At 39.1% G+C, this 64,059-nt stretch overlaps 1 protein-coding gene and 3 long non-coding RNA genes across 32 annotated transcripts; 2 read left to right on the top strand and 2 right to left on the bottom strand.

Moving 5' to 3' along the window:
* Nucleotides 1-468: 468 nt before the first annotated feature.
* On the top strand, nt 469-1,353 carry LOC127359581 (uncharacterized). Its single transcript, XR_007882661.1, has 3 exons — nt 469-557; nt 641-762; nt 1,207-1,353. It is a non-coding gene; the product is annotated as an uncharacterized LOC127359581 (long non-coding RNA).
* Nucleotides 1,354-5,788: 4,435 nt separating this feature from the next.
* LOC127359576 (NACHT, LRR and PYD domains-containing protein 12-like) lies at nt 5,789-47,880 on the top strand. 29 transcript variants are annotated; one of them, XM_051393473.1, is made up of 16 exons: nt 5,789-5,869; nt 7,707-7,809; nt 8,669-8,767; nt 9,232-9,330; nt 9,831-9,909; nt 10,072-10,300; nt 10,576-12,379; nt 12,601-12,774; nt 15,192-15,365; nt 37,445-37,618; nt 37,740-37,910; nt 39,177-39,350; nt 40,792-40,965; nt 42,323-42,493; nt 45,986-46,032; nt 46,184-47,880. In XM_051393473.1, the coding sequence occupies exons 1-16, from the start codon at nt 5,851-5,853 to the stop codon at nt 46,717-46,719; spliced, it is 4,227 nt and encodes a 1,408-aa protein (XP_051249433.1). In that variant the 5' UTR covers nt 5,789-5,850; the 3' UTR covers nt 46,720-47,880. The 29 variants fall into 29 exon arrangements, with proteins under 29 accessions (XP_051249433.1, XP_051249436.1, XP_051249434.1 ...); XM_051393476.1 differs by having other exon boundaries at nt 5,789-5,884; XM_051393474.1 differs by having other exon boundaries at nt 5,789-5,897.
* Nucleotides 12,601-37,691, bottom strand: LOC127359580 (uncharacterized). Its single transcript, XR_007882660.1, has 3 exons — nt 37,661-37,691; nt 15,295-15,407; nt 12,601-12,703 (listed from the first exon to the last, which is right to left on the bottom strand). It is a non-coding gene; the product is annotated as an uncharacterized LOC127359580 (long non-coding RNA).
* LOC127359579 (uncharacterized) lies at nt 37,737-41,155 on the bottom strand. The gene is made up of 3 exons (XR_007882659.1): nt 41,008-41,155; nt 39,265-39,392; nt 37,737-37,827 (listed from the first exon to the last, which is right to left on the bottom strand). It is a non-coding gene; the product is annotated as an uncharacterized LOC127359579 (long non-coding RNA).
* Nucleotides 47,881-64,059: the final 16,179 nt, after the last annotated feature.

Genomic DNA, 64,059 nt, shown 5'->3' with positions numbered 1-64,059 from the left:
GATCTGACTTTCTTGCATTGGAAAACACTAGTGTCATAATGAAAACATGACAAAGCCATTAGTGTTGTTACGCTCGTGAACGTTTAGTTCAATATGAACTAATCTTTTATCTTGTACATTATTCTGTGGTTATTAATGGTGTGATCATGTACACTAAATGATCAATTATTCTCCATTACAGGTTGTTCTGATATATTTGAGGAGTCATTCTCCCTCTGTTCTATATGTGGACTTGTTCTCTCATTTGGGACCACTGTTAGAATTTGGTAAGTTTATCATGTAGTTTTTAATGTTATTCATACTTCATAATTATAATAATTTTAAAAAGTTTTAAAAGAAACGCACATCCAAAAAGTTTTCAACTCTAGGTGCAGGACAGAGGAAAACATTGTCTTTATTTTTCAGAATTAATAATGTATCCAATAATCTCTCAGGCTGACCACTTGACATGTGAGAGCCTGAGGAGTTGTTCCCCCTCCGTCCATGTTCGAGGACTTGCTCTCTCTCTGCCTCCACTTCACCACTTTTTGGCTACTGAGACGTCTCTGATTGGTTGAGTATGTCATGTGTCTTATAATGTTATATGAATTCATACTTGATTTGTGATGATGACTTAATAATGTTTCCATGTCTCTTTTAGGTTGACCACCCTATATATGAGAGCCTAAGGAGTTGTTTTCCCTCTGTCCCCTTTTGAGGACCTGCTTTGTCTCCTCCATCATTCACTGGGCCACTTTTGGGTTCCTGAGCTTATTTCATGTGGTGAGAGGAATGCAATATGTGTATGTTTAAAGGTTTATGTGAAGAAACATACTATATGTGTGATAAAATGACAATTGGTAATTCATAAATGTCTCTTTATATTCTCTGCTACCATCATCTCCTGTCAAACAGGAGAGAGAGAGAGAGAGAGAGAGAGAGAGAGAGCTTCGTCTTGACTTTGTGAGTTTATTATGCAACTTGTTTTGTCTCAGATTGAAACAAAAAGTTTGATTAATTATTGAAGATTTTCAAACATCTGCATATCTTTTAAGTTCAGTTAACAGTTATGCAGGTAGGCCTTAGAGCTCTTTTGAGACTTCAGTCATCCTTCATGACAGAAAAAGTTGTTCACTAAGTGTCACTACATTACAAAAGGCTACATGGCTACACATACTTGTCAGTACACAGATACTGAGTACAAGTTCTGTTTGCTGTTTCTTGCAGGTCATGAATTTGGTGAGGAGTGGAGCTGGCTGGCTGCGGACGAGGAAGTAGGGCAATATATACATGTGCACATACACGTATATGAGAATGCATATCTATTCAGACCTGTAATTCATGTCTTAGACTTTTTCACACAGCTATAGATCATTATTTGTTTTGAGTCACCGTTAAAACAAATGAGTTTCAGCTCTAATGCTGCTACTGTCTGTAATATGTTTCTATTTAGATTATTTGTCAGGAGATTTTGTTATTATTGTCCGAGTCTGGTTTTAACTAATGCTGGGCTTACACCAAAAGATTTTCACAGTCACAGACTAAAAACTGAAAGGGTAGCATGAGGGTTCTTCCCGTTAGTCTCGTCCCACCCCTAGTCATGACATAACTTCTGTTGTGATTTGACACTATAATGAATAAAGACTGATTGATTGATTGCTATAGCTGTCAATTTTAGTCCTTGAGTTCATAGTTACGTGCTTTATTTGTTAACTGCTATCAAGGAATATGACTCTCCTTTGTAGTATGCATGAGAGGAGATGCTGCGAGATTTGTGGACTTCTATGTAGTGTCTGCTGATAATGTAGTGGGCTGGTCTGGACACAAAATGCCAGTGCTGAATTTTTGTCCCAGTCCACCCCTGGTAGCGACACCTCTGTTCAGGAGAAGACTGCAGCTCGTGTCGCGACCACCCCGCGCAAGTTTTTTTTGTCTTTTTGGGAACCATGCTAGGGCTGAGGGCAGAAGAAGAGCGGCCACCACGTGCAAGTATAAATAGTTACGGCGCTCCCTTGACGTCACATTGTCGCGCTACAGGTCGGGAATGGCGAGTATATAACAGCCTTTAGTTTCCTTGTTTCTTTCTCTGTTCCCGTTTTTTATGCACTGATGCAGACCAGAGCACCACGTGAGAGACGAGTTTGATAAAGTTGATAACTGCCTGTAAAGTTGTTAAAATTACAATTTTGGAGGACTTCCGTACAAGGAAGAGGGTTTTTAGTAGTGCGCATTAGATATGTTTCCTTTTTTTTTTTTCCCATGTCCCTTTAGGGGCTCCGTAGTATAGTTATGCTTCTGTGATAGTGTTTAAAAACCAACCGGAGACAGATAAACATGTGTTGAGCTGTGTTAATTGCACTAGCACATGTTATACAGCTAAGAAAGCTGGTTGTTGAGCTCAAACACACGCAGCTGTGTGAACTTGAGTTTACAGAAGATAATTAATTTCATTTTCTTGGGTAAAAACATTAATTTCATAATTTGTGTACATTAAGCTGTGATGAGTTAAAACCATTTAAAAGTCATATACATAATTGTGTGTTGGCTGTTAAAGTTATTGTGCAGCTGTATATGAAACTTTGTCATTGAATAATTCATGTTCATTGATTTAAGATAAAAAGAGAGTTAATACTGTACAGTTAAGATAAATAGATAAAAAGAGATTAATGAGATAAATAAGATTTTATTGAAGAGATGCTACTACTACTGCTCTATGCAGGTTGGTTTTATTGTATGAGTGGATTCTGATGACGAGCCAGAACCTAGTCCATTGGATCGTGGAGGGTGTGACGTCAGCGAGAGCTTCACTGTGCATTGGAGAGAACATCTCTTCATACAGATAATAAAACATAAAGTCACACTACCCGGGTAGATGAACTATTACACAAACACACCGAAGAAGGACAAACTGTGAATATTGACTTCATTCAGACTTTTTCTTTTTTGGACTCTTTTAAATTTTCTTTCTTGTTGTTTATTATTATTATTATTGAGTTTTGTTTTCTACTGAGCGTTATTCAGTGTAATTTTCTGAGTTGTTGATAACTTCTGATACAATAAAGGAATTTCAGTCATATCTGAAATATATTATGTTTTGCACTGTTGCCAATAAAGCTATTTGTTACAACTCTTTTCAAACCGTTGTCCTGTTCCATCAATCCTCCTTGAGCGTATCTATTTCTTCTGATAGGCCTAAAGTGAGAGTACATGACAGTCATTTTATTATATGTACATTAGACAGTGTTACATGTATTTGTGAATTTTATTCATTTTCATTGAGTCTGAATTTTATCTCATTGAGTTATTTTTCATTTTCTGTTATTTTGGTTTATTTCCAGTGGAAATTGAGTTTTCTGAACTTTGTCCTTCCGTAACTCCCGAACTTCCGTAGCTCCTTCGTTTGTGTTGTTTCTGTTTAGTCACCCACCCCACACACACTTTTTACTCTGTTAAACCTATTCTATATAGTTTATACAGATTTGTTATTAAAATAAAACGTTTTCTTGTAACCGTAGCGGCTCTTTTAGTATTTTTTATTTTTTTTTTTGTAATATGCACATTGAGTTACATATACTCTGTAATGTTTAAACTAATTTATCTATATGTATTTTCAGAAAGATAATGAAATCGCACAGTGTTGTTTTGCATTGCTGAGGAAGCAGAGGTGCAGGAAAAAAGAGCAGAAGGAAATGAATGTGCTATATTGTCTTCTGCAAGGGCAAATAAATGCTGGTTAACAGTTCTGTGAGTCGTCCTCTGTTTATGCCCAATCCACACACCTGTTACACATATAAAATAAAAAGTTTCTGAATGACATCACATTGTAGGAGCGAATTATAAACTCACATATACAGTATGTATGTATAGAAGTTATTGTTTACTTTTACATAGTAATTATCCAAATATTTGAGAGGTCTTATGGCTTTCTTGTTTGTTAATCAAAGTCAAAGACAAATTATAATTCAACAAAATACAGATGAACATTAGGTTTGAAGCGTTCCAGCCTTATGGATATGATATTTGCCAACAAGACACATAACTTTCATAGCAGCGTTAATGGGTTGTGAGTCAATATTACAATTTAGAAAGAAGACCGTGTCACCTCTGTGCAGTTCCATAAAGTCACCAGCAGGTGTCAGCCTATGAGCAGTGTATGGGAGGAGCCAGATTATTTTGACTCCTTCTTCTAAATGTTTCAAAGTAGAAAGTTCATTCAAACGTTCAAAGTTCATTCAGCTTTTTTCATATTTTTTATATTATTATATATATTTAGTTGTGCATTTAGTCAGTGTGTCCAACAATATGTGGTGAGTATGGTTTGGCATTTCAATATCCCTTAAAATATGTTATTAAATTAAACCCCTTCAATCATTAATGTAACATCATACTGATAAACAGAAATTGAAATGAATTCATCCAATACATATTTAACATATATCTGGATTGTAACCGTTCACAGTGGAACAAAAACAGACTTTATTCAGTACATACAATATATATTATATATACCTTACCATTAATGATGCTAAACTACTCTGACATCATGTATGAGGTGGATGTAGTTTTTAGAGCCACTGAGAATATGAAACAATGTCTAAGCAAATGTCTAAAAACTACAGGTGGAATTAACACGATGTAAACTGTATTTTGACTTTATCTATGTTATTTGAAGGATGCTGAAAACTGCCTGACTTGAATGCAGCTTTTTGTCACCACCTCCTGCTGCTGTTGCCTCATCTTGTCCTCTTTACAGCTGCAGTTCATCTTGAATGAGCCTAATGTCTGGTTCACTCTGACCTGTAGAGTCCTGTTGATAGTCAGAAATAATTGCCAGCAGCAGATGATGCTCTGCTGATCTTTATTTAATGAGATGGTCAGTTAGCACCATCTAGTGGACAGATAGTAGAACTACATCATTTGATGTGTGATTTCTCTGACACTGACTGGGTTTCTGCCACAGGTTAAACTGGTTCTGACGTCACACAGACGGATTTTGAGACTTGAAGTCACTGTAGAAGAATATTCATAAATAAGAATATTTTGTCATTTGTGAAGATCCACTGTGTAACACTGCAAATGATTTATTGTCAGAAATGGAATATAGTATTCATAGGTATGTTTTTATTAGTGTATAAATACCTAAACATTGTTTTTGGTTCCTTAGAATTAGCAGTTCTTATCTACAGAGGGAGCGGCTCTCCTTCCATGTTTCTATGGTAGCCCAGAAAGGACAAAACTTGATTCCAATGGGGCCATTGGCATTTTGCAGCCACTGTTCTTTTCCCTCGTGTTTGGAATTAGAGAGGGAAGCTAGTGAGGTGCAATCTGCAACAACACTATTAGATGCCACTAAATTCTACACACTGAACCTTTCATAAATACGTAATAATGTAAAACATGTGATACAAATGTATGCTCAGCATCACATAGTTCTGAACTGAGCTGATCTTTAGCTCACTGTATGATTAATTAGCACCATCTAATGGACAGATAATGGAACTACATATCTGATCAGTGATTTCTCTGACACTGACTGTAGATAGAGGAAAGGTGCGACTCTATTTCAATGCCAACAACGTATTCAGAGGATTAAAGCACTTTTGTTCTTGCAGCCTTCATCAACTATAATGACAAATGGATCTGAAACAATACAAACACATCCCCAACACTCAGACAGCTCAGGGAGAGGAAGAAGGCAATAAAAATGCTTTTGATAGGGTGCAGTCTGATTCTTGTTTAACTGGTTCTGACGTCACTCTGGTGTTTGTTAGACTTGGACCGTGAAGTTTTGAGGGTGTGACAAGCACACAGACACCAGGACTGACGAGGAAGAAAGGAGCAGCTTCTTCTCTCCCAGTGTTTCCTCCACACATGAAGGTAGAAAGTGTCTGTAAGTCGACCTGAAGTGAGTTCAGCAGGTGAGAATCCTACCAGAGAAATGTGTAAGTGTTTGATCATCAGGATGACTTTGATCACATTGTGCTGTATCTCTGTTTATCTGGACAGTAGAAATGTTTCCATATGCTGATGAGCTGTTTCAGAATATATCTTTGAAACTTGCTTTCTGTACTTGAACTTCTCTCCGAGTTAAAGGAAGATGCTTTTAGAAAGATTTACATGTTATGTTGTTGTTTGTCAAGTAGAATCAGACGCAGTTTGATTATAACCTGAGCTCACATCATCAGTGAAACAATGTGTCTGAACTGGTCTGACAACTCGAAGCACCTTGGCCTAGGTTGATTTTTAACTGTTAATACTCTGAAGGGAAGAGCATGGATGAAGAGTTGAGAGCTCACATACAGAAACCTTCCAACACTGACACTGAGCTGGTTTCACTGAAGACCCTTTAGCACAGTCCAGGTCTCAACTGTCCCAGAGTCCTTTCTAGATGGACCAGAGCCAGCCCAGGGTCTAAGGGGACTAAGAGGTTGCTTAGGACCCCTCAGCTATCAGGGCCCTCCAAAGCATAGAAAATGTGAACTGCTCTGTCTCTCTGTTCAATTTTTGTCATTAAATATAGGATTATAAGATCTAAAGACACCAGTGGCAGCTTCAGAGATTTTCTGTTACAGATGCTATGGGGATGCTCAACACTTAAGAGAAGATGCTTTGAATTTTGGGGCGTTTCATTCTGGAGGTCGCATCGGACCACCCTTGGTATATATATATATATATATATATATATATATATACGTACACGCGCGCATTAACTATACTCGTTCCGTGACTAATAAGAATATATATGTAAAAGTATTCAACACAATGGCTATAGATACAACATACATAAGCCTGCCAATGTAAACCTCTGAAAATAATATTTCACACAATTCAGTCACAGTCGAGCCCTGAATACAACGGAGCAGCAAACAGCAGCAACAGAAGGCAACAGACACTGTGCACGCTTCGGCCTGCTCAGATCACGAAATCACACAGCCAGTTACCAACACTGGTATAATGATGAATCAGCAGTGTTCCTATTGTTGGAGCATCATAGATGTAACTATGAAGAGTCCAGATTTGTGCTTCAACCATAAAATTAATTAAATTTGTAAAAGCCAACAGAGTGGAAAATCATGCACTTACCATAGAACTTCACAGTCTCGTTTCCCTTCAGGTTGTGACTCAGAACGTGAATGTTTAGGCAGCAAAAAATGATCCATTTTGGTGTATTTTACTCTGCTAAGTTTCCAAACTCGCTATCAATAACAAGCTGCCATACGTTAAGGACAAAGGTTCACCGGGCGCTGCGCCCATTGACCAATTAAGATCACATGTTTACACCTCGTGGTTTTTTAGACTAAAATATATATTTTTAATTATTATTTTAATTCACATTTTTAAACAAAACGAAAAAGACTATTCAAACATGACATTAAGTTATAAGTATAAAAAATCAGAGACATTTCTTGGGGGTACTGGGCGGGTGCTATGGCTATTATAGGGGGAGCTACAGCACCACCTAGCTCCTCCCTGGCACCGCCACTGAAAGACACAGACCTTGATTTTCTCTTGTGACCCATAAATGTGTAAAGTATATTTTGTGGTCAACATCCTTTATCTGTGAATCTGGGGGCTGTGTAAGAGGTTTTGGGGTTATCAGAGCTCCAACAAGATTTCTGTCAGCTCTGAATATTTGTGTCATGTTACTGAGAGCAATGAGAACTAATGTGTCTCTGTGATGTAAAGCTTGCTGTAATGAATGAGCATGTTGCTGTGTCTGTGTGAAGGTGTGGGCTCTGCTATGGATCAGTGTGAGGACAGAGAGGAGGGAGTCCCTCCCTCTAAAAGCACTCTGTGTGGGGAACATGACACAAGGACCAAAGCTCAGAGGTGAGATGAGGATCTCTAACTGTCCATGACTCTTCTCCATGTCACAAAGGCTTTGATTCTCCATTTGAAACAAAGACATTTATCTGAGCTAAAGTACGTAGTTGTCAGTATTCAAACAGGGCTGGACAATCTGATCTCAAATCAGTATCAGGAGAAAAATTCAGCTTCATAATGAGAAATGTAACAGTAACATGTGTTTGAATCAATCAGAGCAGATTTCCTTCCTCATGTTGCTCACTGCTGATGTTTGTCCTGATTCATTCCAGTCTGACCAGTTCCACATTCTGCTCTTCTGGACTGGACTGGGAGCTGATTGCTCTCTGGTTAGATGTTGTAGCTGCTCTCACTTTAATTATATGGAATTCAGACAGTGTGTTGAAGTGTGTGACATCAGTAAATTGTGTTCAGTAACACGTCCATAATGTCAGTAATTGAAGACATTGTTCTTATTGTCCAGCTCTGTATTCAAACATTTCAAATTATACATCATTTCACAAAGTCTTTGATTCAGTGAGAATGTTTCTGAATATGTGAGCTTTAATGAATTTCTTTCTATCAAATAGTTGCAGCAGTTTATAGAAACTCACTGCTTTGACACCACGTCTGTTCCTCTTTTTATCCTAATTGGACCGATATGGTCACTCCACTCCATCATTTCCCCGCCTATACTGCACACTGCACTGAATACAGCTTTAAAATACACAGTGAAACATGTCTAAATCAAACACTGACTTTATAGAAATCCTAACCAAGAACTCCCTGGGTACAAATACACTGTGTACAGTCAGTGTATTCAGTCACTGGTTCTGTCTCAGTGTGTTATGGGTGCAGTGCAGAACTGATCCTGTTTTTCTATCAGGAGGAAAAAACCTGAACCCAGCTGTGTGTCCATGAAGAGTGACCGATCTATGGATCATCCTATAGAGTTCAAAGATGGCCGCCACTCTGTTGATCAAAGGTGAGGATTTCAAACTGATGGTAAAATAAAATGATTTGTTTTTATCACTCTCAGTTGTGAAATCTCTATTTTTAAATGTTTTAAAATGTCTTTTAATGGAACGTGATGGTTTGTGTCTGATCAGCTCAATTTACAACAGCCTCAGTTTCACAGTGAACAAATAGTTGCAGCAGTTTATAGAAACTCACTGCTTTGACACCACGTCTGTTCCTCTTTTTATCCTAATTGGACCGATATGGTCACTCCACTCCATCATTACCCCGCCTATACTGCAAACTGCACTGAATACAGCTTTATAATACACAGTGAAACATGTCTAAATCAAACACTGACTTTATAGAAATCCTAACCAAGAACTCCCTGGGTACAAATACACTGTGTACAGTCGGTGTATTCAGTCACTGGCAGGTTCTGTCTCAGTGTGTTGTGGGTGCAGTGCAGAACTGATCCTGTTTTTCTATCAGGAGGAAAAAACCTGAACCCAGCTGTGTGTCCATGAAGAGTGATCGTTCTATGGGTCGTCGTATAGAGTTCAAAGATGGCCGCCACTCTGTTGATCAAAGGTGAGGATTTCAAACTGATGGTAAAATAAAAATGTGTTTTTATCAGACTCTCAGTTGTGAAATCTCCAGTTTTTCAACCTTTACTGACTCAGATGAAGTTCTCTGAGCACCAACACTCTTTCAGCAGCAGCCGCCTCACACTCACACAGTCAAACACATTCACACTGGGAGCTGCCCAGTACAACCAGTCTGATACAAGCAGACACTGACCAGCTCCACTGGAGCAGCTGGAGGTTCTAGGTACCTTGCTCCAGGGCACTTCAGCAGTGTACAGTGAGGGAGGGAGAGCTATATGGAGGGGTTGGTGAGAGTTGTTGGGACTGAACCAAACTGAGCTGTTGATTCTCAGTGGGATCAGCAGGACTCGTAAACCTTTACCACTACAGAGAGTCATCAGATTCACTGTTCACATCCAAATATCACTTCATGGACCTTTACCTTGTGTTTGTCTCTGTGTGGACAGACATAATGTGAGCTCATTCTTCATGGTTCCTCCACAGAGTGGACCAGGAGAGCTCAGAGGTTCCCAGTGGTCAGTCTGCCCAGCAGCATCAAACACACCTGGACTCCATATTTATGGTCTGTACATGGACAACAACTACTTTTACATCTATTGTGTTCACAATAATCTCCATGCTGCACTCTTTAGACCAGTGGATTGTCAGTCTGTCCAACATGGATCTGATGTTTGCTTCCATGATTTGACTTTGATTGAGTCATTCATATAATATTCTGTTCCAGCTGCTGGAGGAGAACATTGTCACTTTTGTGAAGAACGAGCTGAAGAAGATCCAGAAGGTTCTGAGTCCAGATTACCCAGAATGCTCAGAGAGTCAGAGGGAGGATGAGGAGGTGTTGGATGGTGAGGATGAAGAGCAGAGGAGGAGCAGCAGAGAGGCATTTCTGAAGATCACAGTGCACTTCCTGAGGAGAATGAAGCAGGAGGAGCTGGTTGACTGTCTACAGAGCAGTAAGATGATTTTAGTAGATTGAACATGATGGAAAGAGGAAATGGAGGCAACATGGGAGAAGTTTACTTTTAAAACTCTGCTGATAATATGATGCACACATTGTATCAGATCTATGAATTCTTCTGGACTGAAAACAGTAAATGTTCACAACTGATGAGCTGAAGAGATTTAATGGGGGAGGAAAATACATACCATCTTGATGTCTTAAACTTTACATCCATCAGATTTATTGGAGCTTCTACTTATTAACTACATTTCTTCTTTCTTCATTCAGGAACTTTTGCTCCAGCGTGCCGACGTGAACTTAAATCTAAGCTGAAGAAGAAGTTCCAGTGTGTGTTTGAGGGGATTGCTAAAGCAGGAAACCCAACCCTTCTGAACCAGATCTACACAGAGCTCTACATCACAGAGGGAGGGACTGCAGAGGTCAATGATGAACATGAGGTCAGACAGATTGAAACAGCATCCAGGAAACCAGACAGACCAGAAACAACAATCAGACAAGAAGACATCTTTAAAGCCTCACCTGGAAGAGATGAACCAATCAGAACAGTGATGACAAAGGGAGTGGCTGGCATTGGGAAAACAGTCTTAACACAGAAGTTCACTCTGGACTGGGCTGAAGGCAAAGCCAACAAGGACATACAGTTCACATTTCCATTCACCTTCAGAGAGCTGAATGTGCTGAAAGAGAAAAAGTACAGCTTGGTGGAACTTGTTCATCACTTCTTTACTGAAACCAAAGAAGCAGGAATCTGCAGGTTTGAAGAGTTCCAGGTTGTGTTCATCTTTGACGGTCTGGATGAGTGTCGACTTCCTCTGGACTTCCACAACACTGAGATCCTGACTGATGTTACAGAGTCCACCTCAGTGGATGTGCTGCTGACAAACCTCATCAGGGGGAAACTGCTTCCCTCTGCTCGCCTCTGGATAACCACACGACCTGCAGCAGCCAATCAGATCCCTCCTGGGTGTGTTGACATTGTGACAGAGGTCAGAGGGTTCACTGACCCACAGAAGGAGGACTACTTCAGGAAGAGGTTCAGAGATCAGGAGCAGGCCAGTAGAATCATCTCCCACATCAAAACATCACGAAGCGTCCACATCATGTGCCACATCCCAGTCTTCTGCTGGATCACTGCTACAGTTCTGGAGGATGTGTTGAAGACCAGAGAGGGAGGAGAGCTGCCCAAGACCCTGACTGAGATGTTCATCCACTTCTTGGTGGTTCAGTCTAAATTGAAGACCATCAAGTATGACGGAGGAGCTGAGACAGATCCACACTGGAGTCCAGAGAGCAGGAAGATGATTGAGTCTCTGGGAAAACTGGCTTTTGAGCAGCTGCAGAAAGGCAACCTGATCTTCTATGAATCAGACCTGACAGAGTGTGGCATCGATATCAGAGCAGCCTCAGTGTACTCAGGAGTGTTCACACAGATCTTTAAAGAGGAGAAAGGACTGTACCAGGACAAGGTCTTCTGCTTCGTCCATCTGAGTGTGCAGGAGTTTCTGGCTGCTCTTCATGTCCATCTGACATTCATCAACTCTGGAGTCAATCTGCTGGCAGAACAACAAACAACACCCTGGTGGTTTAAATTAATTAAAGACAAAGAGAATCTAAAACATCTCCACCAGACTGCTGTGGACAAGGCCTTAGAGAGTCAACAAGGACATCTGGACTTGTTCCTCCGCTTCCTCTTGGGTCTTTCACTGCTGACCAATCAGAATCTCCTACGAGGTCTGCTGACACAGACAGGAAGTAGCTCACAGACCAATCAGCAAACAGTCCAGTACATCACGAAGATGATCAGTGAGAATCTCTCTGCAGAGAGAAGCATCAATCTGTTCCACTGTCTGAATGAACTGAATGATCGTTCTCTAGTGGATCAGATCCAACAGTCCCTGAGTTCAGGACGACTCTCCAAAAATAAACTGTCTCCTGCTCAGTGGTCAGCTCTGGTCTTCATCTTACTGTCATCAGAAAAAGATCTGGACGTGTTTGACCTGAAGAAATACTCTGCTTCAGAGAAGGCTCTTCTGAGGCTGCTGCCAGTGGTCAAAGCCTCCAACAAAGCTCTGTAAGTACAGAAATAGTTGGATTTCTGTATTATCACTTATACTCTGTTATCTTTTTGACTTAGAGAGATTATAAAGACATTATATATCACCAACATTGGGAACTCCTCACTAGCTGATATCATTTTTACAGAACTAATTTAAAGTGTTTTTGGTTTTGGCTGAGTGATAAAGTGCTGGTCACAAATGGTATTTTTCTTATTGTTGATCATTGCCTCTACAGACTGAGTGGCTGTAACCTCTCAGAGAGAAGCTGTGAAGCTCTGTCCTCAGTTCTCAGCTCCCAGTCCTCTAGTCTGAGAGAGCTGGACCTGAGTAACAACAACCTGCAGGATTCAGGACTGAAGCTGCTTTCTGTTGGACTGAAGAGTCCACACTGTAAACTCGAAACTCTCAGGTCAGGATTCGTCAACCTGTTCAACTGATAACCACTTTGAACCTGAATTATGTTGATGGATACAATTGTAATCTTCCTAACATTGTCTCAAATCATTGTTTGGTTTATTTAGTTTGAGTCTCTTTCCTTGAACATGTTTATTATGTAATGTGTTTGTAGCACCCCAACACTCAGTAAATGCTTAAGTTAAAGCAACTCACCTTGGACTTGAATGATGGGGTGTTTGGGTTCGATTTATTAAGGTAGCTACCACGAAGGTTTACCTGCTTTGTGTGAAACTTTTTATGGCCTAAAACTTTATGAACAACCAGTCCCTCCAGAAAAACTCGATTATGCGATCACATAATTCAATGCATAATCAGCCAAACGTCCGCATATTTATGCGGGGGCCGCATTTCTTCAAATACGCCGCACTTTCGCCGCATAAATTGCAGATTTCCGCGCAAAATATGCGGGGCTTGCATGATTTCCTAATCCCTGCATTTTCGTTGCAAAAAAGTCACATATATCTAAGCAGACAGTTGAAAAATGTTGCATTTACTTCACGCAAGAGCAGCCATTTTCCCCTGTTGCCATGGGAACGTTATGAAGTGACATAATTACGCGACATGAACATCATCGAAAAGCTGCAAACCCCGCGATGAAGCCATGATGAAGCCTGCAAATCAGTCTCATTTGCCAACAAAAATACAGTTGTAAGATTGCACTTTTTTGTTACCAGTTGGTTAAATCAAACTAGTTTCAAAAACCTTACAGTTGTAAGTATATTAGTAGTATGTACATTTACGTTACAGTAAGAGATTGCACTTGCATTGGAAGCACTTATTTTAACAGAAGATAGGTATATTGTATAGCTACCTCTGTAAAACAGGAAGCACACATTTTATTTTGTTATATTTTATTTATTAATTTTTACAGAAGTTGTAGCATATTCCTTTTGTAAAGCTCCAGAACTTGTTTGACTCATCAATGTTTTGTAAGTTTGAGCCATGTGTTTATTAAGGTCTGAAATAAAACAAGATGAGAACTTAAATATTCCCAGCACTTTCTGTGATGTAGTATGCTTGCTTATCATAGAAAGTAATAAGAAATGACTCTTTACATTAAGGTAGTAGTCTAGTGAGAACAGGGTGTTGGGGGAATCACCTTTTTTTCTCTTTTTCATCGAACCGCAGTTTTTTCAAGTTCCCGCAATTTCATCGCATAAAATTGCATAAATATCATATTCCATCGCATTTTTTAAGAAAACGTGCCGCATAATGAAGGATTTTTGCCCGCAATAATCACAAAAAAACTCTGCATTCTTCTGGAAGGACTGAATAACCAACAACTTTGTTAGACGAAGCAGTGGCTCTATTCACATGTACTCTACACTATTTTAAATAACTGACCCCAGACAACTCTTTCAAATAAATGAAATAATAGTTCACTAACCAGTTGTTTTCCAGTTTAACACAAATAATATTTACTTTGTTAGTTAACAGATATTAAAAATGAAATAACACAATTACTCAAATTAGACTTCTTTAAAATAAAAATATTATAGTTGTAAACAAAATGACCTCTACCAAAATTGGCAAAACACTGTAGAAAAATAGACACTCATAATAAGCAAAATAGAATTGGCAATATCAAAATACTATTCAAAATTTAAATAATTCCAGGTCTCCTGTGAAATTCCTAGTTCTTACCCCTTAATACGATTTCTCTATACTTATCAAACTCAGATCAAATAAGCTACTTAACTGAACTCTAACAAAACAGTGGGCCCACACACACACACACACACACACACACACACACACACACACACACACACACACACAGGCAAATCCTTATCCTCAGTGACAATTAACAGTCACAAAGAAAATCCAACTCACGGTCTGGAATAAGTCCTGGAGAAACAGTTAATGAAGAGATGAAGATGAAAGCCAACGGCAGCAGAAGTAAAGTCCTCCACAGGAAGAGCGAAACAGTCCTTCCCGTTCAGCAATGGCGTCCTCTTGGCTCGATTCTCCCGCCCCTTTTCTGTTCACTCCCTTACCTACGGCCAATTACCAACAGGTGACATTGAGTGATAACTACAGCAACCAATCAAATGAAACAGCATGAACCAATGACACAAATCTGAAAATTCATGTTTAGTTTACCACACACTTTTCTTCAGCTACTATACAGAACAGTTTAATGTAACTACTTAATGAACTATTTACACTCTACTTTATTTATTATGAATTTATGTTAATCTATCGGTTAACATTTCATCTTTCACTGCTTTTAACCTAAATTGCTTTCAGTTTATATGCATTACTGAATTATTTAATTAATTCACTGAAACAATTATTTGTATTACAAATTAACTTGTTTTAATCCCTGTACTTTTACACCGGACTACATGTTGTTCTGTGTGTTTGCAGGCTGTCAGGCTGTCTGATCACAGAGGAAGGTTGTGCTTCTCTGTCCTCAGTTCTCAGCTCCCAGTCCTCTGGTCTGAGAGAGCTGGACCTGAGTGACAACAACCTGCAGGATTCAGGACTGAAGCTGCTTTCTGTTGGACTGAAGAGTCCACACTGTAAACTGGAAACTCTCAGGTCAGGATTTGTCAACCTGTTCAACTGATAACCACTTTAAACCTGAATTATGTTGATGTGTACAATTGTAATCTTCCTAACATTGTTTTGTTTATTTAGTTTGAGTCTCTTTCCTTGAACATGTTTATTATGTAATGTGTTTGTAGCACCCAAACACTCAGTAAATGCTTAAGTTAAAGCAACTCGCCCTGGACTTGAATGATGGGGTGTTGGGGTTCGATTTATTGAGGTAGCTACCACGAAGGTTAACCTGTTTTGTGTGAAACTTTTTATGGCCTAATAGTTTTGTTCAGTTTTCAAATAGAGCAGGTCTAGACCGAACTCCTTATAACATTATTTACAGAGACCCAACAGTTCCCACCATGAGCAAGACCTTTGAGACAGCGGCAAGGAAAAACTTCCTTTTCCGCCCTGACAGAGAGAGAGACAGACAGACAGACAGACAGACAGAGACAGACAGAGAAAGAGAGAGAGACAGACTAGAAGTGACTGATGATGATGAACATGAAGAAGATGATGACAACTACAAAAACGATGGACAATAACAATAGTAACTATCATAATGATTATAATAATATCAGTAATCATCATTATTATTATTATCAAGAAGTGAAGTTAGTAACATGCATTAATGGGACATGAATGAGTGCAGAAAGAGAGAGAAAGAGAGGAGCTCAGTGCATCATGGGAAATCCCCCGATAGTCTAGGCCTATAGCAGCATAACTAAGGGATGGTTCAGGACTCACCTGATCCAGCCCTAACTATAAGCTTTATCAAAGAGGAACGTCTTAAGCCTACTCTTAAATGTGGAGAGGGTGTCTGCCTCCAGAACCACAACTGGAAGCTGGTTCCACAGGAGAGGAGCTTGGTAACTGAAGGCTCTGGCTCCTGTTCTACTTTTAGAGACTATATGAACCACAAGTAGCCCAGCATTCAGAGAACGTAGTGTTCTAGAGGGGTAATAGGGTACTATGAGCTCTTTAAGATATGAAAGGGCCTGACCATGAAGAGCTTTGTAGGTGAGGAGGAGGATTTTAAATTCTATTCTAAATTACTACTGATGTGAGATCAGTTGTGTTTACTGCAGGGAAATGTATATTTGGTATGTTATTTAGAAGATATGGAATTTTCCTGTGTTCTGAGCAGTCCTTGAACACCTCCTGCCGTATGTTTTGTTGTTTATTTGAGTATTCAGGTGTCAACCTGTCATTGTCCAATCAGGGTCTACTAGAGATGAGTATGAGGTAACCTACCGGATTCTGAGAGGATTAAAAAGAGAAACGGAGACGTAAGAGAGAGAGAGAGAGAGAGAGAGAGAGACGCTGTGCTGTTCATGAGTTTCTTAAGTGTTGTTAAAGTTACTTTATTTCTTTAATTCAAACGCTGACGGTTTTTATGAGTCTGAACTCTGCTGAGAGGATGAAGAAGACACCCCTGGTGTATTCAGAGGAAAACTCTGCCTAAGAAAGCTGCTGAGTTGTCACATCTTAACAGTGAGGGACCAAAGGATCTAGTCTGTATGGATTCTCTGTCAATCGAGCCTGACTCCAGAAACATCTGCAATGTGCTTGTAGTTACAGATCACTACACCCGATATGCTCAAGCTTTTGCAACTAAGGATCAAAAAGCATCAACAGTTGCTAAGGTTCTGTGGGAACAGTACTTTGTCCACTATGGTCTACCAAAAAGAGTGCATTCAGATCAAGGCAGGGATTTCGAGAGTCGGCTCATTCATGAACTGTTGAGCATGCTTGGCATCAAGAAATCCAGAACTACACTGTACCACTGGCCCCTGACCCTGGTGACAAGATGGGGTCAGAATATGACTCGGAAGAGGATGAAATGGGGGTGTGGTATGATTATCATCCACCACAAGAGTCCAGAGAACCAGCATGTCAAGAAAATGATCCTGAACCTTTCAGTCTGGATCTGAATTTAGCTGTCCTTGAAGATGACTCAAAAGTGCAAGAGGACATCACTGAAGCACCTGCAGCAGCCACTGAGGATGAACCCTCAGTACAACATAAGACTGCTGAAAGTGAGAGAGACACTGAGACACAGACAACAGATGAAACCTCTGAGAGACAAGACAGTGTTACAGAGAGTTTAGACGAGACAACACGACCTCAGAGACTAAAAAGGGTCCCCACCAGACTGACCTATGATTTGCTAGGGAGCCCAACGTCAGTAGCAGTTAGCACCCATACTGCCACCCTAGCTAAGGTCGATGATAAGAAAGATGATTTATTCCTATCTTCTATTAAGAGATATAAGAGCACTTTTTACCAGTGGATAGGTTAAAGGTAGGGATGCTCGATATTGGCTTTTCTGCCGATATCCGATATTCCAATATTGTCCAACTCTCAATTTCCGATACCGATATCACCCGATACCGATATATGCAGGCTTTTTACACCAAAACTGTTAGATAACAACATAACATATCTCCTATTGTGGAATTAACACATTATGCCTCATTTTATTGTGATGGCCCACTGGTAGGGTGGCCATTTCCTTCACATCAAAAAGGAGGACACTTTGCATACACGGGGACACGCAAGCAGATATTTGTTTGGTATGATCCGGTTTTAAATGTTAATGTTTTTCCACCAGATTACATAAAGGTGCATACACATACCACATAGCTAATAATAAATATACAAGATACAGCTCATGACAACGTGCCCTTCCAATTCAGATTACATAGGTCTAATAAACATCATACAGAAACTGTTCTTAATGTTTTTATCTGGATAGATAAAGGGTAAAAAAATACAGCACCTTCTGTTTCAGATGTATAGACTTTGCCTATCTACATATGAGTATGAGCATTTTCTGAATTTCAGTCCAACAACCGACGTTAACTCACATTACTTCTCTGTCACTGAGAGTTTGATTGACAGCCTGGTGGGTGTGGAATCAACACATGGCTCGTTTGAATATTAAAATTAAGCGCTAGCTTTGGTTAATGTGTTTAATTGTATTATGCTCCTGAAGGAGTGCTAATGTAAACTCTAAGCCAATTGTTAGTTTGGTTAAGGAACAGCTCAGAGCAGGGTCAAATATTTAAGGTGCATTGCACTTTTATTTTGTGTTAATATTAAAATCATTCAGCTTTAAATTGTTTGCCTGTTAGCCACAGTTAGCAACCAACCAGTCTAGTGGTTGTTGTTGTTATACGTCATCTAGCGCGCGCCGGTAAACGTCCCATGCTGCGTTCATGCAGGCTCGGAAATGCTGAAGCCTACAGAACAAACATCGGTTATAAAAACCCGATACCGATAATTCCCGATATTACATTTTTAGTAAATATCGGCTAACTTAGTTAAAGGTAATGTTTGTCCTGGTCATAACATGTTAAATGAAGATGATGTGATTTGTGTTCTACTTGTCATTAGCTGCTGCACTGTTTGTTCCTGCTAGCTTACGGTAGTTCGTTATCTCCACTCACACTTCATTTTTCTTTCTGCTGTACCTTAAAGGGACATGAGTCTGTAATATATCGTTAGTGTGTGAAGTTCATGTGTGACTTACCTGTTATGGTTTACTATCATTTATGTGTAAAGTGAATAGCAAGACCGATGCTAATGCGCTAGCCCATCAATGGGATTTTCCATATTATGTTAGCATTGAGCTAAATTATAACTTTGGTGTAAATTTATGCGTGTTGTATTTATGAATGTATAAGAAACAGACAGAACAGAGTCTGACATACTTTTTATTTTTTATATTACAGTTTCACAGATCTTCTTAAGTAAAACATCAAAAACCCAACTGAAGACTCTGCGTGCCGTCTTTTATTGAGAAACTGTTTAAAGGGAAACTTGGCAACTATTTCAACTTAATAAATCCTTCATGCTAACTAGCATTAGCTTCTAGTGGAAGTAAATGCAGAGAAATATTATATTTAGTCGGCTCTTACCAATTCACCTCCCATGTTAAACTGTTTAAAGGTAATCAATGTAAACATTCTGTTACAAATATAATACTGATAATAATAATAGATCATCAATAAGTGAAAATAATGAGCTGTAGCCATCGGCCAATAAGAAGAAGCTCCACTGAACTGAAAGACTATCAGCTGATTAATAATAAGTGCTCCATGTGAAGATGTAAGTCCATTTGTAGAGAATAAGCTCTGTGTATGAGAGCGATGTAATGTCCATGTTTCCATGCTGCTCTGACCCCCCCTCCTCCTTTCAGGGTGGAGCCTGCTGGAGTCCGATGGTTGAGACCAGGTCTGAGGAAGTGTAAGTGTGAAAACAAAGCAGCACACATTCAACCATCTTCACACTGTGACATCACTCATTCACAGCTCTGATGTCATCATCAAAGTGTCAATCAATGATCAGATGATAGATCAATAACTGCAGCTGTATTGTGTCTTGTTCTCTCCATCAGATTCCTGTGAACTCACAGTCGACACAAACACAGTGAACAGAAACATCAAACTGTCTGACAACAACAGGAAGATGATTCATGTGGAGGAGGATCAGTCATATCCTGATCATCCAGACAGATTTAACTACTGGTCTCAGCTGCTGTGTAGAAATGGTCTGACTGGTCGCTGTTACTGGGAGGTCGAGTGGAGAGGAAGAGTTTATATATCAGTGAGTTACAGAGGAATCAGCAGGAGAGGAAACAGTACAGACTGTTTGTTTGGAGGGAATGATCAGTCCTGGAGTCTGTACTGCTCTGATGATGGTTACTCTGTCTGTCACAATAAGAGAAGAACACCCATCTCCTCCTCCTCCTCCTCCTCCTCCTCCTCCTCCTCCCTCCTCCTCCTCTGGTAGAGTAGCAGTGTATGTGGACTGTCCTGCTGGCACTCTGTCCTTCTACACAGTCTCCTCTGACACACTGATCCACCTCCACACCTTCAACACCACATTCACTGAACCTCTTTATCCTGGGTTCGGGTTCTGGTTCAGCTCTGGTTCCTCAGTGTCTCTGTGTCCTCTGTAGGAGGGAGAGAGAAACTTTCTCACTGCTGACCAGATAGTTCAGTCTGTACAGGATCACACACAGCTGATGTTAGTTAGTACCAACCTGATGTGTTTACTGTAATAGAGGAGGAAGAGGAGGCTGAAGGAAGAGAAGAGCAAAGGATGCTGGGATGAAGGGATCATGTGTGAGGGTAATGTGCAGCCTGCAGACGTAGAGATGAAAGAAATGATAGAAAGAATTGATCTTCTTCTATAACTCTGAGAAAAATGAACATTTTTAGGATCAAATGTGGCTGCTTGTTTTTCAAATCTTCTTCTTTTTGAAAGCACAGTTAGAGGGAAAGTGTTTTTATGACTCAAATATTAAAGTGTGAACAAATTTCAACTTTGAGTCTAAAACTGAACTTTGTTGCCTTAAAACTTTTGTTTCTGTGAAGAAAAAATGTGTTCAAATGTCAAACAAGAGTCTTTCAGGATCAAATTCAGCATATGTGTAAAAATAGTTCCAAGGTGTAAAGAGTGGCTTTGATTTGAACAAACTAAATTCATCATCTTTGGTCATCATGGAACAAATGTACAAACTTTGATAAGTCAGGTTGAAATCAAAAGAAATCAAAGTTTTGGGATGATTCTAGATAATAATTGATGCTGGAAACCACATCTAAATGATGTCAAAGCAAAACTGTCCAAATGGATCCAACACTGTATAAAATGAAGGATTAGTTAAATCCAGCTTCATTCTCCACTTTGTATTGTTCACTTCTACTTCCATTAACATCACTGACTGTGTGCTCGTTTTGGGGAAACTCATATAAAACAAACACTAATCAGATATTTACATTTGAACAGAGAGACATAAGAAGAGTAAACCCAACTACTGATCAAGAACCAATAACAATAATTAACTGATAACTAGTAAAGGTTTGTTTCACCAACTTCCGGCCCTCTCTATGATTGACAGGAGGTTTTGGGGTGCTTTTGGCGAGCAGGGAGAGGTGTACGTGACACACAGAGAGAGAGAGGACCTCCGAGCCTCAATGTGGAACTTGAAGTAGACGCTCCGTGTAATAACGTTGAGCTTCATAAGAGTTGAGAAGCAGTAAGAAGTGATAACGATTACTGAGGATGAGCAGTTGCCAGCTGAAAGTGAAACGGGTTTCCTTCTCAGCTTCTCCCTTTGTTTGCTGCTCGTGTGTTAGCTACTAAGTTAATTCCATGTACAGACAATTCTAGTATTTTCTGTGGTTCATGTTAAATGCTTAAAGGGAAACGTTTTGACTGGTTAAAGTGTAAATTTCATAGTAATATTCACCATGTTAAAATAAAAGAAACATGAATTTCCTCTAGTGTGGAGTTTTTAATCACTTACTGTGTTTCTACAGAAAACTCTGAGAAAGTAAGTTTAAGGCTTACTGTTTAATGTGTGAGATAAACTCTATGTGTTTTATTCCTTCCTCAAATATTAGCTGAGCTGAAACAGTTTAAGTCTGTTTTCATGTCTGTGACAATATTGTTTGTTAGAACAGATTTATTCAAATATCATTCAATTGGTTCAAACATTAAAACATTAATGAGAAACAGGACTTTCTGACATTAATGGGTGTCAATCTGGTTAAACTTTAATAAAATGAATAAATCAACTTCAATCCAGAACTCTTGTGAGTCTGTTTAAGGAATAGATGAGAGATAGATTTGATTTCTGTTTTACAGAAAGAACATAATGGAGAAATATGTATTTTTTTGTGACGGTGTATCAGAGTTAAAAATTCACTATTAATTCTTACTTTTAATATGTATGTAACGCCCATTAGTTACACACACAGTGCAATCCCCAGTTTTACAGTTTAACAATGTGTAGAGCGATACAGCCGAGTAGATTTCAGATGTAGTTGCTTAGTTTCACCAGCAGGGTGCGCATTCATCCCACACAAACACTGGCAGCGCCTTAAGTATGGAGTTAGATTTGTGTCTTTATTACATGCGAGAAAATAAATGATCTGAGAGAAAAAGTTATCACACTGAGAGCAAAAAATAATAATATTTGAGACTAAAAAAAGTTTTGAGAGAAAGTATTTTCTCATAGAACATAAAAAAATATAAATGTTTAAAATTATTTCTGAGAAAAACAAATCTCTCTCAAAATGAATTAGCCATCATGCTAGGTAAACTTGCAAACTCATCGGTTTTCCATGCTGGGATTTAAAATAAAAACTAATTACCATGACAGTACAGGCACACACATATTGGTGGGTTGCTAATGTAAGAGTTAGTCCTAGACCTGCAGTTTACCTTGTCAGCTCTAGACCTCGGCTACATGCTAAAGAATATTTAGAATAATAATAATGTGTAGCTGAGTTTGCAAGCTACACATGCAGTGTAGCTAAACGTGTAGTGCAACAACCATACAAAGACTATTTTACACAAAACTAGGTGGGACACTTTCAAACGGTCTATCAATCACTGTCTAACGTTAGCTAGCTATAGGGTTGCCACCTTCCATGCAGACTAGCTGAAAGTTGTCCAGGAGGTTGTATACGATGAACAAAGGTAGAAACTAGCTCACTACTCACTAAATAAGGAGTGAAACTATCTAAATCAACTTCTGATCTGTTACTCTCTAACCAGTTAAACATCCTTTAATACCTCTGATCTGTTACTCTCTAACCAGTTAAACATCCTTTAATACCTCTGATCTGTTACTCTCTAACCAGTTAAACATCCTTTAATACCTCTGATCTGTTACTCTCTAACCAGTTAAACATCCTTTAATACCTCTGATCTGTTACTCTCTAACCTGTTAAACATCCTTTAATACCTCTGATCTGTTACTCTCTAACCTGTTGGGGCTACACAGTCGTTCCTATGATGGGAATGATTTTGATTACCAACTTGCTCAGCGAGCTACCCATCGAGTTGTGTGTGTCATCATCAGGGGCGGACTGGGACAATAATTCAGGCCGGGAGTTTGATCCCATCCCAGGCCACCACCACCAAGAGTGAGTTAGGTTGGGCGCCTACTGATGTAAGAGTGTAAAATAATAAAGCAAAGGCTCCACATGCGCCCACACACAGCTTTTTCTGTTTCTTTCCCTACAAAATAAATGTTTCTGTTGTGCTGCAATAACCTGAACTCAAATCACATCATTTCTATTCTATTTCATCTACTAAAATGAACCAGTGATTTATTTGAGATACACTACACTCTACCATCTAAGGAAGATAACACTTTAAAACTGTATCTGAGATGGCTGAAAAAGTGAAACAAACGCGCAACCGAGCGCAGGATAAGGACGAGGAGGAGACTAACCTGCTCCTAAAAGAGATGAAAGTGATCCAGGTGAAAGTGGATAATATTGAAAAACAGCTAAACAGCAAGGTAGATGGGCTCTACGTGTCGCTGGAGAAGATCCTGAAAGCTGAACTTCAGAAGTGTGTTAAAGAAATACAAGACAACATTGATTAATGGGTGTCAATCTGGTTAAAAATGAATAAATCAACTTCAGTCCAGAACTCTTGTGAGTCTGTTTAAGGAATAGATGAGAGATAGATTTGATTTCTGTTTTACAGAAAGAACATAATGGAGAAATAAGTATTTTTAATGTATTTAATATTTTATTACAGGGGTGGTATCTATGTAATATCTTCATGTGAACTTCTTTCATTTTATGTGGAATGAGGAATTTATTAGACTCTGACCGAATGTGTTGTTCAGGGAAGTTTAGTTTCCATAAAAGAGTTGATTTGGGAGAATTACTGTGATCTGAGCTCAGAATTTTCTCAATAAACAACCGAACAGTGACAGTGGTGTTGACCTCAGTTAGGGGGCCATGTTAATCTTCTCTGTATCGCTCCAATCTTAGTATATGTGCTACCGGAGCAACACAGCAGCTCCCTGTCTCTGTGGGGGATTTATAGGGGGTCTGTCCGGAGAGAGTCCTGTACCTACTTTCTTTCTATTTTCTGCCTTTATTTTCTCTCCAACTGTCAGCTGCAGTTCCATAAAGTCACCAGCAGGTGTCAGCCTATGAGCAGTGTATGGGAGGAGACAGATTATTTTGGCACCTTCTTCTAAATGTTTCAAAGTAGAAAGTTCATTCAAACGTTCAAAGTTCATTCAGCTTTTTTCATATTTTTTATACTATGTAAACAATTGCAGTTCAAAACTCATGAAACTTTCATCCCCTTTCTCTCATCAACATAAAAACATAGGAACAATGTGTATCAGAGTTAAAAATGCACTTTAGCTTCACAGAGACGCAGTTTTTTGAAAACTTTCGGATGTCGAGGGCATCTTTGATTATATCTGTCAGTGCCTCTCCTCAAGACTCCTACAGCAGGACGCTCAATTTAGGCGACCATCTCCGTGTGGAAACGTGTAGGAGTTGGGCTGTATTGGCTGGCAACAGGGACAGGTTACCGCACGCTGGGTAACCTGTTTGGCATTGCCAAGTCCTCCGTGTGCTGCTTGGTGACCCGGCGTACCCCATGTGGATCTGGCTGCTTAAAGGGTACACTGACACAGGGAACCTGACAGAGCAGCAAAGGTACTTTAACGAGCGACACAGCAAAGCCAGGGTGACAGTGGAATGTGCATTCGGCCAATTGAAGGGGCGGTGGAGATGCCTGGGGAAACGGCTGGATGTGGACATCTCCACTGTCCCTACCATCATAAGTGCATGCTGCACTCTCCACAATGTGTGCGAGAAGCATGGTGAGGCCTATGAGGGACCTGGTCAATCTACTCTTTAGGACAACAGGATGTTCTGGAAAAAAAAAAAAAAAAATGAAATGCATCCCTGTAAAATTCTCAGTTGTGCAGGTTTATGTAAACAACAAATCCATATAAAAATTCTCATCAAATTTTCCACACAAGGACTTTTCTCTGCCAAAAAATTTGAAAACCTGCTCATTTATATGTTCTACTTTGAATAAATATGTTGATAAATGTTCATGTTCAAAATAAAATTATTCTGCTATAGTGCAAGTCTCTGTCGGTTTAATAAAACTACATAACGTTAAAACTGTAACCTGAAATCAAACTGTCAAATATAATCTGAACTGTAATTAACCTTTATAATGATGGATACACTTTGCATAGATTGACCAACAATACTGAAAGCAATTCACAATATCGTGATCTGATTTACTTTTCCTCATCACCTGGAGGTCGGTAGAATGGTGGATGTCCTGAGTCCTGGCTGAAGGGCTGCTGAGCTGGACCTTGAGGGTGTGCTGACACCTGGCTGAAGGGCTGAGGTAGATCTGGAGGATGTGCAGGGGGATGGTTGAAAGGTAGAGGTTGAGCCAGATCTTGCAGGAAAGATAGAGGCTGGTTGGTTGTCTCGTTACATGGTGGAGGCTGAGGTGAACCCGTGCTAAATTTAGGAGGCTGAGTAAAGTTGTAAAAGGTCGGCTGAGGCGGCAGTTGGGTTGTACTGTGAGGGCTGGACTGGTGCCTGGTAGAAAGGTGGACATGGGGAATTTGACCTGGCAAGAAACTGTGTGAACATTGAGAGCATTTTGAGCTCATGTTCATGCTGTGCTGCTTGCATTTTCAATTGAAGCTCAGTGTCGTCTGTGTTGTTGAGGGCACTGCTGATCTTTTCAGTGAAGATTTCCTGTGTTGCTTCCATCTTGGTCTTCCTTTTCCTGCTCTTGGCAGATGTAGCTGTAAGAAAGAGGAGAAAGTGTTTGGCCATTGTATCACAATTACAAAAATAAACAGTTAGGCTTGGAGGGTAGACATGAGTATAAGGAAAGACTTAGCATTAATACAGTACAGTAACAACAGAACACAAAATAATAATGGATGGGTTAGCTAAGCGAATACTTTACTAGTGATTTAGCAACAGCCTGATAAAAACATGATGATTCTTACTTCCAGAGGACTTGGTGGCTGTTGTGCTTCTTCCAGTGGTCTCTGTAATGCCTGCAGCTGATGAGCTTTCTCCAGATGTAGATGGTGCAGAAGACACAGAAGATGCAGATGGGAGTGACTCGGTGCTTGTATCATCTGGCGCAAGCAAACATATCATGTAATGCTATAATGTGATGTATTTGATGTATTCAATGCAAATATTATGAGCTGGTTCACGTTACCACTTTACATAACACCCTCAACACACACACGTTACCCTGAGAAGATGAGGGTCACCTGGTAGCCCCCCTCTTAACTTATATGTTAGGTTATAATATGGGATTTGGTTCTTCAGATCCAGGTCACCAGTGCACTGGATCAGATCATAGATAGACTGTACATTTTTGAATGACAGACACGTACAGGGTAGTCTCTGCTTCTCTGATGGGTTTCCGAGTTGTGCAAAGAAAACTGGGAGCAGCTGACTGGCTCGTTTGTTCTGTTAACAGAATTTTCCTCTAATAAACACGCCAACTTTCTAGTCTCCAAATGTAAAACTTCTTTGCAATATTTCTAACTTTTATTTTATATTAAAGTGCGTTTCCACTCAAGATTTTCAATATGCGTCGGCTGTGAATGTCAAGACTGAAAACTTACCTGTCTCACCATCAATATCCAGGCTGTCCGCCGACCTCCTCGGAGTTTCAGGCTCCTCTTCGCCTGCTTCGTAGCTATCCAGCAGCTCCAACGGCTGACAGCTGGGTTTATCGCCCATAACACGGCTAAGCTCGTTATAAAATGGGCAGGTGATGCGACCGCGACCGCTTCGGTTATTGGACTCATTTGTTTCTTTAAATTTAGCTTTAAGGCTCTTCACCTTCCTTTGGCACTGCAGCCACGTTCTCCTGTGTCCCTGTTCTTACATTTCCTTTGCTATTTCTTCAAAAACGGAGCGGTTAAGGTACGATCCTTCTAGTTTTGCTTGAATTGAAGTATCTCCCCAAATACTAATTAGGTCTAACACCTCACTCTCCCTCCATTGACTTGCTCCATCACTGTTCTCCATTTTGTAGGCCTAGTCAAGTTTTTAATTTTACCGTCTGTGTCGAGGGCGAACTCGCCGGCGCATCACTGTGACAAATGTCGATGTAGATTGACGTAAAAGTCGCATCAAATCCAGCTTGGTTGTTCACACTGCGGCCGCATTGAAAACAATCAGACCTGGATCAGATTCAGGACCACATATGGAAGTGGTCTAAATCTGATTTGAGTGTTCACACTACTTCTGAAGAAGTCTGACCTGGTCTGAAGTCTTGACCCCAAAAAGATCCGATCTGGGCCACTTTTGCCTGCAGTCTGAACGTGGTCCTAGATACCAGTAAGCAGACACATGTTGGACCCTCGGTCATGTGATGGGACGTTTACATCTCAAATAAAATGTAACATCCAAAGATAATTAAAATATGGCTTAATGTGCTTAAAATGCACAGATAAAAGTGCTAAATCAACACATTACACAGTTCAGTGTGTAACAATTATACAAACCAACATATTACACAGCATTGGATTCAGTTTGCAGCATTAAAATATCAAGCTAATGGTTGTAGCATTAGTGAATGGCGTCTGCCATTGTGCTAGTTAGCATCTTCAGCTAGCGCTTAGCATGGTAAAGACGATCGCTCACCGATGCGTTTCCTTCGTGAGGGAGACGTCAGGTCTCTCCGACTGCACTCTCACAGGTCCAGGGCTCCACACTGGATTATTTCAATCAGTTTTTAATCAGTTTTCAACAACTTTTATCGCTTTATCTTCACGAGGTAGGAATCGTTGTCGACGCGGGGTTTCCTCTCTGTTCTTCCAGGAGCTCAAGGTGACGTGAACTCTGCTCCGTGCAGGTCAACAGTCCGAGCTTCTTCCTGATTGGCTGACAGCGCGTCTCCAACCCATCTCCTTCAAAATAAACTTCCTATTTATTTTCTCTTTATCTCAGTTGAATTGCTTTTTAGACAAATATCAGTTTTTAATCTTTAACATTAATAACGTACTTCATGAATTGACTTTTTAATATAGCTCTTTTTAATATAGATTTTTAACCTTGGTTACACTTACTTTTAATATGTATTTGTGAATTTGATTCATTTTCATTGAGTCTGAATTTTATCTCATTGAGTTATTTTTCATTTACTGTTATTTTGGTTTATTTCCAGTGGAAATTGAGTTTTCTGAACTTTGTCCTTCCGTAGCTCCTTCGTTTGTGTTGTTTCTGTTTAGTCACCCACCCCACACACACTTTTTACTCTGTTTAACCTATTCTATATAGTTTATATAGATTTGTTATTAAAATTAAATGTTTTCTTGTAACCTGTAACGGCTCTTTAGTATTTTTATTTTTTTTTTGTAATATGCACATTGAGTTACATATACTCTGTAATGTTTAAACTAATTTATCTATATGTATTTTCAGAAAGATAATGAAATCACACAGTGTTGTTTTGCATTGCTGAGGAAGCAGAGGTGCAGGAAAAAAAGAGCAGAAGGAAATGAATGTGCTATATTGTCTTCTGCAGGAGCAAATAAATGCTGGTTAACAGTTCTGTGAGTCGTCCTCTGTTTATGCCCAATCCACACACCTGTTACACATATAAAATAAAAAGTTTCTGAATGACATCACATTGTAGGAGCGAATTATAAACTCACATATACAGTATGTATGTATAGAAGTTATTGTTTACTTTTACATAGTAATTATCCAAATATTTGAGAGGTCTTATGGCTTTCTTGTTTGTTAATCAAAGTCAAAGAGAAATTATAATTCAACAAAATACAGATGAACATTAGGTTTGAAGCGTTCCAGCCTTATGGATATGATATTTGCCAACAAGACACATAAGTTTCATAGCAGCGTTAATGGGTTGTGAGTCAATATTACAATTTAGAAAGAAGACCGTGTCACCTCCGTGTGTGCAGTTCCATAAAGTCACCAGCAGGTGTCAGCCTATGAGCAGTGTATGGGAGGAGCCAGATTATTTTGGCTCCTTCTAAATGTTTCAAAGTAGAAAGTTCATTCAAACGTTCAAAGTTCATTCAGCTTCTTTCATATTTTTTATATTATTATATATATTTAGTTGTGCATTTAGTCAGTGTGTCCAACAATATGTAGTGAGTATGGTTTGGCATTTCAATATCCCTTAAAATATGTTATTAAATTAAACCCCTTCAATCATTAATGTAACATCATACTGATAAACAGAAATTTTGTTCCCATTAAAATTAATTCATCCAATACATATTTAACATATATCTGGATTGTAACCATTCACAGTGGAACAAAAACAGACTTTATATATATATATATATATATATATATATATATATATTATATATACCTTACCATTAATGATGCTAAACTACTCTGACATCATGTATGAGGTGGCTGTAGTTTTAAGAGCCACTGAGAATATGAAACAATCTCTAAGCAAATGTCTAAAAACTACAGGTGGAATTAACACGATGTAAACTGTATTTTGACTTTATCTATGTTATTTGAAGGATGCTGAAAACTGCCCGACTTGACTGCAGCTTTTTGTCACCACCTCCTGCTGCTGTTGCCTCATCTTGTCCTCTTTACAGCTGCAGTTCATCTCGAATGAGCCTAATGTCTGGTTCACTCTGACCTGTAGAGTCCTGTTGATAGTCAGAAATAATTGCCAGCAGCAGATGATGATGCTCTGCTGATCTTTATTTAATGAGATGGTCAGTTAGCACCATCTAGTGGACAGATAGTAGAACTACATCATTTGATGTGTGATTTCTCTGACACTGACTGGGTTTCTGCCACAGGTTAAACTGGACGTCACATACGGATTTTGAGACTTGAAGTCACTGTAGAAGAATATTCATAAATAAGAATTTTTTGTCATTTGTGAAGATCCACTGTGTAACACTGCGAATGATTTATTGTCAGAAATGGAATATAGTATTCATAGGTATGTTTTTATTAGTGTATAAATACCTGAACATTGTGTTTTTGGTTCCTTAGAATTAGCAGTTCTTATCTACAGAGGGAAGGGGACTGTATGATTGATTAGCACCATCTAATGGACAGATAATGGAACTACATATCTGATCAGTGATTTCTCTGACACTGACTGTAGATAGAGGAAAGGTGCGACTCAATGCCAACAACGTATTCAGAGGTTTAAAGCACTTTTGTTCTTGCAGCCTTCATCAACTATAATGACAAATGGATCTGAAACAATACAAACACATCCCCAACACTCAGACAGCTCAGGGAGAGGAAGAAGGAAATAAAAATGCTTTTGATAGGGTGCAGTCTGATTCTTGTTTAACTGGTTCTGACGTCACTCTGGTGTTTGTTAGACTTGGACCGTGAAGTTTTGAGGGTGTGACAGCGTCCTCGGATCAAATGCACACAGACACCAGGACTGACGAGGAAGAAAGGAGCAGCTTCTTCTCTTCCAGTGTTTCCTCCACACATGAAGGTAGAAAGTGTCTGTAAGTCGACCTGAAGTGAGTTCAGCAGGTGAGAATCCTACCAGAGAAATGTGTAAATGTTTGATCATCAGGATGACTTTGATCACATTGTGCTGTATCTCTGTTTATCTGGACAGTAGAAATGTTTCCATATGCTGATGAGCTGTTTCAGAATATATCTTTGAAACTTGCTTTCTGTTCTTGAATTTCTCTCTGAGTTAAAGGACAATGCTTTTAGAAAGATTTACATGTAATGTTGTTAGTGTGTGTCTAGTAGAATCAGACGCAGTTTAATTGTAACCTGAGTTCACATCATCAGTAAACAATGTGTCTGAACTGGTCTGACAGCTCGAAGCACCTTGGCTGAGGTTGATTTTTAACTGTTAATACTCTGAAGGGAAGAGCATGGATGAAGAGTTGAGAGCTCACATACAGAAACCTTCCAAACTGACACTGAGCTGGTTTCACTGAAGACCCTTTAGCACAGTCCAGGTCTCAACTGTCCCAGAGTCCTTTCTAGATGGACCAGAGCCAGCCCAGGGTCTAAGGGGACTAAGAGGTTGCTTAGGACCCCTCAGCTATCAGGGCCCTCCAAAGCATAGAAAATGTGAACTGTTCTGTCTCTCTGTTCAATTTTTGTCATTAAATATAGGATTATAAGATCTAAAGACACCAGTGGCGGCTTCAGAGATTTTCTGTTGCAGGTGCTATGGGGATGCTCAACACTTAAGAGAAGATGCTTTGAATTTTGGGGCGTTTCATTATGGAGGTCCCATTGGACCACCCTTAGTGTATGTATATATATATATATATACGTACACGCACGCATTAACTATACTCGTTCCGCGACTAATAAGCATATATATGTAAAAGTATTCAACACAATGGCTATAGATACAACATACATAAGCCTGCCAATGTAAACCTCTGAAAATAATATTTCACACAATTCAGTCACAGTCGAGCCCTGAATACAACGGAGCAGCAAACAGCAGCAACAGAAGGCAACAGACACTGTGCACGCTTCGGCCTGCTCAGATCAAGAAATCACACAGCCAGTTACCAACACTGGTATAATGATGAATCAGCAGTGTTCCTATTGTTGGAGCATCATAGATGTAACTATGAAGAGCTCAGATTTGTGCGTCAACCACCAAATTAATTAAATTTGTAAAAGCCAACAGAGGGGAAAATCATGCACTTACCATAGAACTTCACAGTCTCGTTTCCCTTCAGGTTGTGACTCAGAACGTGAATGTTTATGCAGCAAAAAACAATAACAAGCTGCCATACGTTAAGGTCAAAGGTTCACCGGGCGCTGCGCCCATTGGCCAACTAAGATCACATGTTTGCACCTCATGTTTTTTAAGACTAAAATATATATTTTTTAATTATTATTTTAATTATTCAAACATGACATTAAGTTATAAATATAAAAATCAGAGACATTTCTTGGGGTTACTGGGCGGGTGCTATGGCTGTTATAGGGGGAGCTACAGCACCACCTAGCTCCTCCCTGGCACCGCCACTGAAAGACACAGACCTTGATTTTCTCTTGTGACCCATAAATGTGTAAAGTATATTTTGTGGTCAACATACTTTATGTGTAAATCTGGGGGCTGTGTAAGAGGTTTTGGGGTTATCAGAGCTCCAACAAGATTTCTGTCAGCTCTGAATATTTGTGTCATGTTACTGAGAGCAATGAGAACTAATGTGTGTCTGTGATGTAAAGCTTGCTGTAATGAATGAGCATGTTGCTGTGTCTGTGTGAAGGTGTGGGCTCTGCTATGGATCAGTGTGAGGACAGAGAGGAGGGAGTCCCTCCCTCTAAAAGCACTCTGTGTGGGGAACATGACACAAGGACCAAAGCTCAGAGGTGAGATGAGGATCTCTAACTGTCCATGACTCTTCTCCATGTCACAAAGGCTTTGATTCTCCATTTGAAACAAAGACATTTATCTGAGCTAAAGTACGTAGTTGTCAGTATTCAAACAGGGCTGGACAATCTGATCTCAAATCAGTATCAGGAGAAACATTCAGCTTCATAATGAGAAATGTAACAGTAACATGTGTTTGAATCAATCAGAGCAGATTTCCTTCCTCATGTTGCTCACTGCTGATGTTTGTCCTGATTCATTCCAGTCTGACCAGTTCCACATTCTGCTCTTCTGGACTGGACTGGGAGCTGATTGCTCTCTGGTTAGATGTTGTAGCTCAAAAATATAAGAAAATATGGAATCTCGAAGTATAAATATGGGACTTTTATTCTTCAATTTCTCCAAATTGGTGCAGTAAAAATGCTTGATATTAAGTATACTTGTAGTCTTAGATGTGTAGAAGTCAAATATACCATCCATAGCCAGGAATTATTGAGCAAAGTGTTTTTACAGTAGCTCAAATATATGAAAATATGCCACATGGAGGTACAAATATGGGACTTTTATTGTTGAATTTCTCCACATTGGTACAGTAAAAATGCTTGATATTAAGTATGCTTGTAGTCTCATATGTGTAAAAGTCAAATATACCATCAGTAGCCAGGAAACACTGAGCAATATGTTTTTACAGTACCTCAAATACGGTCAAATATGCAATCTCTGGAGGCATAAATATGAGGCTTTTATTTTGGCATTTCTCCACACTGGTGCAGTATACTTGATATAAAGTTTTTTTTATTCATCAGGGGCGCATGAAACACTTTAATGTAACATATTTTAATTATAGCTTACTGTTCTAAATACCTTTATTTTGAAAACCGGAAGTAAATACGGCGTTTCTCCGCATTTACCATAATGCTGAGAATACTTGTACACTCGAAATTTAAGTGCGGCTGATTTGACCACGGAGATCGGACTCACGGCTGGATTGACACAGTCTACTAGCCTACTGTTTCTTCTCCACAGCACCGTCCTGTAAATGACAACATCCGGTTTCAGAATATGAAAAAACAGGCCTTTTTTCCGTTTTTGTTTTCTAGTGATTTTATTTTTTGTTATATGAAATAGAAAATGAAAATCGAATATTTTTTTTAATTTCGCTCATCCCTTTTTGACCATGAAAAAGAAAAACGCCTTGTATTTCAATTTTAATTTTTGTATTTTAAAACGAAAATCAAATAACCACTCGTTTTCTGTTTTTTAATACCCGTTTCTGAAAGGAAAATCCAATGACCAAAAGATACACGGACCCTTTAATTATATGGAATTCAGACAGTGTGTTGAAGTGTGTGACATCAGTAAACTGTGTTCAGTAACACGTCCATAATGTCAGTAATTGAAGACATTGTTCTTATTGTCCAGCCCTGTATTCAAACATTTCTAATTATACATCATTTCACAAAGTCTTTGATTCAGTGAGAATGTTTCTGAATATGTGAGCTTTAATGAATTTCTTTCTATCAGGATCCATCAGAGACCAGACTGTCCTGAACCTGAACCCAGCTGTGTGTCCATGAAGAGTGATGACTCTATGTTTGAGCCTTTAGACTTCAAAGATGGCCACCACTCTGTTGATCAAAGGTGAGGATTACAAACTGATGGTAAAATAAAATGATGTGTTTTTATCAGACTCTCAGTTGTGAGATCTCCAGTTTTTCAACCTTTACTGACTCAGATGAAGTTCTCTGAGCACCAACACTCTTTCAGCAGCAGCTGCCTCACACTCACACAGTCAAACACATTCACACTGGGAGCTGCCCAGTACAACCAGTCTGATACAAGCAGACACTGAGCAGCTCCACTGCAGCAGCTGGAGGCTCTTGGTGCCTTGCTCCAGGGCACTTCAGCAGTGTACAGTGAGGGAGAGCTATATGGAGGGGTTGGTGAGAGCTGTTAGGACTGAACCAAACTGAGCTGTTGATTCTCAGTGGGATCAGCAGGACTAATAAACCTTTACCACTACAGGGAGTCATCAGATTCACTGTTCACATCCAAATATCACTTCATGGACCTTTACCTTGTGTTTGTCTCTGTGTGGACAGACATAATGTGAGCTCATTCTTCATGATTCCTCCACAGAGTGGACCAGGAGACCTCAGAGGTTCCCAGTGGTCAGTCTGCCCAGCAGCATCAAACACACCTGGACTCCATATTTATGGTCTGTACATGGACAACAACTACTTTTACATCTATTGTGTTCACAATAATCTCCATGCTGCACTTTTTAGACCAGTGGATTGTCAGTCTGTCCAACATGGATCTGATGTTTGCTTCCATGATTTGACTTTGATTGAGTCATTCATATAATATTCTGTTCCAGCTGCTGGAGGACAACATTGTCACTTTTGTGAAGAACGAGCTGAAGAAGATCCAGCAGGTTCTGAGTCCAGATTACCCAGAATGCTCTGAGAGTCAGAGGGAGGATGAGGAGGTGTTGGATGGTGAGGATGAAGAGCAGAGGAGGAGCAGCAGAGAGGCATTACTAAAGATCACAGTGCACTTCCTGAGGAGAATGAAGCAGGAGGAGCTGGCTGACTGTCTACAGAGCAGTAAGAGGATTTTAACAGATTGAACATGATGGAAAGAGGAAATGGAGGCAACATGGGAGAAGTTTACTTTTAAAACTCTGCTGATAATATGATGCACACATTGTATCAGATCTATGAATTCTTCTGGACTGAAAAAAGGAACTGTTCACAACTGATGAGCTGAAGAGATTTAACGGGGGAGGAAAATAAATACCATCTTGATGTGTTAAAGTTTACATCCATCAGATTTATTGGAGCTTCTACTTATTAACTACATTTCTTCTTTGTTCATTCAGGAACTGTTGCTGCAGCGTGCCGACGTGAACTTAAATCCAACCTGAAGAAGAAGTTCCAGTGTGTGTTTGAGGGGATTGCTAAAGCAGGAAACCCAACCCTTCTGAACCAGATCTACACAGAGCTCTACATCACAGAGGGAGGGACTGCAGAGGTCAATGATGAACATGAGGTCAGACAGATTGAAACAGCATCCAGGAAACCAGACAGACCAGAAACAACAATCAGACAAGAAGACATCTTTAAAGCCTCACCTGGAAGAGATGAACCAATCAGAACAGTGATGACAAAGGGAGTGGCTGGCATTGGGAAAACAGTTTTAACACAGAAGTTCACTCTGGACTGGGCTGAAGACAAAGCCAACAAGGACATACAGTTCACATTTCCATTCACTTTCAGAGAGCTGAATGTGCTGAAAGAGAAAAAGTACAGCTTGGTGGAACTTGTTCATCACTTCTTTACTGAAACCAAAGAAGCAGGAATCTGCAGGTTTGAAGAGTTCCAGGTTGTGTTCATCTTTGACGGTCTGGACGAGTGTCGACTTCCTCTGGACTTCCACAACACTGAGATCCTGACTGATGTTACAGAGTCCACCTCAGTGGGTGTGCTGCTGACAAACCTCATCAGGGGGAAACTGCTTCCCTCTGCTCGCCTCTGGATAACCACACGACCTGCAGCAGCCAATCAGATCCCTCCTCAGTGTGTTGACATTGTGACAGAGGTCAGAGGGTTCACTGACCCACAGAAGGAGGACTACTTCAGGAAGAGGTTCAGAGATCAGGAGCAGGCCAGTAGAATCATCTCCCACATCAAGACATCACGAAGCGTCCACATCATGTGCCACATCCCAGTCTTCTGCTGGATCACTGCTACAGTTCTGGAGGATGTGTTGAAGAACACAGAGGGAGGAGAGCTGCCCAAGACCCTGACTGAGATGTTCATCCACTTCTTGGTGGTTCAGTCCAAAGTGAAGACCATTAAGTATGATGGAGGAGCTGAGACAGATCCACACTGGAGTCCAGAGAGCAGGAAGATGATTGAGTCTCTGGGAAAACTGGCTTTTGAGCAGCTGCAGAAAGGCAACCTGATCTTCTATGAATCAGACCTGACAGAGTGTGGCATCGATATCAGAGCAGCCTCAGTGTACTCAGGAGTGTTCACACAGATCTTTAAAGAGGAGAAAGGACTGTACCAGGACAAGGTCTTTTGCTTCGTCCATCTGAGTGTTCAGGAGTTTCTGGCCGCTCTTCATGTCCATCAGACATTCATCAGCTCTGGAGTCAATCTGCTGGTAGAACAACAAACAACATCCCAGTTGTCTGAATTAAGTAAAGACAAAGAGAATCTAAAATATCTCCACCAGAGTGCAGTGGACAAGACCTTAGAGAGTCAACAAGGACACCTGGACTTGTTTCTACGCTTCCTACTGGGCCTTTCACTGCCGACCAATCAGAATCTCCTACGAGGTCTGCTGACACAGACAGGAAGTAGCTCACAGACCAATCAGAAAACAGTCCAGTACATCAAGAAGAAGATCAGTAAGAATCTCTCTGCAGAGAGAAGCATCAATCTGTTCCACTGTCTGAATGAACTGAATGATCGTTCTCTAGTGGATCAGATCCAACAGTCCCTGAGTTCAGGACGTCTCTCCACAGATAAACTGTCTCCTGCTCAGTGGTCAGCTCTGGGCTTCATCTTACTGTCATCAGAAAAAGATCTGGACGTGTTTGACCTGAAGAAATACTCTGCTTCAGAGAAGGCTCTTCTGAGGCTGCTGCCAGTGGTCAAAGCCTCCAACAAAGCTCTGTAAGTACAGAAATAGTTGGATGTCTGTATTATCACTTAAATACTCTGCTATCTTTTCGACTTAGAGAGATTATAAAGACATTATATATCACCAACATTGGGAACTCCTCACTAGCTGATATGATTTTTACAGAACTAGTGTTTTTGGTTTTGGCTGAGTGATAAAGTGCTGGTCACAAATGTTATTTTTATTATTATTGATCATTGTCTCTACAGACTGAGTGGCTGTAACCTCTCAGAGAGAAGCTGTGAAGCTCTGTCCTCAGTTCTCAGCTCCCAGTCCTCTAGTCTGAGAGAGCTGGACCTGAGTAACAACAACCTGCAGGATTCAGGACTGAAGCTTCTTTCTTTTGGACTGGAGAGTCCACACTGTAAACTGGAAACTCTCAGGTCAGGATTCGTCAACCTGTTCAACTGATAACTACATTAAACCTGAATTATGTTGATGGATACAATTGTAATCTTCCTAACATTGTCTCAAATCATTGTGTGTTGTTCTGTGTGTTTGCAGGCTATCAGGCTGTCTGATCACAGAGGAAGGTTGTGCTTCTCTGGTCTCAGCTCTGAGCTCCAACCCCTCCCATCTGAGAGAGCTGGACCTGAGTTACAATCATCCAGGAGACTCAGCAACAAAGCTGTCTGCTGCACTGGAGGATCCACACTGGAGACTGGACACTCTCAGGTATGAGGCGGATCAATACAGTAGTAGTAGTCAGGTGACAGAGGAAAGGTGATGAAATTTCTGTTTTTCTGGACCGATGTCTTGTTTCAACATTGGAAAATAGGACAGTGGTTTATCCTGATGGGTTGGTGAGCATCATGGCGGGTTGATATTTGTCAACCGGATTCTGAGAGGATTAAAAAGAGAAACGGAGACGTAAAAGAGAGATAGAGAGACGCTCATCCGCTACGCCTGGTTCTGCTCCATCATACATTTTATCCCGCTCCACTCACCACTCCGCTCAAAAAAAAAAACCGACTTCAACAATGTCGCCTTTTTCTTGTTCCACATTATCCCCATCTGTTACTTTTACAGGAATAGCAGACTTGTACGACTTCTGTGGGTGTCACGTGCAGGTGCAAAGACTGGAGCGACCTTTAAAAAAATTGCCGCTCAACACAAAATCCTTTTGCTCCCCGCTCCGCTCATATGCTCTGACAGGGACAAACATTAGTTTCACAACTTTGATCATCCGCCACTGGACAGAGGTTGTGAACTAAACAAACAACGTTGCTATCCAGTGTGCGTGTAATCAAAAAGGATGGAGATGGAGAGTGTTATTTTGATCGTGTGTTCTTTGCATAATGGATGTGGAGAACTGTTCAATAACGTTTAAATAGTCAGAGATTATTTCCTTGTGGTTTGCGTAAAAGGATTTTGGAGCTAATAGAGTCGCGTGTGACATAAACGTAGATGGTGCAGTGACTCAGGTTCATGCCAGCTGAACAAATCTATTGCATTGTTATAGCGTTATTGTGAAGTTTAATTAATAGCGCATATATTCATCTGAGAACTGATGATGTCTGTGTGTTACAGACCCTGGCTGTGTGCACTGAAGTGTATATGACAATAAAGTAGTGAATCTCAATCTATTTATTTATTTTTAAAATGTATTTTAAATAGGCCTATAGGCTCATAGGTTTTTTGTCCAAAAATACCAAAATTTTTTTCACAGCCCCCCTTGTTTAAAATTAGAAGTTTATTTAAATCAAACAGTTAACTGCCAGTGGTCAAAGCCTCCAACAAAGCTCTGTAAGTACAATACAATACTCTGCTATCTTTTCGACTTAGAGAGATTATAAAGACATTATATATCACCAACATTGGGAACTCCTCACTAGCTGATATCATTTTTATAGAACTAATTTAAAGTGTTTTTGGTTTTGGCTGAGTGATAGTGCTGGTCACAAATGTTATTTTTCTTATTGTTGATCATTGTCTCTACAGACTGAGTGGCTGTAACCTCTCAGAGAGAAGCTGTGAAGCTCTGTCCTCAGTTCTCAGCTCCCAGTCCTCTAGTCTGAGAGAGCTGGACCTGAGTAACAACAACCTGCAGGATTCAGGACTGAAGCTGCTTTCTGTTGGACTGAAGAGTCCACACTGTAAACTGGAAACTCTCAGGTCAGGATTCGTCAACCTGTTCAACTGATAACCACTTTAAACCTGAATTATGTTGATGGATACAATTGTAATCTTCCTAACATTGTTTTGTTTATTTAGTTTGAGTCTATTTCCTTGAACATGTTTGTTATGTAATGTGTTTGTAGCACCCAAACACTCAGTAAATGCTTAAGTTAAAGTAACTCACCCTGGACTTAAATGATGGGGTGTTGGGGTTTGATTTATTAAGGTAGGTACCACGAAGGTTTACCTGTTTTGTGTGAAACTTTTTATTGCCTAATACTTTATGAATAACCAACAACTTTGTTAGACTAAGCAGTGGCTCTATTCACACGTACTCTACATTATTTTAAATAACTGACCCCAGACAACTCTTTCAAATAAATGAAATAATAGTTAACCAACCAGTTGTTTTCCAGTTTAACACAAATAATATTTACTTTGTTCGTTAACAGATGAACAAAAATGAAATAACACAATTACTCAAATTAGACTTCTTTAAAATAAAAATATTATAGTTGTAAACAAAATGACCTTTACCAAACTTGGCAAAACGCTGTAGAAAAATAGACAGTTATAATAAGCAAAATAGAATTGGCAATATCAAAATACTATTCAAAATTCAAATAATTCCAGGTCTCCGGTAAAATTCCTAGTTCTTACCCCTTAATATGATTTCTCTATACTTATCAAACTCAGATCAAATATGCTACTTAACTGAACTTTAAACAAAACAGTGGGCCCACACACACGCACACGTACGCGCACACACACACACACACACTCTCTCTCTCTCTCTCACACACGCACACAAAAACAAAAAAGGCCTGTGTGTTGCTCGGTGCGGTGCGTCAGGCAAATCCTTATCCTCAGTGACAATTAAGAGTCACATAGAAAATCCAACTCACGGTCTGGAGTCCTGGAGGAACAGTTAATGAAGAGATGGAGATGAAAGCCAACGGCAGCAGAAGTAAAGTCCTCCTCGGGAAGCACGAAACAGTCCCTCCCGTTCAGCAATGGCGTCCTCTTGGTTCGATTCTCCCGCCCCTTTTTAACTCACTCCCTTACCTACGGCCAATTACCAACAGGTGACATTGAGTGATAACTACAGCAACCAATCAAATGAAACAGCATGAACCAATGACACAAATCTGAAAATTCATGTTTAGTTTACCACACACTTTTCTTCAGCTACTATACAGAACAGTTTAATGTAACTACTTAATGAACTATTTACACTCTACTTTATTTATTATGAATTTATGTTAATCTATCGGTTAACATTTCATCTTTCACTGCTTTTAACCTAAATTGCTTTCAGTTTATTTGCATTACTGAATTATTTAATTAATTCACTGAAACAATTATTTGTATTACAAATTAACTTGTTTTAACCCCTGTACTTTTACACCGGACTACATGTTGTTCTGTGTGTTTGCAGGCTGTCAGGCTGTCTGATCACAGAGGAAGGTTGTGCTTCTCTGGTCTCAGCTCTGAGCTCCAACCCCTCCCATCTGAGAGAGCTGGACCTGAGTAACAACAACCTGCAGGATTCAGGACTGAAGCTGCTTTCTGAGGGACTGAAGAGTCCACACTGTAAACTGGAAACTCTCAGGTCAGGATTCGTCAACCTGTTCAACTGATAACTACATTAAACCTGAATTATGTTGATGGATACAATTGTAATCTTCCTAACATTGTTTTGTTTATTTAGTTTGAGTCTCTTTCCTTGAACATGTTTATTATGTAATGTGTTTGTAGCACCCCAACACTCAGTAAATGCTTAAGTTAAAGCAACTCACCTTGGACTTGAATGATGGGGTGTTGGGGTTCGATTTATTAAGGTAGCTACCACGAAGGTTTACCTGTTTTGTGTGAAACTTTTTATGGCCTAATACTTTATGAATAACCAACAACTTTGTTAGACTAAGCAGTGGCTCTATTCACACGTACTCTACACTATTTTAAATAACTGACCCCAGACAACTCTTTCAAATAAATGAAATAATAGTTAACTAACCAGTTGTTTTCCAGTTTAACACAAATAATATTTACTTTGTTAGTTAACAGATATTAAAAATGAAATGACACAATTACTCAAATTTGTCTTCTTTAAAATAAAAATATTATAGTTGTAAACAAAATACCCTTTACCAAAATTGGCAAAACACTGTAGAAAAATAGACACTTATAATAAGCAAAATAGAATTGGCAATATCAAAATACTATTCAAAATTCAAATAATTCCAGGTCTCCGGTAAAATTCCTAGTTCTTACCCCTTAATACGATTTCTCTATACTTATCAAACTCAGATCAAATATGCTACTTAACTGAACTCTAACAAAACAGTGGGCCCACACACACACACACACACACACACACACACACACACACACACACACACACACACACACAAAAAAAAAGGCCTGTGTGTTGCTCGGTGCGGTGCGGCAGGCAAATCTTTATCCTCAGTGACAATTAACAGTCACAAAGAAAATCCAACTCATGGTCTGGAATAAGTCCTGGAGAAACAGTTAATGAAGAGATGAAGATAAAAGCCAACGGCAGCAGAAGTAAAGTCCTCCTCAGGAAGCGTGAAACAGTCCTTCCCGTTCAGCAATGCCGTCCTCTTGGCTCGATTCTCCCACCCCTTTTTCGTTCACTCCTTACCTATGGCCAATTACCAACAGGTGACATTGAGTGATAACTACAGCAACCAATCAAATGAAACAGCATGAACCAATGACACAAATCTGAAAATTCATGTTTAGTTCACCACACACTTTTCTTCAGCTACTATACAGAACAGTTTAATGTCTTTCACTGCTTTTAACCTAAATTGCTCTCAGTTTATTTGCAATACTGAATTATTTAATTAATTCACTGAAACAATTATATGTATTACAAATTAACTTGTTTTAACCCCCTGTACTTTTACACCGGACTACATGTTGTTTTGTGTGTTTTTCAGGCTGTCAGGCTGTCTGATCACAGAGGAAGGTTGTGCTTCTCTGGTCTCAGCTCTGAGCTCCAACCCCTCCCATCTGAGAGAGCTGGACCTGAGTTACAATCATCCAGGAGACTCAGTAACAAAGCTGTCTGCTGCACTGGAGGATCCACACTGGAGACTGGACACTCTCAGGTATGAGGCGGGTCAATACAGTAGTAGTAGTCAGGTGACAGAGGAAAGGTGATGAAATTTCTGTTTTTCTGGACCGATGTCTTGTTTCGACATTGGAAAATAGGACAGTGGTTTATCCTGATGGGTTGGTGAGCATCATGGCGGGTTGATATTTGTCAATGTTGTCACGCTGCAGGTTTGTGGGCTCATATCATAAATAGTTTGGGATATTTTGATGGATGTCATCTGCCATCAGCGTGTGTTACCTTTTAGTCCAGAAAAACTAAAGGCGTCACCTAAACTACAATTCAGTTCAGTTCAGTTCAGTTTTATTTGTATGTCACCAATTCATAACAGAAGTTATCTCAGGACAGTTTTCAAATAGAGCAGGTCTAGACCGAACTCCTTATAACATTATTTACAGAGACCCAACAGTTCCCACCATGAGCAAGACCTTGGAGACAGCGGCAAGGAAAAACTTCCTTTTTCACCATGACAGAGAGACAGACAGAGACAGACAGAGAGAGAGACAGACCAGAAATGACTAATGATGATGAACATGAAGAAGATGATGACAACGACAACAACGGTGGACAATAATAATAGTAACTATAATAATGATTATAATAATAATAATAATAATAATAATCATATCAGTAATTTTGAGGCTCCACCAGGATCGATGAGAACCTGCGAGACGAGAAAGCACAAGAACTCCGGGGAAGAAGTGAAGTTAGTAACATGCATTAATGGGACATGAATGAGTGCAGAAAGAGAGAGGAAGAGAGGAGTTCAGTGCATCATGGGAAATCCCCCGATAGTGTAGGCCTATAGCAGCATAACTAAGGGATGGTTCAGGACTCACCTGATCCAGCCCTAACTATAAGCTTTATCAAAGAGGAATGTCTTAAGCCTACTCTTGAATGTGGAGAGGGTGTCTGCCTCCAGAACCACAACTGGAAGCTGGTTCCACAGGAGAGGAGCTTGGTAACTGAAGGCTCTGGCTCCTGTTCTACTTTTAGAGACTATAGGAACCACAAGTAGCCCAGCATTCAGAGAACGTAGTGTTCTAGAGGGGTAATAGGGTACTATGAGCTCTTTAAGATATGAAGGGGCCTGACCATGAAGAGCTTTGTAGGTGAGGAGGAGGATTTTAAATTCTATTCTAAATTACTACTGATGTGAGATCAGTTGTGTTTAATGCAGGGAAATGTATATTTGCTATGTTTTTTAGAAGATATTGAATTTTCCTGTGTTCTGAGCAGTCCTTGAACACCTCCTGCCGTATGTTTTGTTGTTTATTAGAGTATTCAGGTGTCAACCTGTCATTGTCCAATCAGGGTCTATTAGAGATGAGTATGAGGAAACCTACCGGATTCTGAGAGGATTAAAAAGAGAAACGGAGACGTAAAAGAGATAGAGAGACGCTCATCCGCTACGCCTGGTTCTGCTCCATCATACATTTTATCCCACTCCACTCACCACTCCGCTCAAAAAAAAAACGACTTCAACAATGTCGCCTTTTTCTTGTTCCACATTATCCCCATCTGTTACTTTTACAGGAATAGCACACTTGTACGACTTCTCAGTTTCTTTTCTGAAGTACACATTAAACTCCATAGTTTTGAAAGAAAATAGTGTGGGTGTGCGCGTGCAGGTGCAAAGACTGGAGCGACCTTTAAAAAAATTGCCGCTCAACACAAAATCCTTTTGCTCCCCGCTCCGCTCATATGCTCTGACAGGGACTAACGTTAGTTTCACAACTTTGATCATCCGCCACTGGACAGAGGTTGTGAACTAAACAAACAACGTTGCTATCCAGTGTGCGTGTAATCAAAAAGGATGGAGATGGAGAGTGTTATTTTGATTGTGTGTTCTTTGCGTAATGGATGTGGAGAACTGTTCAATAACTTTTAAATAGTCAGAGATTATTTCCTTGTGGTTTGCGTAAAAGGATTTTGGAGCTAATAGAGTCGCGTGTGACATAAACGTAGATGGTGCAGTGACTCAGGTTCATGCCAGCTGAACAAATCTATTGCATTGTTATAGCGTTATTGTGAAGTTTAATTAATAGCGCATATATTCATCTGAGAACTGATGATGTCTGTGTGTTACAGACCCTGGCTGTGTGCACTGAAGTGTATATGACAATAAAGTAGTGAATCTCAATCTATTTATTTATTTTTAACATTTATTTTAAATAGGCCTATAGGCTCATAGGTTTTTTGTCCAAAAATACCAAACAATTTTTTCACAGCACCCCCTGTTCAAAATGACTTCCAGCGTCCCTGGGGTACGAATTAGAGTTAGATTAGAGTAGCAAAATTCAACTGCTCTTAACTCATCCTATAGAATAACATTTATCAGTCATCAGCTCATCATCTGTGTCACCTGTATTGTTACCTGTGTTTGCTTTACTAATTGAGGCGCCATCTTGTGGTTACATAAAAACACAGCAATCCAGGCAACAGAACAGAAAAACTAAAGGCGTCACCTAAACAACAATTCAGTTCAATGTCACCAATTCATAACAGAAGTAATTACTGCACTCAGGTTCAACTCAAGGAGTGAGTAAATGTAAATAATAATGTAAAAAGGTAAACACAATTTCACAATCAACAAAAAGTAGAATCACAGTTCAGATTCATTCCAATATATAAAAGAAATAAAAGAACTGAAAGTGAAAGTGTTTCTTTACAGCTTATTGCTGTCTGATATCAATTTTGGTCAAAGTCCAGTCCAAAAGCTTAGTGTGTGTCCATGTCCGTCCAAGTGTATTCAATGTGTATGTGCTACCCGGGTAGAATGTGTGTGTTTGTTTGTACGCTTGCTCAGATCTTATCTTCAGGAAGATGATGAAGATGGAGAATTCCAGATACTCTCTAACCCTGCCTCGCATCCCACAGGAAACCCAGAATGTAGATCCAGCAACTCAAAAAAACCAATTATCTCTCATCAATTACTGTACAGTATCATATCTCTCTTTAACTCAAGTGTAACTTATAACAAAAGCAATGATGAACTATATCCTGAGACCTTAAAAGCTTAGACATCATTGTGTTTTGTTTCCTTTTTACCCGTATTAATAAATCATGTTACACAACTTATCTCTTATCTCTAATCAATCATGTCTCTCATTCATATTCACCCTTATGTATTTTTAATCATCTCAACATGAACTGAAACACATTATTTATATCAGGAAAAACCCATATGTATACAAATCTCTTACCAATTCACCTCCCATGTTAAACTGTTTAAAGGTAATCAATGTAAACATTCTGTTACAAATATAATACTGATAATAATAATATATCATCAATAAGTGAAAATAATGAGCTGTAGCCATCGGCCAATAAGAAGAAGCTCCACTGAACTGAAAGACTATCAGCTGATTAATAATAAGTGCTCCATGTGAAGATGTAAGTCCATTTGTAGAGAATAAGCTCTGTGTATGAGAGCGATGTAATGTCCATGTTTCCATGCTGCTCTGACCCCCCCTCCTCCTTTCAGGGTGGAGCCTGCTGGAGTCCGATGGTTGAGACCAGGTCTGAGGAAGTGTAAGTGTGAAAACAAAGCAGCACACATTCAACCATCTTCACACTGTGACATCACTCATTCACAGCTCTGATGTCATCATCAAAGTGTCAATCAATGATCAGATGATAGATCAATAACTGCAGCTGTATTGTGTCTTGTTCTCTCCATCAGATTCCTGTGAACTCACAGTCGACACAAACACAGTGAGCAGAAACATCAAACTGTCTGACAACAACAGGAAGATGATTCATGTGAAGGAGGTTCAGTTATATCCTGATCATCCAGACAGATTTGACTTCTGGCGTCAGCTGCTGTGTAGAAATGGTCTGACTGGTCGCTGTTACTGGGAGGTCGAGTGGAGAGGAAGAGTTTATATATCAGTGAGTTACAGAGGAATCAGCAGGAGAGGAAACAGTGAAGACTGTGTGTTTGGATACAATGATCAGTCCTGGAGTCTGTTCTGCTCTGATGATGGTTACTATGTCTATCACAATAACATAAAAACATCCATCTCCTCCTCCTCCTCCTCCTCTGGTAGAGTAGCAGTGTATGTGGACTGTCCTGCTGGCACTCTGTCCTTCTACACAGTCTCCTCTGACACACTGATCCACCTCCACACCTTCAACACCACATTCACTGAACCTCTTTATCCTGGGTTCGGGTTCGGGTTCTGGTCTGGTTCCTCAGTGTCTCTGTGTCCTCTGTAGGAGGGAGAGAGAAACTTTCTCACTGCTGACCAGATAGTTCAGTCTGTACAGGATCACACACAGCTGATGTTAGTTAGTACCAACCTGATGTGTTTACTGTAATAGAGGAGGAAGAGGAGGCTGAAGGAAGAGAAGAGCAAAGGATGCTGGGATGAAGGGATCATGTGTGAGGGTAATGTGCAGCCTGCAGACGTAGAGATGAAAGAAATGATAGAAAGAATTGATCTTCTTCTATAACTCTGAGAAAAATGAACATTTTTAGGATCAAATGTGGCTGCTTGTTTTTCAAATCTTCTTTTTGAAAGCACAGTTAGAGGGAAAGTGTTTTTATGACTCAAATATTAAAGTGTGAACAAATATTCAACTTTGAGTCTAAAACTGAACTTTGTTGCCTTAAAACTTTTGTTTCTGTGAAGAACAAATGCTAATGTTAGCTTGTCAGCAGCTGCAGGTGTTTGCCCTCGCTCCCCGACTAACGTTACTACCGTTACTAACGTTACCGACCCGCCGCTACCAAACAAAGACACATACTCTCCACTAGAGCCGCTGACTGCTCGCTCAACGTCCCAAACAGAGAAGATCACAACAATAGCATTTCTTCATAAACCACCCTTGTTCGTCTTCATACAATATGTTGGGAAGTTGCAGTAAATATCAATACAATATGTTCTATATCCCTTTGTGTTGTGTCTCTCCTTCGTCTGTTAAGATAACTGAACATGTTGTGAGTCTCGAGGCATTGTCAGCCTTTATATCTCATTTGTAAATGCTTAATAAGCCATAGATAGTGCTCACTTTAGATCAGCTCGTGCAAAATACTTAATTAAGGAGTAGTAAGTGCTTTGTAACTGTGAATTCCTGCATTAATCACTGTTTATAGGCCATCATTAGAAAATGAATTTGTTGTGAGTTTTATAGAACATCTGCTAACACAGTCACTAATCATTAATACATGTCTGAATAGTGGATGTGCAAGTGCATGCAGAAATGTACAGTACAATGGAGAGTAAAACATTTATAACTGTGATTATAAACCACATAGTAATGACTATTTACAGCAGAATCATGCTTTATAAATGATGGATTCAGTATTTACTAATCCATAACTAATGTGCTTATCAATGATGAATAAAACATGTATAACTGTGTTTATAAACTACATACTAATGTGTATTCATGCGTTATAAATGATGATTTCAGTATTTATTCATGCTTAACTAATGCTTAATAGTGTGTACTCGTTATAAAGTGTTACCAAATTATCTTATATCCAGCAAAAACATCTGTCAATGGGGTAAGCTTTTTTTACTTGACAAGAATTCTTAAAATAAGCACAAAGTTCTTCCTCTGACAGACTAAAATGGGCCTTAAAACTAGACAGAAAATCTTAAATTTAAGTAAATTTTTCTATAAAAAGCAATGAAAAACCAGAAAACCCAGATTAAGTTACTTAAAATTAGAATTTTGGTCTCTTGACTGAGTTAATTTTAAGAAATGACAGCTTAATCTGGGATTAATAACAAGTATAAAAGTAGTTAAAATAAGACACAATTTCTTCAAATAGCATTAAAAAAATAAGTGACTTTGTCTTAAATCAAGACACCAAAACATTCTCATTTTTAATATTTTTTATTCACTTTGCAATACAATTGCTTAATTAAACATCCATCAAAAAACATAATGTTATATCTGCTATTATTGCAGCATACTATAACAATTATTACAACTTTGCAGCTGCTGTTATTGCACATTATCCCACAGGAAAAGTTTTCAGTTTCACCAACAAATGTGGCTAACAGTGATAAACCTTACATTAAACAGAACTTTGACTTTCTTGGAAAGTCTTACATGAGATAGAGAGTGAGGCGGTGTCAAGAAACAACCACAAAAGAAACAAAGAGACTCACTCACTCACTCAATGAAGGACTTCCACTCGCCAATGGCTTTTTTGTAGGAAGGGGTCAAATCTTGCTCATGAATGGAATCTTGGAGAATTTGTGTTTGCAGTACTGACAGAAGTGTGGAAATACACTTTGGGTAAGTGAGGTGCAGGGCATAGTAATATGCCATGAGGTAGAGCAGTCCCTCATCAAACCTCTCAATGTTGAAGGTGGTCACTGGCATGTTTCCAATGGCGATCATGCAGTTGTCCTCAGAAACAAGCACGACTGGGCAAGACAGTGGTCGCTGGCGCAGGAAACCATCAGGATCCTCTGAAGTCTAGATGACACAAATCAATGTAGAGGATTAGAAAAACATCACAAGTAACACACACTTTGACCTGGACTAGGATATTGGTGAAATCATAATTGTACTTATATATACGTAAACATATAGTCACAATAATCCCTGAGAGGGAGAAGATGTTGTACTGTCATTGTTGAGTGCTGCAAATACTGAATGCACCACAGCTACTGTAGTTCAAATGAAGTTAGTATTACAACTACACTATGGAGAACACTTACCCTTTGGACCTTTTGAAATAATAAAAAGTTTATCTCAAAGTAACTAAACCTGACATAAAATGTATGCGTGAATAACGGAAACATATAGTATGAAATATTGCAGTAAGTCTGTAAACCTCACCGTAAGGACATGGAAAAGAGCCTCGCTGCTTAAGCCCAGCTTCTTAGGTGGCATGGTGCTGGACGGGAAGAGCAGTGGCAGGGCTCGGAACAGGAGTAGCATCCACCTATAATACATTTACACAAACATTTTTTTGAAAAACATTATCTTTTAGTGGATTAAAAAAAAACTTGAAAAAAGCAAGTTGGACTGTTGAAAGGGACTCAAAGCAGAAACGTCTAAAATAATGAAATATTATGTATATGGACCGGAATTGAAGTTACTTAACATTTCTGTGATATTGGAAAATCTGTTGTACTGTTAAACAGTTCTGTCATACTGTGAAAGACCTTACCTTTTCATCTTTATTCACAGGAAGCCATATAGCCCGGCGCCTCACCAAATGTTCAGGACCAGGAAACAGATCTTTGATGTCATCACGGGAAAGTGAAGGTAGTAAGTCTTCTGCAATATTAGCAGCTGCAATATAGACAAGTTACAGTCATTACCAAGAAACTGATGTTATCATTGAATTCCTACAGATTTAAACATCGCAGATATTTTGCCAACTCAACACCCTGACACCTCTTGTACAGTTAGCATTGTTTGGACAGTTTGCTCAGTCTTGCTACACACTACCATTTTACTTCAAGAGCAGTGAGTGAATTTGACAGCATTTATAAATTAGATATATCTATATTCAAGCCATGCAAACTACAGTAAGCGTGAGTATAGAGCCTTGCTAGATAAAATGCATTCACATTTCACATTAATGCTTGATAGAGAATGACTATTGTTTTTGAATTTTACTTAAATACATTATACATACAAGTATTTGCTATAGCACTTTTAAACAAACATGTTACAGATTTAATAAATAGCACTCAGGCACTTTGGACTGATGTACATATGAGACAAACACAATCAAAATCAGAGTGATGTGCTTTACAGCTGATGTTTTACAAACCACCAGGTGTTACTGTATTTTCAGCATTTACAGCCCTTAATAATAAGAAAATAAAACAAAAGTCCCAAAGCCCAATTAGACTTCACATATTTTTAGAGGGGGCCCTACCAAGTACTAGCTCGTTTTTATGTCACAGCCCATTACAACTCGTTAATCTAGGTTAGCTACGTTAGCTAATATAACATCAGTACGACATAAAGAAACCCTGGTAGCATAGCTTTGAGTGTGGCAATTGAAACATCGTCCAGTTTATCCATAATTCGGCTCCACTGATATCCACATACGACACTTTCAAATGAGGAATTCACAGCAGCGGAACACGCACGCGCGGTTATTTTCAAAATGCAACGGACTTCAGGAGGGAAAAAAAGAGCGCAAAACGGTGGATTGTACCATCTGCACAGAGGGAGCGGGGGTGGGAATAAGTTTATTTTGCATTTATACAAAGTATATTTATCTAAATAAGTTCATATTAACTTATAACTATTAAAATCAAGTCACATCTACGTGATCATTAATAAATAGAAGGTCGTTTCTGTCCTTATAAGGCACGGATTTATGCTACGTACCCTTGGTATCACATGATGTATCACCTGGTCATCTTGGGTTCAAGGCAAAAGAGGCAATAGCGGTACACGGCAGCGAGCTAATGTAGGCTAAAAACAGGTTGAATCAAAACATTGTTTTTTCAAACAGTGGGCCTCAAAATGAAATCTTAGAATTGTTTGCAAGTCTTTAATAAGGCATAATCAAATGTATGAATGTTGTCAAAATGTAAGTCATTCTTTTTTAAATGAGTGTGCATTGGGACCAACATCAGAAATATGCAGCATGTCATATTTAAAAGAAAAAAATGAGGGCTTTCTTTGGAAATGATGACATAAACAATGCAGTGTCTGTTAAATGGATTCATCTAAAAGGTAATAAATATATACGGGAGAAGACATTTGTGACTGCTGTTAATGCCAGTGATTTACCTGAATTTGGACTTGTGAGCAATATCTATGTAATTAACTCATCATTATATTGTTTTGAGTTCCAGCAGCATAATACTGTTTGTTATGATAGAAATTACATGGCATATACAATAGAGATTCCAAACATGGCACAAGCAAATGAAATAATAACGGCTGATAGTCTGGTAGATTTCACTCCATATTACAGTTATACTCACAAGGATGTGACATATGTTCCTACGAAATATTATCTGGGAGATGTGCTTAGGCTACACAGAGCCTCATCTGATGAACTGTAAAAGGCACACTGTTTAATGTGTTGGCCTCTCATAGACAAACTGTTTCCTGACTGTTGTTTGTTTCATGATTGTTTCTATCTTTTCATGTATCAAAATAACTTTAATCTGAATGATAAAACAGCAGATCAGCAATCAGAAAGGAAATGGAAAATTTTGATTTAAATTTAAATTAGAATATCGCTCAATTTGGCGAAATAATCTTAAAACCTATAGAAAGGCCCTCCGTAATGCCAGAGGAGCCTATTATTCAGCACTAATAGAAGAAAATAAGAACAACCCTAGGTTCCTCTTCAGCACTGTAGCCAGGCTGACAGAGAGTCACAGCTCTATTCAATTCAATTCAGTTCAGTTCAATTCAATTTTATTTGTATGTCACCAATTCATAACAGAAGTTATCTGAGGACACTTTTCAAATAGAGCAGGTCTAGACAGAACTCCTTATAACATTATTTACAGAGACCCAACAGTTCCCACCATGAGCAAGACCTTGGAGACAGCGGCAAGGAAAAACTTCCTTTTAAGAGGCAGAAACAGAGGTAACAACAGAAAGACAGAGACAAAAGTGCACAGCAACAACGATGGGGGACAATGAGCAATGATAATAGTAATAATAGTATCTGTAGTAATAATAATATTAATAATAATAATAACAATTAACAGTTATTATTACACATTATGTTTGTCAATACCTTTGACTTAGATATAGATCAGATCACATTTTATGACAAATTTATTCAGAAAACAATGAAATTCCAAAAGGTTCACATACTTTTTCTTGCCACAGATTTTATAATTTTTTTTATGCCCTTTTTGTCATAAGATGTCATGTGTACTGTCATGTGTGTGTGTTCACAATTCAAGGCATAAACCACTGATCACTGTGAGGTGCATTTTATATGCATGTGCTACACATTTGGCACACTTTTGTCCTCCTCTTCCTCCTCCTGACCATGGACCTGGCTTTGGGCTTGTAGGATACATGTTAAAGACAGCAGCTGCTCTGTGAGGGCCACTGTGAGGAGACAGGAAGTAAGAAGAAACAAAAGAATCTGTTATCATTTAAGTTCTGTCTCTTTATGCTTGTACAACTCCAAAAAGGTCAAAATAAATTCTAAACTGGTCTAAAACACCTTCATGTAGCTCTGTTCTGGTCTGCTGGGTTGTGTTGTACCACAGCATGTTTTTAAACCTCTAAGAATCAGATCATGTACTAGATTAAGTCTTATTTCTAATTCCCTTATTTCATATAAGCTGAATTAAAGGAATAACAAAGTGCTGAGGGACAAATAACAATAATAATAATAATAATAAATGCTTTATTTTTGGATAGGGACAGTGCACATTAATTGACATCGATATTTAAACATCTCTGTAAACATGCCGGATTATAGCAAAGCTGCTAATTTGCATCCGTAGTCCCTAATAAATAAATAGATAAAAAAACAAATAGAAGAGAGCAAATAAATAGATTAAATACAAATAGAAGAGAGAACACACACAGCACAATACATTACACAATCAGAAGGACACCAGACCCAGACAGGATATAACAATGCAATAAAAAGTAATGTTCAATTACTCTCAAGTCCAGTTGGTGGCGCCGAGGCAGAGTGGGCCGTCCCCTAATCGGAAGGTTGTTGGCTGCGTTAGTTTCTGTTCGATGGGTTTTGCCATCACTGAGTGAATGTGTGTGAAAGGGTGAATGTGGCACGTAGTGTAAAAGTGCTTTGAGTGGTCAGAAGACTAGAAAGGCGCTATACAAGTACAGGTCCATTTACCATTACTGCAACCAGTCCAGAGAAGAAACAATAAATCACTTTATTGCTGTCATGATTGCATTTAGTTGTGCATTTAGTCAGTGTGTCCAACAATATGTGGTGAGTATGGTTTGGCATTTCAATATCCCTTAAAATATGTTATTAAATTAAACCCCTTCAATCATTAATGTAACATCATACTGATAAACAGAAATTGAAATGAATTCATCCAATACATATTTAACATATATCTGGATTGTAACCGTTCACAGTGGAACAAAAACAGACTTTATTCAGTACATACAATATATATTATATATACCTTACCATTAATGATGCTAAACTACTCTGACATCATGTTTGAGGTGGCTGTAGTTTTTAGAGCCACTGAGAATATGAAACAATGGCGTAGCAAATGTCTAAAAACTACAGGTGGAATTAACACGATGTAAACTGTATTTTGACTTTATCTATGTTATTTGAAGGATGCTGAAAACTGCCCGACTCGACTGCAGCTTTTTGTCACCACCTCCTGCTGCTGTTGCCTCATCTTGTCCTCTTTACAGCTGCAGTTCATCTTGAATGAGCCTAATGTCTGGTTCACTCTGACCTGTAGAGTCCTGTTGATAGTCAGAAATAATTGCCAGCAGCAGATGATGCTCTGCTGATCTTTATTTAATGAGATGGTCAGTTAGCATCATCTAGTGGACAGATAGTAGAACTACATCATTTGATGTGTGATTTCTCTGATACTGACTGGGTTTCTGCCACAGGTTAAACTGGTTCTGACGTCACATGGATGGACATTGAGACTTGAAGTCACTGTAGAATAATATTCATAAATAAGAATATTTTGTCATTTGTGAAGATCCACTGTGTAACACTGCAAATGATTTATTGTCAGAAATGGAATATAGTATTCATAGGTATGTTTTTATTAGTGTATAAATACCTGAACATTGTGTTTTTGGTTCCTTAGAATTAGCAGTTCTTATCTACAGAGGGAGCGGGACTCCTTCCATGTTTCTACGGTAGCCCAGAAAGGACAAATCTTGATTCCAATGGTGGGCATTTTGCAGCCACTGTTCTTTCTCCCTCGTGTTTGGAATTAGAGAGGGAAGCTAGTGAGGTGCAATCTGCAACAACACTGTTAGATGCCACTAAATTCTACACACTGAACCTTTCATAAATACGTAATAATGTAAAACATGTGATACAAATGTATGCTCCGCATCACATAGTTCTGAACTGAGCTGATCTTTAGCTCACTGTATGATTAATTAGCACCATCTAATGGACAGATAATGGAACTACATATCTGATCAGTGATTTCTCTGTCACTGACTGTAGATAGAGGAAAGGTGCGACTCTATTTCAATGCCAACAGCGTATTCAGAGGTTTAAAGCACTTTTGTTCTTGCAGCCTTCATCAACTATAATGACAAATGGATCTGAAACAATACAAACACATCCCCAACACTCCGACAGTTCAGGGAGAGGAAGAAGGAAATAAAAATGCTTTAGATAGGGTGCAGTCTGATTCTTGTTTAACTAGTTCTGACGTCACTCTGGTGTTTGTTAGACTTGGACCGTGAAGTTTTGAGGGTGTGACAGCGTCCTCGGATCAAATGCACACAGACACCAGGACTGACGAGGACGAAAGGAGCAGCTTCTTCTCTTCCAGTGTTTCCTCCACACATGAAGGTGGAAAGTGTCTGTAAGTCAACCTGAAGTGAGTTCAGCAGGTGAGAATCCTACCAGAGAAATGTGTAAATGTTTGATCATCCGGATGACTTTGATCACATTGTGCTGTATCTCTGTTTATCTGGACAGTAGAAATGTTTCCATATGCTGATGAGCTGTTTCAGAATATATCTTTGAAACTTGCTTTCTGTACTTGAATTTCTCTCCGAGTTAAAGGACGATGCTTTTAGAAAGATTTACATGTAATGTTGTTAGTGTGTGTCAAGTAGAATCAGATGCAGTTTGATTGTAACCTGAGTTCACATCATCAGTGAACAATGTGTCTGAACTGGTCTGACAGCTCGAAGCACCTTGGCTGAGGTTGATTTTTAACTGTTAATACTCTGAAGGGAAGAGCATGGATGAAGACCTTCCAACACTGACACTGAGCTGGTTTCACTGAAGACCCTTTAGCACAGTCCAGGTCTCAACTGTCCCAGAGTCCTTTCAAGATGGACCAGAGCCAGCCCAGGGTCTAAGGGGACTAAGAGGTTGCTTAGGACCCCTCAGCTATCAGGGCCCTCCAAAGAATATAAAATGTGAACTGTTCTGTCTCTCTGTTAAATTTTTGTTATTAAATATAGGATTATAAGATCTAAAGACACCAGTGGCAGCTTCAGAGATTTTCTGTTACAGGTGCTATGGGGATGCTCAACACAGAAGATGCTTTGAATTTTGGGGCGTTTCATTATGGAGGTCGCATCGGACCACCCTTAGTATATATATATATATATATATATATATATACCACTAATAAGCATATATATGTAAAAGTATCAACACAATGGCTATAGATACAACATACATAAGCCTGCCAATGTAAACCTCTGAAAATAATATTTCACACAATTCAGTCACAGTCGAGCCCTGAATACAACGGAGCAGCAAACAGCAGCAACAGAAGGCAACAGACACTGTGCACGCTTCGGCCTGCTCAGATCACAAAATCACACAGCCAGTTACCAACACTGGTATAATGATGAATCAGCAGTGTTCCTATTGTTGGAGCATCATAGATGTAACTATGAAGGGCCCAGATTTGTGCTTCAACCACCAAATTAATTAAATTTGTAAAAGCCAACAGAGTGGAAAATCATGCACTTACCATAGAACTTCACAGTCTCGTTTCCCTTCAGGTTGTGACTCAGAACGTGAATGTTTAGGCAGCAAAAAATGATCCATTTTGGTGTATTTTACTCTGCTAAGTTTCCAAACTCGCTATCAATAACAAGCTGCCATACGTTAAGGTCAAAGGTTCACCGGGCGCTGCGCCCATTGGCCAATTAAGATCACATGTTTGCACCTCATGTTTTTTAAGACTAAAATATATATTTTTAATTATTATTTTAATTCACATTTTTAAACAACACGAAAAAGACTATTCAAACATGACATTAAGTTATAAATATAAAAAATCAGAGACATTTCTTGGGGGTACTGGGCGGGTGCTATGGCTATTATAGGGGGAGCTACAGCACCACCTAGCTCCTCCCTGGCGCCGCCACTGAAAGACACAGACCTTGATTTTCTCTTGTGACCCATAAATGTGTAAAGTATATTTTGTGGTCAACATACTTTATGTGTGAATCTGGGGGCTGTGTAAGAGGTTTTGGGGTTATCAGAGCTCCAACAAGATTTCTGTCAGCTCTGAATATTTGTGTCATGTTACTGAGAGCAATGAGAACTAATGTGTCTCTGTGATGTAAAGCTTGCTGTAATGAATGAACATGTTGCTGTGTCTGTGTGAAGGTGTGGGCTCTGCTATGGATCAGTGTGAGGACAGAGAGGAGGGAGTCCCTCCCTCTAAAAGCACTCTGTGTGGGGAACATGACACAAGGACCAAAGCTCAGAGGTGAGATGAGGATCTCTAACTGTCCATGACTCTTCTCCATGTCACAAAGGCTTTGATTCTCCATTTGAAACAAAGACATTTATCTGAGCTAAAGTACGTAGTTGTCAGTATTCAAACAGGGCTGGACAATCTGATCTCAAATCAGTATCAGGAGAAACATTCAGCTTCATAATGAGAAATGTAACAGTAACATGTGTTTGAATCAATCAGAGCAGATTTCCTTCCTCATGTTGCTCACTGCTGATGTTTGTCCTGATTCATTCCAGTCTGACCAGTTCCACATTCTGCTCTCCTGGACTGGGAGCTGATTGCTCGCTGGTTAGATGTTGTAGTTGCTCTCACTTTAAGGTCCGTGTATCTTTTGGTCATTGGATTTTCCTTTCAGAAACGGGTATTAAAAAACAGAAAACGAGTGGTTATTTGATTTTTGTTTTAAAATACAAAGATTAAAATTGAAATACAAGGCGTTTTTCTTTTTCATGGTCAAAAGGGGATGAGCGAAATTTTAAAAATATTCGATTTTCATTTTCTATTTCATATAACAAAAAATAAAATCACTAGAAAACAGAAACAGAAAAAAGGCCTGTTGTTTCATATTCTGAGACCGGATGTTGTCATTTACAGGACGGTGCTGTGTAGAAGAAACAGTAGGCTAGTAGACTGCGGTCAATCCAGCCGTGAGTCCGATCTCCGTGGTCAAATCAGCCGCACTTAAATTTCGATTGTACAAGTATTCTCAGCATTATGGTAAATGCAGAGAAACAGTGTATTTACTTCCAGTTTTCAAAATAAAGGTTTTTAGAACAGTAAGCTATAATTAAAATATGTTACATTAAAGTGTTTCATGCGCCCCTGATGAATAAAAAACACTCTATATCAAGTATCTTTACTGCAGTAGTGTGGAGAAATGCCAAAATAAAGGCCTCATATTTATGCCTCCAGAGATTGCATATTTGACCGTATTTGAGGTACTGTAAAAACATATTACTCGGTGTTTCCTGGCTACTGATGGTATATTTGACTTTTACACATATGAGACTACAAGTATACTTAATATTAAGCATTTTTACTGTACCAATCTGAAAAAAATGAAGAATAAAAGTCCCATATTTATACTTCCAGATTCCATATTTTCTTATATTTGAGCTACTGTAAAAACATATTGCTCAATAATTCCTGGCTTTGGATGGTATATTTGACTTGTTTTTACAGTAGCTCAAATATATGAAAATATGCCACATGGAGGTACAAATATGGGACTTTTATTGCTGAATTTCTCCAAATTTGTACCGTAAAAATGCTTGATATTAAGTATGCTTGTAGTCTCATATGTGTAAAAGTCAAATATACAATCAGTAGCCAGGAAACACTGAGCAGTATGTTTTTACAGTACCTCAAATACGGTCAAATATGCAATATCTGGACTGGACTTTTATTTTGGCATTTCTCCACACTGGTGCAGTAAAGATACTTAATATAAAGTGTTTTTTTTTCATCAGGGGCGCATGAAACACTTTAATGTAACATATTTATTTTAAATGTAGGTTCGAATTATAGCTTACTGTACTAAATACCTTTATTTTGAAAACCGGAAGTGAATACGCTGTTTCTCCGCATTTACCATAATGCTGAGAATACTTGTACACTGTAAATTTAAGTGCGGCTGATTTGACCACGGAGATCGGACTCACGGCTGGATTGACCGCAGTCTACTAGCCTACTGTTCTTCTACACAGCACCGTGGTCCGTGTATGTTTTGGTCATTGGATTTTCCTTTCAGAAACGGGTAATAAAAAACTGAAAACGAGTGGTTATTTGATTTTCGTTTTAAAATACAAAAATGAAAATTGAAATACAAGGCGTTTTTCTTTTCATGGTCAAAAAGGGATGAGCGAAATTTAAAAAATTATTCGATTTTCATTTTCTATTTCATATAACAAAAAATAAAATCACTAGAAAACAGAAACGGAAAAAAGGCCTGTTTTTTCATATTCTGAGACCGGATGTTGTCATTTACAGGACGGTGCTGTGTAGAAGAAACAGTAGGCTAGTAGACTGCGGTCAATCCAGCCGTGAGTCCGATCTCCGTGGTCAAATCAGCCGCACTTAAATTTAGAGAGTACAAGTATTCTCAGCATTATGGTAAATGCGGAGAAACAGCGTATTTACTTCTGGTTTTCAAAATAAAGGTATTTAGAACAGTAAGCTATAATTAAAATAAGTTACATTAAAGTGTTGTGCCCCTGATGAATAAAAAAACACTTTATATCAAGTATCTTTACTGCACCAGTGTGGAGAAATGCCAAAATAAAAGTCTCATATTTATGCCTCCAGAGATTGCATATTTGACCATATTTGAGGTACTGTAAAAACATATTGCTCAGTGTTTCCTGGCTACCGATAGTATATTTGACTTTTACACATATGAGACTACAAACATACTTAATATCAAGCATTTTTACTGTACCAATTTGGAGAAATTCAACAATAAAAGTCCCATATTTGTACCTCCATGTGGCATATTTTCATATATTTGAGGTACTGTAAAAACACTTTGCTCAATAATTCCTGGCTATGGATGGTATATCTGACTTCTACACATCTAAGACTACAAGTATACTTAATATCAAGCATTTTTACTGTACCAATTTGGAGAAATTGAAGAATAAAAGTCCCATATTTATACTTCCAGATTCAATTCAATTCAATTTCAATTCAATTTTATTTGTATAGCGCCAATTCATAACAGAAGTTATCTCAGGACACTTTTCAAATAGAGCAGGTCTAGACCGAACTCTTTAACATTAATTACAGAGACCCAACAGTACCACCATGAGCAAGCACTTGGCGACAAGGGCAAGGAAAAACTGCCTGTTAAAAGGCAGAAACCTAGGACAGATCCTCCGGCTCTAGGTGGGTGGTCGTCTGTCCCGACCAGTTGGGGTGAGAGAGAGAGAGAGAGAGAGAGAGAGAGAGAGAGAGAGAGAGAGGCAGAGAGAGAGAGAGCGAGAGAGAGAGGCAGAGAGAGAGAGAGAGCGAGAGACAGACAGACAGACAGGTGCACAGCAACAACAGTATTGGCAATGGCAGTCAAGCAGGACCATGGCAGGAGGCTCCACCAGGATCCATGAGAACCTGCAAGACGAGAAAGCACAAGAACTCCGGGGAAGAAGTGGAGTTAGTAACATGCATTAATGGGACATGAATGAGTGCATAAAGAGAGAGGAAGGGAGGAGCTCAGTGCACCATGGGAAATCCCCCCGATAGTCTAGGCCTATAGCAGCATAACTAAGGGATGGTTCAGGACTCACCTGATCCAGCCCTAACTATAAGCTTTATCAAAGAGGAATGTCTTAAGCCTACTCTTGAATGTGGTGAGGGTGTCTGCCTCCCGAACCACAACTGGAAGCTGGTTCCACAGGAGAGGAGCTTGGTAACTGAAGGCTCTGGCTCCTGTTCGACTTTTAGAGACTATAGGAACCACAAGTAGCCCAGCATTCAGAGAACGTAGTGTTCTAGTGGGGTAATAGGGTACTATGAGCTCTTTAAGATATGAAGGGGCCTGACCATGAAGAGCTTTATAGGTGAGGAGGAGGATTTTAAATTCAATTCTACATTTTACAGGGAGCCAGTGCAGAGAAGCTAGTACAGGAGAGATGTGATCTCTTTTTCTAGTTCCTGTCAGTACTCGTGCTGCAGCGTTCTGAATTAATTGGAGCGTTTTAATGGACTTATTGGGGCAACCTGATAATAAAGATTTGCAGTAATCCAGCCTTGAAGTAACAAATGCATGGATTAGTTTTTCTGCATCTGTCTGTGATAGGATGTGTCTAATTTTTCTAATATTACGTAAATGAAAGAAGGCGGTCCTAGATTCCATATTTTCTTATATTTTTGAGCTACTGTAAAAACATATTGCTCAATATTTCCAGGCTATGGGTGAAGCATTTTCATTATACTTCAATAATGCTGCAGTAATCATGACAAAATTTCACACAAATGTTTAATAACATCTTGATAATATAAACACTAAACACTAACACAAAATCCTACACAATTCTAATTTGTTTACTTTTCACACAAAATGCAATGCCAGTCCACATTCTTCTTATTTTGCTGCTCTGCTGTGTCCATTTGTAGGTAAAAGGGAAAAATAATTAGTTTTAACTTCAAAACACCATTGTACCTACTGTCTCTTCCTCACATATTATTTTTTATATTATTCAGTGTGACAGCTGTTGCAGGTGGTTCCACATACAGTTTACATTTTTACAGTAGCTCAAATATAAGAAAATATGGAATCTGGAAGTATAAATATGGGACTTTTATTCTTCAATTTTTCCACATTGATACAGTAAAAATTCTTGATATTAAGTATACTTGTAGTCTTAGATGTGTAGAAGTCAAATATACCATCCATAGCCTGGAATTATTGAGCAAAGTGTTTTTACAGTAGCTCAAATATATGAAAATATGCCACATGGAGGTACAAATATGGACTTTTATTGTTGAATTTCTCCAAATTGATACAGTAAAAATGCTTGATATTAAGTATGTTTGTAGTCTCATATGTGTAAAAGTCAAATATACCATCAGTAGCCAGGAAACACTGAGCAATATGTTTTTACAGCACCTCAAATATGGTCAAATATGCAATCTCTGGAGGCATAAATATGAGACTTTTATTTTGGCATTTCTCCACACTGGTGCAGTAAAGATACTTGATATAAAGTGTTTTTTTATTCATCAGGGGCACAACACTTTAATGTAACATATTTTAATTATAGCTTACTGTTCTAAATACCTTTATTTTGAAAACCGGAAGTAAATACGCTGTTTCTCCGCATTTACCATAATGCTGAGAATACTTGTACACTCTAAATTTAAGTGCGGCTGATTTGACCACGGAGATCGGACTCACGGCTGGACTGGACAGCACCGTCCTGTAAATGACAACATCCGGTCTCAGAATATGAAAAACAGGCCTTTTTTCCGTTTCTGTTTTCTAGTGATTTTATTTTTTGTTATATGAAATAGAAAATGAAAATCGAATAATTTTTTTAATTTCGCTCATCCCTTTTTGACCATGAAAAAGAAAAACGCCTTGTATTTCAATTTTAATTTTTGTATTTTAAAACTAAAATCAAATAACCACTCGTTTTCTGTTTTTTAATACCCGTTTCTGAAAGGAAAATCCAATGACCAAAACATACACGGACCCAGGTAACACAACAATCCGTGTATCATTCGTTCTTTTCATATTCAATTGAGATTCCAAAATCGGAAAATGAAAAAACGGTTTGTTATTTCCTTATTCGTTTATGAATCTGATACCAAAAAGAAATAACGGTTCATTTTTTGTATTTTCGATTTATTGCTCAGATCAAACATAGGAAATGAAATATCGATTTTGATTTTGATATTTTTTTCGCTTTGTGTTAACCGGAAGTTATTGTCTTCTTCGTGTGTTGCACTTGGAAGTTTGCAGCAGTTTCGCAAAGCCTGAAAAAAGTCAATCCTGCAGTGACTGTACTCTGTATTTAAGGACTTATTGTACTCTGTATTTAAGGACTTATTGTACTCTGTATTTAAGGACTTTATACTTTATAAGGACTTATTAAGGACTTATTTGAAACTGGCAAGACACATGTAGAGATTTCTACTCGGCTGCAGCAGATGGAGATCCAGTGATGTTCTGACAGTCACCTGTTTAGTTCCTCTGAACAATCACAATCAGACACTTTAATAATCCCAGGGGGAATTACTTTCGTTACATGCTCCATATGAATTAGACATAAATATATTAAGAATATACATATAGTATAATTTAAAGTCACACAGTGTAAAGTGGTCGCAGGCTTCCTCTTCAGCAGAGGCTCATAGCAGATGTTGGGTTTGCAGAGGGATGTACGACAACGATGATGACGTGCAGGATTTCTCTCGGTAACGTTAGATGATATGGACGGAGTCCAACGGCAGCTGTTCGCTCTCGGTACAACCCCGGTCCGCCCGGACGGTGTGGAAGCGACAGATGCGGTCCGGTCCGTAATGTCCCTGTGCAGCCCTGTCTCAGTGACACACACCAGACTCCCGGTACGGTGCGGGGCTGCGCGTTAATGCCGTCAGTTCGTACATTCCGTTGCTAGGAGACCGTGCATCCACCATAACAAGAGAGAGGGGAACTCTGCTTCAGTCTTCTCTTTCTCCATAAACCCGTCCCGTCTCCACCCTCCTCTCTTCCTTCCCTCCTCTGCATCCCCGGTGTGTTTCCTCCAGAGTTCAGCTGGTAGATCAGCTGTTCTGTCCACCGTACCGACCGGCATTAGATCAGCTGTTCTGTCCACCGTACCGACCGGCATTAGATCAGCTGTTCTGTCCACCGTACCGACCGGCATTAGATCAGCTGTTCTGTCCACCGTACCGACCGGCATTAGATCAGCTGTTCTCCGGAGTAAACAACGGCAGCTGTCCCGGTGGAAGCGACATTAAAACACGAAAATGAACACAAAAACTCTCTCAAACAACCTCGTTAGAGAGGACAGGACTTCATAGAGTGAAAAAATACGAACGAACAAAAAGAGAATAAAAGTTAAGAAGTTAGAAAGCAGACTGGAGTAACAGGCAGCATGCAGCTTTCCGCGCACGCGCCAGGAAGACGAAGATGAAGATGAATGAAAAGATGAAACTCTCCATCATTGATCCTCAGTTTTGAAGACTAACGTTAGTTAAACTGAAGAAGTGAATCAAGCTAACGAGACAATAACTTCCGGTTCACACAAAGCGAAAAAAATTAAATATCAAAATCAAAATCGATCCGTGGCCGTTATTTCATTTCCTATGTTTGATCTGAGCAATAAATCTAAAGTACAAAAAATGAACCGTTATTTGTTTTTTGGTATCAGATTCATAAACGAATAAGGAAATAACAAACCGGTTTTTCATTTTTCGATTTTGGAATCTTATTGAATATGAAAAGAACGAATGATACACGGATTGACCAGTAACACGTCCATAATGTCAGTAATTGAAGACATTGTTCTTATTGTCCAGCCCTGTATTCAAACATTTCAAATTATACATCATTTCACAAAGTCTTTGATTCAGTGAGAATGTTTCTGAATATGTGAGCTTTAATGAATTTCTTTCTATCAGGATCCATCAGAGACCAGACTGTCCTGAACCTGAACCCAGCTGTGTGTCC

This window comes from Dicentrarchus labrax, unplaced genomic scaffold (genome assembly GCF_905237075.1).
Source record: "Dicentrarchus labrax unplaced genomic scaffold, dlabrax2021, whole genome shotgun sequence".
NCBI lineage: Eukaryota > Metazoa > Chordata > Actinopteri > Moronidae > Dicentrarchus > Dicentrarchus labrax.
Note: the sequence above shows the minus strand (reverse complement) of the source record. Positions and strands in the feature narration are given on the sequence as shown.

Excerpts from the sequence above, each read along its gene's own strand:
- LOC127359576 (XM_051393473.1), top strand. Across the intron at positions 9,331-9,830 it reads CGCCACTCTGTTGATCAAAG|AGTGGACCAGGAGAGCTCAG; the intron begins GTGAGGATTTCA and ends GTTCCTCCACAG. Across the intron at positions 10,301-10,575 it reads GGTTGACTGTCTACAGAGCA|GAACTTTTGCTCCAGCGTGC; the intron begins GTAAGATGATTT and ends TTCTTCATTCAG.